The following is a 71,644-nucleotide window of genomic DNA, read 5'->3' on the forward strand; positions in this document are numbered from 1 at the left end:
GGGACTGGGAGGGAATGAGGGATCAGGACACGGCTGGGATACAGAGTTAATAAAATGTAACTGATAAAAAAATAATAATAATAAAATAAAAAATAATAATTTGGACTTGGCAATTAGTTTGATTCACCTCCAAAGTACATGTTTTAAAGAATTAAATGATTTCAAGTGATAATTATGGCCATGAATAGTAACTACTGGTAAATGTGGGATGGCCTTGAAATGTCCAACTACATTCTCTTCATCCTGCTCTAATTAGACAGTCTCCGGAAAGTCTTATTTCTCTGAGATATTTTAATAAGAAAATGGTATCATTGATTAATTATGAAGGTGAAACAGCTTATGAAATAAGAATGTAAAACAATTTTCAATTGAGTTAAGAAATTTAAAGAATGTTATGGCTCCTTTCTCCATTTTTAAAGTGTGTTACTTCAGTTCCTGTTACAACTTCTCTGAATCTGATTCAGTCTCCTCTGTCTTCTGAGTCCTCTTGTGACTACTAAGAGTCCAAGCTGGATAATCTAGGTACATCTCTCCACCTAAAGTTTCTTAATGACATCTTCAATATCCCTTTATCATGTAATATGACATACTTAGGGCTCCAGAATCAAAACATGGAGATACTTGGGAGGACCTTTATATTATATTATATTATATTATATTATATTATATTATATTATGTTATGTTATGTTATGTTATGTTATGTTATGTTATGTTATGTTATGTTATGTTATGTTATGTTATGTCATGTCATGTCATGTCATGTCATGTCATGTCATGTCATGTCATGTTATGTTATGTTATGTTATATCCTCTCACATATATAAAGCTATTTAAATAAGACTTCTTTGTCACCTATATCCAGAATAAACCAATGGGAATAAGCATGCTGTAATCTTATACATATATTGTTATGGCATATGTAAACAAATCCTAGAGAAAGCTTCTTCACTTTAGGAACATAGAGATTTATATCTAAGTCTCATTCATCCGTATTCAAATACATTCATTCAAATAAAAATGCAGGAAAGAGGAAATAATAACAGTAAAAATATAATTTTCAGGATGAGGAGGTGAAATCTAGTGCAAATATTATTCTTTACAACATTCTAACATTAAACACACACACACACCACCACCTTCTTCTTTAAAATGTTATAAGTGATATCGCAATATCTTATTCTTTAGTTTTTTAAAATATTTTTTTTTACTTTTAATTGTGTGTGAGACTGTGTGTGCATGTGTGTAACAAGGAAATCATGAAATTGGTAATCAAATGGTGGGAACTATAAAAGCTCATCCTGAGTGAGGTATTCCAGAAGCAGAAAGACACACATGCTATATACTCACTTATAAGTGGATATTAGACATATAATATAGGAAAATCATATTAAAATCTGTAAGCCTAAAGAAGCTAAGCAAGAAGGAAGACCCTGTGAATCCTCATTCAGAAAGGCAAACTGGATAGACATTGGAAAAGGGAGGAAACAGGGAACAGGACAGGAGCCTAAAATAGATGGCTTCTGAATGCCTCTACCCAACAGGGTATTGAAGCAGATGCTGAGATTCAGAGCCAAATTTCAAGCAGAGTTCAGGGAATCTTATGAAAGAAGGGGGAGCTAGAAAGACCTGGATGGGACAAGAGCTCCACAAGGAGAGCAACAGAACCAAATATCTGAGACCAGGGATCTTTTCTGAGACTGATACTCCAACCATGGACCATACATGGAGATAATCCAAAACCCCTGCACAGATGTATCCCATGGTAGTTCAGTGTCCAAGTGGGTTCCATAGTAATGGTAACAGGGACTGTCTCTGACAAGAACTCAGGGTCTGGCTCTTTGATCAGCTCCCCCTGAGGGCGGGCAGCCTTACCAGGCCACAGTGGAAGACAATGTAGCCAGTCTTGCTGAGAGTTGATAGGTTAGGGTTAGATTGAAGGGGAGGAAAACCTCCACTGTAAATGTACTGGGAAAGGGGCATGGGAGGAAAAAAGGGAGGGAGGGTGGAATCAGGAGGAGATGAGGGAGGGGGCTACAGCTTGTATACAAAGTGAATAAATTATAATAAATAAAAAATAAAAAGTATGACTGCTAGGATCTTCGGTGGGGAAATGGGAACATTTGGATCAAAATCACAAAATTTCAGTTATATAATAAACTGGTTCTGAAAATTAATGTATTACATAGTATAATGTAATGTAATGTTATGTAATGAAGTTAACTGATAATTATGAAGTAGTTAGCATATTCACAGAAATAATAATCTTTATGAGGATATTTATATATACATTTTGATTACTTCAGATATACATAAATATAAAAGGGTTATGTGCATCTTTAATGTAAATACTTTGTAAAAAATAAAGAAAAAGTGCATTATTAGAACAAGAAAAATACATAAAAATTCAAATTGGATAGTTCTTTGTTTTAATGTTACACTGCCAATATTAGTCTATTTATTGTGTTTCAGGATTATCCCAGAACTACTTATTTCCTCTTTTTGGAGCTAGATTCTAAATTAAGCTAATTCATATGAACTGTTCTGGAGCAACAACCTGATTTGCTGATCTGCCTGCAATAGCTGCAGATGTCCCAATCTCAACTCCTAGGTCCCAGGTTTGAAGGCTGCAGAGTGTAACCAGTGGGAAAGAGGCCTGTGTAGACCACAGTCTCCTGGGAAGGTCCTATCTTCCTGACCGAGCAGACTGGATGTCAGTGCAGACTCTATTCTATGTGAAGGAGGAGGATGTCAAGAGGAGAAGATTCCCTGGAAAAGAAGATTCCCTGGAGAAGATTCCAGGGAAAGTAGAGATTTTCTGGCAGGGTGGTTGACTCACTGTCTCAGGTCAACCCTGCCACCCTTGATGACCTGCACAGTGCCAGAGACACAGCAGAGCTCTCTGTGGTTGCAAATGTGTTTCCTCATTTTCTTTTTTCTTTTTTTTTCTCAAGCTTCATTACAATGTGAATTCATTTTTTAAATATCTCAGAGTGTTCTGGATACTTAAACAGACAGTTCAGTGACTCCCTCTCTTAGGGCAGTCATGGGCTGCTCATCTATCCCTGTAACTGTCTTCTTTTCTCTACTTTTCTGGGGCAACCCTACCTCTCAGGCTCAAAGAACTCCCCACACCCCTCAGCTGGGCAAAGCCATGTACCTGCTCGGCTGGTACCCCAAGCAGTCACTTCCACCACAGAACAAGGGTGCTGAGGTTCCTTGAGGTCACCAGGGCTGGCATTTAGCAGGACAGAGCCCTCCCAACCACCTCCTCCCTGTCCCTTGGTTCTGCTTGGTGTAGTAGTGTAGAGACTAGAGCCCACTAGGCATCAGGTTATATTTGTCCAGACAAGCGCCCCAAATTTCTTTTGCCCTTTGCTTTTTGGGTTTCACTGCAAGCTGGAAAGACTAGGGGTTGTCTCTGAAAATCATGTTCAGAAGCAGCCACTGGTAGGTCCCCTCAGATATGGCTGCAAACAGGTTCCCACTGCAGGTTTTAAATTCCTCACTTCTGTGCTGGTAGAATGGATGCACAAAATATCAGGAAACACATATCCAAGTGTTCCAGCACAGTGTGCATTCAGCTAATTGCAGAACAAACCAGCTCATGCAGCAGAACAATAGCTCAATCCCACCTCAATACCCCATTCTACCGTGGGAAGGTGGGGGAAGAAAAAATAAATAAGAAAAGAAGCCTCTCTAGAGGAACTCAAGAATATCTTTTGCCAATTTCACTAAAGTGGAAATGCTGCAGTTGAAATAAGGAAACTGAAGGAGAGTGGGAAGGAGACAATGAAAGATAGAAGATGACAGAGCAGCTGAGTGAAGGCTCAGCAGGTAAGAATACACACTTTTCGTCCTCTTACCCACTGAGCTAAAGACTCAGGACCACAGGTAACTACAGCTCCAGGGGATCCAATATCTTTAGCTTTCATGGTCATCTTGGCTCACATGTACACACCATCAGAAATAACTTAAAAAGAGAACAGCACAGATGGACAGTACCCCAGATTGTAGACACAAAAATCTTTCTTGAGAGCATGTTAGGATTTCCTAGCATGGAATAGTAGCCTGGTTCTCCTCTATGCAGGGAATGTTGTTCTGATCCCTCAGCTTCCAGATAAATGCAGGCACATGGAGTGGTGAGGGAGGAAGAGGACACCCAACCAGCCAGATCACCTGAATTAACTAACCCTGGCAAGCAGTGGGGTGACATATGTCACAGACAGATCGCCCTCAAAGTCACAAAAAGTTATTTTCCTTCTTTCTTCTTTTTTTTCTTTATTATGATTGTGTGTGTGTGTCTGTTTGTGCACACACACATGCAAGTGTATGGAATGGCACACTTGCAGAGGTCACAGGACAACTTTGCGGAGTCAGTGCTCCCTGTCACCCTCTTGTGGATTCTCGGTATACCCCTTAACCTGCTCAGCCATCTTGTCAGCCCAACATAAATTTAACAAAGTATCACAAAAAAGTTCAGTTTCTGAAGTTAATAGATAACCAAAACAAATGAAAGAATGCTAAAATAACTCAACCAAGCACACATAAAATAAACTGCATGTAAGCAGCAAATAATTGTAGTTAAATTTTTAACATCTTACAAACTAAGATTGAAACAGTGGTTTCAAATATACTTTAAGATTTATTTCATTTTATGCTATTTTATGACTATGACCATTTTGCTTACATGTATGTATGCATGCATGTTTGCATGTATGTATGAGATGGTGCTTGGTACCAATGCAGCCCAGAGGGTGGTGTCTGATCCCCTTGAACTGAAGTTACAGATAGTTGTGAGACTCTCTGTAAGTTCTGGGAACCAAACTCAGGCCTTCTGCTGAGCCATCTCTCTAGCCGCCCACACCCACCACGAAACAAATATTTAAGAATAAATCTTATGGGCTGATGATATTGCTCAGAGATTAAGTGCACTGGCTGCTCTTCCACAGGTCCTGAGTTCAATTCCCAGCAACCACATGGTGGCTCACAACCATCTGCAATGGTATCTCATGCCCTCTTCCGGGGTGCAGGTGTACAAGCAGACAGAACACTGTATACATATATACATAGTAAATAAATAAATCTTAAAAAAAGAAAAAAAATCTTACACAGGATCCCAAGAGTCCTGATATACAAGGAACATGGTGGGAGAAAGCAAAGAGATCTAAGTAAGCAGATCAGCATCTCTGCATTAGTGACTTTCTGTCCTTCCATGAAGTACCAGGACCCAAAACGAAATATGGAAGAAAGATTTTATTTTGGCTTATGGTTCTAGCTGGAGAGGCAGCATGGCCAGTGGGCAAACAGAGTGTGATGCTGAGAGCTCACATCTTCAGTCAGCCACAAACAGTAAGGACAGAGCAAACTGGGCCTAGGTCAAGGCTATGAACATTGAAAGCTTCCCCACAATAATTACTTTCTCCAGGAAGGCTGCAAGATAAAACTTCCATGATTCCCCACACGGTATTACCAACTAGGGACCAAATGTCGAAATGCTTGAGCCTAGGGGAAGCATTCAAACCATCATGATCCCTAAACCATCTTGCCACAGTTGTATCAGTTTTCTCAGTGGGCATATCTTGTCTGGCAGAGAACCAAGCAACCACCTTGGGTATTTTATAACTGCCTGCCTGTAACTCGAGCTCCAGTGAAGTGGACATCCTTGTCTGGCTTCTGTGGGCTACCAAAACTTATGTAGCAGGCATACAGATACACACCAATAAAAGCATAAAATAAAATCTAAAATAAATATAGATATACAAAAAATGTCTCTTTTGTTAATGGGAAAGCTCAATGTCTTTAGCACATACATACTTACAACATAAGCAATGTATTAATGCATTAAACTCATTTAAACTTCCTCTACAAGCCACCTATCAGGGATCTCCCTATCTCTGCCTCCTTAGTGCTCAGACTACAAGTACATACAGGTAAACCTGCTCCTTCTCAAAGTTTCTTTGTGTATTCCTGGCTGTCCTGTAGTCTCTTTGTAGACCAGACTGGCCTCAAAATCACAGAGATCTGTCTGGCTCTGCCTCCAGAATGCTGGGATTAAGTGCATATGCCAACATGTCCAGCTACACTTGGCTACTTATTTGTTTATTTATTTTACATAAATTCTGGGGACCAAATTCAGGTCCTTATGATTACAAATCAAGTGCTTTACTGACTGAGCTGTTTCCCCAGTTTGCAGGAAACAGATAATGCAGGCTAAAAGACATAGAAAATTTAGGATAGTTTTGGGAGGGCGTTCAGTAAATAAGAAACCCTAAGTTTATTTAGAAAGTCCTTTTCATTGGCAAAGCAAAACTAATCCTATCAGTTCAAAGATGGGATTCACAGAACACTTAAACTTGTTTTCTAGGTACCAAGGTGACTTTGGCTTCATAGAATGAGTTTGGTAATGTTGCTTCTGTTTCGATTTTTTTTTCAATGCAGTTTATTCAGGAACCTTGAACAATCATCTGACCTTGGGGAAAGCCAGCCCACAGCTTAAATAGCCTCTGGGTAGCCAACCCAGGCGTGCCACGTGGGCAATGCAGATAGATCCACATACATGGAAGCAAGCCAAATCCTCAGCCTTAGCCAAATGTGGAATTGTTCGTGACAGAGAGCACTCACCATCAGGAAGGTAGAAGGCGGAAACCAGCTCCATCTTTAAGGCACAGCATTCCGCAGTTCTCTACAGTTCCCCTTTTTTGTTTTAGACGCATCAGGCAAGAGTAGAGGTCTGATCTCTGATATTAGAAATAAATTGGGACTTTGTACCGATGTTCATTTAGGTGTCATCCACCCAAAGAGCATCAGACCCGTTCATTACCTTTTTCTCAGAGGCGGGACCTGGAGTATCAACCCGCATGCAATCAGACATGCTCTTCTCTGGGTCCAAAGAGGCTGACCCTGAGTGCAGTGCTTAGCCTCGCATCCTGAGCGTAACATTTTAGCTTTTTATTTGTGGAATAGTTTGAAGAGAACTGGAGTTAGCTCTTTTTTGAATGTCTGGAAGAATTCTGCACTGAAATCATCAGGTCCTGGGCTTTTTTTGGATGGGAGACTTTCGATGACTGCTTCTATTTCCTTGGGGGATATAGGACTATTTAATTGATTTACCTGGTCCTGATTTAGCTTTGGTAAGTGGAATCGATCAAGAAAATTGTACATTTCATTTAAATTTTCAAACTTTGTTGCATATAGACTTTTGAAGTAAGTCCTAATTATTGTTTGAATTTCCTCAGTGTCTGTAGTTATGTCCCCCTTTTCATTTCTGATTTTGTTTATTTTGATGGTGTCTCTCTGCCTTTTAGTTAGCTTGGCTAAGGGTTTGTCTATCTTGTTGATTTTCTCAAAGAACCAGTTCTTGGTTTCATTGATTCTTTGAATTGTTTTATTTGTTTCTAATTGATTGAATTTCAGCCCATTGATGCAAAAATACTCAACAAAATACTCGCAAACCGAACACAAGAACAAATCAAAGATATCATCCAGCATGACCAAGTAGGCTTCATCCCAGGTATGCAGGGGAGGTTCAATATACGGAAATCCATCAATGTGATCCACCATATTAACAAACAGAAAGAAAAAAAAAAAACACATGATCATCTCCCTAGATGCTGAAAAAGCATTTGACAAAATTCAACATCCATTCATGTTTAAAGCATTGGAGAGATCAGGGATACAAGGCACATATATAAACATAGTAAAGGCGATATACAGCAAGCCTACAGCCAAAATCAAACTAAATGGAGAGAAAATTAAAGCAATCCCACTGAAATCAGGGACAAGACAAGGCTGCCCACTCTCTCCATATCTCTTCAACATAGTTCTGGAAGTCCTTGCTAGAGCAATAAGACATTTGAAGGAGATCAAGGGGATACAAATTGGAAAGGAAGAAGTCAAATTATCACTATTTGCAGATGATATGATAGTATACATGAGTGAATCCAGAAACTCTACCAGGAAAATCCTTCAGTTGATAAACACCTTCAGCAAAGTGGCCAGATACAAAATTAACTCAAAAAAATCAGTAGCCCTCCTGTATACAAAAGACAAAAAGGCTGAGAAAGAAATTAGGGAAACAACACCCTTCACAATAGCCACAAATGATATAAGGTACCTCGGAGTAACCCTAACCAAGGAAGTCAAAGATTGTATGAAAAAAATTTCCAGTCTCTAAAGAAAGAATTAGAAGAAGATATGAGAAGATGGAAAGATCTCCCATGCTCATGGCTTGGCAGGATTAACATAGTAAAAATGGCCATCTTACCAAAAGCAACCTACAGATTCAGTGCAATTCCCATCAAATTACCAACACAGTTCTTTTTTTTTCTTTTATTATTATTATTTTTTTATCAGTTACATTTTATTAACTCTGTATCCCAGCCGTGTCCCGATCCCTCATTCCCTCCCAGTCCCTCCCTCCCTCATCTCCACCGTACCCCTTTCCAAGTCCACTGATAGGGGGGACCTCCTCCCCATTCATCTGATCCTGTTTTATCAGGTATCTTCAGGACTGGCTGCAAAGAGCTCCTCTGTGGCCTAACAGGACTCCTCCTCCCTTCGGGGGTGGGGAGACCAAAGAGACAGTCATTGAGTTCCTGTTAGAAATAGTCCTTGTTCCCCTCACTTTGGGAAACCAATTGGTTACTGAGCTACCACAGGCTACATCTGAGTGGAGGTTCTAGGTTATAACCATAAATGGTCCTTGGTTGAATGTCAGTCTCAGAAAAGACCCTGTGCCCAGATATATTTGGTCCTTGTAGAGCTCCTATCCTTTCCCGAACAGACTAACTCCCATTCTTTCTTATGATTCCCTGTACTCTGCCAAAGGTTTAGTCATGAGTCTTTGCTTTGAAAACTCTGCTAGTTAGAGTCTTTCAGATGCGCTCAGTAGACTCCTGTCATACGTTCAATGCACAACCCATCTGTCTTTCTAAACGAGGATTGATCATCTTACCCCATGTCCGCTCAATTGATTATCTTTTTTAGGTGTATAGATTTCATTATGTTTATCATATCTTATAGGTCTATATAAGTGAGTATATCCCATGTTTGTCTTTCTCCTTCTGGGATATTTTACTCAGAATGATCTTTTCTAGGTCCCACCATTGGCCTGCAAATTTCATGATTTCCTCCTTTTTGATTGCTGAGTACTATTCCATTTTGTAAAAATATCACAATTTCTGTACCCATTCCTCCGTTGATGGACATCTGGGTTGTTTCCAGGTTCTGGCTATTACAAATAAAGCTGCTATAAACATGGTTGAGCAAGAATCCCTTTTGTGTACTTGAACAAACTTTGGGTATATACCTAGCAGTGGTATAGCTGGGTCTTGAGGAAGCACTATTCCTAATTGTCTTAGAAAGCGCCAGATAGCTTTCCAGAGTGGTTGTACCAGTTTACATTCCCACCAGCAGTGGAGGAGGGTTCCCCTTTCTCCACAACCTCTCCAGCATATGTTATCGATTGAGTTTTTCATCTTGGCCATTCTGATGAGTGTAAGGTGATATCTCAGGGTCGTTTTGATTTGCATTTCCCTGATGGCTAATGAGGATGAGCATTTCTTTAAGTGTTTTTCTGCCATTCGATATTCTTCTGTAGAGAATTCTCTGTTTCGCTCTGTTCCTCATTTTTTAATTGGATTACTTGGTTTGCTGCTTTTCGGCTTCTTTAGTTCTTTATATATACTGGATATTAGTCCTCTGTCAGATAAAGGGTTAGTGAAGATTCTTTCCCAATCTGTAGGCAGTCGTTTTGTTTTGATGACGGTATCCTTTGCTTTACAGAAACTTTTCAGTTTCATGAGGTCCCATTTACTGATTGTTGCTCTTAGAGACCAACACAATTCTTTACAGACCTGGAAAGAAACATTCTCAACTTCATATGGAATAACAAGAAACCCAGAATTGCTAAAACAATCCTCTACAATAAAAGATCTTCTGGAGGTATCTCCATCCCTGATCTTAAGTTGTACTATAGAGCAACAGTTTAAAAACTGCATGGTACTGGCATAAAAACAGAATGGTGGATCAATGGAACAGAACGGAGGAACCAGAAATAAACCCACACACTTATGGACACCTGATCTTTGACAAAGACGCCAAAAAGCATAAAATGGAAAAAGGATAGCATCTTCAACAAATGGTGCTGGTCCAACTGGATGTCTACATGTAGAAATATGAAAATAGATCCATACTTATCACCCTGCACAAAATTGAAGTCCAAGTGGATCAAAGACCTCAACATAAAACCAGACACATAAATCAGCTAGAAAAAAAAAAGTGGGGAATACCCTAGAACTCATTGGTACAGGAGAAAACTTCCTGAACAGAACTTCAACAGCAGAGACTCTAAGAGCAACAATCAATAAATGTGAACTCATGAAATTGAAAATCTTCTGCAAAGTGAAGGACACCATCATCAAAACAAAGCAACTGCCTACTGATTGCGAAAGAATCTTCACCAACCCTTTATCTGACAGAGGACTCATATTCAGTATATATAAAGAACTAAAGAAGCTGAAAAGCAGCAAACCAAGTAATCCACTTAAAAAATGGGGAACAGAGCTAAACAAAGAATTCTCTGTAGAGGAATAACGAATGGCAGAGAAGCACTTAAAGAAATGCTCAACCTCATTAGCCATCGGGGAAATGCAAATCAAAACAACCCTGAGATTTCACCTTACACCCATGAGAATGGCCAAGATCAAGGACTCAAGTGAGAATACATGCTGAAGAGGTTGTGTAGAAAGGGGAACCCTTCTCCACTGCTGGTGGGAATGTAAACTTGTACAACCACTCTGGAAATCAATCTGGTGCTTTCTCAGACAACGAGGAATAGCGCTTCCCCAAGATCCAGCCATACCACTCCTTGGTATATATCCAAAAGAGGCTCAAGTACACAAAAAGGAAATTTGCTCAACCATGTTTGTAGCAGCTTTATTTGTAATAGCCAGAAGCTGGAAACAACCCAGATGTCCCTCAACTGAAGAATGCATGCAGAAATTGTGGTACATCTATACAATGGAGTATTACTCAGCAAAGAAAAATAAGGATATCATGAAATTTGCAGGTAAATGGTGGGTCCTGGAAAGGATCATCCTGAGTAAGTTGTCCCAGAAGCAAAAAGACACACACGGTACATACTCATTCATATAGACATACAATATAGGACAAACCCACTAAAATCTGTGCATCTAAAGAAACTAAGCAAGATAGAAGACCCTAAATGAAACGCTCAATCCCCATCCTGAAAGGCATATAGGATGGACATCAGAAGAAGAAGTAAACAGGAAACAAACTAGGAACCTACCACAGAGGGCCTCTGAAAGCCTCTGCCCTACAAACTATCAAAGCAGATGCTGAGCCTGATGGGCAACTATTGGGCCGAGTGAATGGAATTTTATGTAAGAAGTGGGAAATAGTAAGAGCTGGAAAGGACAGGGTCTCCACAAAGAGAGCAACAAAAAAAGGAAATTTGAACACACGGAACTTACCAGAGACTCATACTCCAACTAAGGACTCTTCATGGAGATAACCTAAACCCCCTGCACAGATGTAGCACATGACAGTTCAGTGTCCAAGTGGGTTACATAGTAATGTGAAGAGGGACTGCCTCTGACATAATCTGATTGGCCTGCTCTTTGATCACCTCCCCCTGTGGGGGGAGCAGCCTTACCAGGCCACAGTAGAGTACAATGCAGCCACTTTTGATGTGAACTGATAGACTAAGATCAGTAAGGAGAGGAGAATCTCACCTATGAATGGACTTGGGGAGTGGCATGCATGCAGAAAGGGGAGGGAGGGTGGGATCAGGAGGGGAGGAGGGAGGGGATAATGGGAAGATACAAAATGAAGAAAGTGTAATTAATAAAAAATTTAAAAAACCTTGTTTTCTAGTTTACTGGAGAGTCACTGTACTAAGAGTTAGACTTCGCCTTCCAAAATGGTTTCCTGGAGCCCATTATTGACCCACTAGTGTTAGGAGCCCCTGTATCAGCTCCCTGATTCCAAGCAGGGCTCAGTTGCTCTCACCTGGGCACCAGGCAGGCTTCGCTCAGATGATGGAAACGTACAACTAGATGAGTTGGGCCAGAGGCCTACTTCTTGGGCAAGTAGACACTGTGCTTCCCATGTAGGCAGCAGCAGCAGAAACAGCACCCTGGAAAAGCTCAGGAGGATGCAGGGAGGAGAGGTGGTGCCTCAGGATGAGTCATCGCCTTGGAGTCCAGGCAGCAGCTACCACCTCCACCACAAGACAATGGGGACCTTGTCTCCCGTGGAATTGCCCTGCCAGTGCCCATGGCTTCCAGAACCATCTCTTCCCCTGTGGAGGCTAGGGGCCTTGGTGTTCACCCTGCTTCTCCTCCATCAACAACCACTCTTCACACGCCACCACACCAGCTTCCTTCTCTTCTCCCCCGACCTGCTCAGAAGCCTCCCCTGCCAGAGTGCCACCAGGCCTGTCCACTGTTTCTGGCATGGCTGCAGGCATCTCATCCCCTGTCCTGCAAAGCAAATGAGGCCTCAACAAGCACGAGAAGGAGATGCAATGGTGACTGAAGTGCCTATACCCTGCTGTGGACTAGTAGGAGAATCCACTACCCTGGTCCTGGAACCTGAAGGAGAAGTTCTGCTACATAGGGCTCCCTCAGTACAAACTGCAGGTAAGCTGCAAGGGTAAGGGGAGAGATCTAACAGTGCCGAGCAGAACTCACTCGGTAGACCAAGCTGGTTGGCCTGCCCTCTGTCTCCTTGAGCACTGGGATTAAAGACAAGCACCACCCCAGCAGGCTTCACATGCTCATTTTTGCTATAGTACATTTCAGGATAATTTAAATCTTGAGGAAAAAGTTAGTACTTGGTAAATAAAGTAAGATGATTTGAAGGAAACCTTTGAGAATAGAGTTGAGGAATGGTAAATTTAGAAAGTTTAATTTCCTTACTCATTAGATGCTCCATAGGATGGGCTGCTTACATCAGGTATCATAAAGAATTAAAATAAAATAAAATAAAATAAAATAAAATAAAATAAAATAAAATAAAATAAAATAAAATAAAATAAAATAAGAGCAGAAACGCATAGGTTTTCACGTATATACATTTAAGTTGAAACTTTGGCACTAGAATCCAGGGCATCTCACCATGTAGCATTAACACATGTTTGAAAATTGTGTAGTGTGAAAAGGAATAGAACCACCAGTATTAAAGCAATATTGTCAAGAAGGCAATAAAATGTTCTTCTAAATTTCTTCTTTCTCTTATTACCATATACACTGGTAGCAAGTTTAAAATGAGGAAAGGAGTCAGGTGGTAGCCTTTTTATTTTTTCTTACAAGAGAACAGGAAACAAAATTGACATTGACCCTGTTTTCCACTGACAGTTTTAAAGAACATCAATTCTACACTGAAAGGACTAAAAAAGCATCAGACACTAACAATTGGTCAGTAGACCTTCACAGGGCTTTGAGGTGATACTCAGCAGAAGCCACTTTGTAATCACTAGCAGTAAACAGCGAAGCAGAATTCTTTGCCAGATACTTAAGGAAATCATGCAAATAGCCCAGCAGTAATGGAAGGCTATGCTCATCGAAGGGTGTATTGGCCAACACTGCCCTCTTCTCACCAAGGGGCTTATAGGCCAACATTGCGCCGATTCTCACAAATAATCTCAGTAGGTGTGGTGCCCCATAGATGTGTGACACTGGCACATCAGGGTGAGCCAGCAGGATCTCAGCATACTGGGGCCTTTCAAACTCGTAGAGCAGCTGAGTGCCCAGCATCACATTGAAATACTTTTTTATCCCCCCCACAACTTCATCAACTGCGTACTCCTTATTATCAGCCCTTCCGTGTGACTTCGTACAATTGGCATACTCCTCAAGAATGGCATCTACATTCTCTTTAGCAGGGAGTTGGAACAACTGCTTCTGCCTAGTGACCAAGTCCCAGTCCTCCACCAGCCATGGTTTTAATTCTTCAGGAATCTTCACTTCCACTTCCACATCCACTCTCTTCTTCAACGCCTCCTCACTCTCCACAGTGGCAACAGCTCGTGCCATTTTCTTCCGTTGGGGCTGGGGCATTTTGCTGCTGCTGCCACCATCTCCATTGCCAGGAGTCTTCTGCTTGCTCTTGCTTGTCTTCCGCACAGAACCAGAAGGGGCCTTCTCAGCAGAGCGACCCCCCCCCCCCATCTTACTGGAAGGGCTGGTTCAAGATTCTTTGGCAGGGAAAGAGCAGACTCCTTTCCTGAGGCAGCTCTTCTCATCTGACTTCTCTGCATGTTGCTTCGAATTGCTTTCTTAGAGTTGTCTTCTTCAGCAGATTGTTGTCCACAAGTGTGAGAAGCCTACTTTCTGGAACTCATTCAACCCTGTTTTTAGTGCAAACTACACTCTTCTTTCTTTCCCTTCCAAGGATTCCTAGCAATTTCCAAGGCAGAGTCTTACAGTTCTCCGAGGATGGTCTGGAAAGACGAAGTGGGAATACAACCCCCTATTCTGCAGGCAGGAATGCTAACAGGTTCTGCAACCGGGTTCAGATCTCCAGATCCTTTACTGTACAGCAAAGTTAGCTTTTCTGATGATGACCTGAAAGGAGAATGCAGTTCTTTGCCGCACGGGACGTGTGATCACTGCTGCTCCTCCAACCTTAAACAAGGGAAATGTCATGTGATTCAGCTAGTGAGAAAAACCAGGGAGCAAAATGCATACGGAATGCTGAGCAAGCTATTCTGTTGCTGAGTTTGAAGGATAAAACCTGAAGAGTTGGGCTGAGGCTAGCAACAACCTTTTGGATGCCACGTTAGGACATCAGATCTAATTCTACAATCCCGTGGGCTGTTTTCTTTTACCTTGAGGCATGCTTTCTCTTTGAATGTACTGGAGACCTGGCTGTCCTGGACTTTGCTTTGTACACCAGGGTGGCCTCAAACTCACAGAGATCTGCCTGCCTCTGTCTGTGTAAATTTTTGACCAGTGTCAATTCATTACCATTTATGATCCCAACTTTTTATTAAGAGTTGAAAGGTTCAAAGGCAGACCATGACTTGAATCCCAGCACTTGAGAGGCAAAGACAGGTAGATCTCTGATTTTGAAGCCAGCATTGTCTACAGAGGGATTTCAAGGACAGCCAGATAACTCTGGGAGAGTCAGAGAGAGAGAGAGAGAGAGAGAGAGAGAGAGAGAGAGAGAGAGAGAGAGAAACAGAGACAGAGACAGAGTCAGAGGCAGAGACAGAGACAGAGCGAAAGAGACTTCGAAAGAAATGGCATGGTGAGCCATTTGAACACATAAATCCAAGCAGTCTGAGGAGACAAAAACTCTTGAGCCTGGGATGCAGAAGGAATGCCATCTCAATAATACCTAGAGTGCTGAATAGGTGCTGAAGCTTAAAAATGAATTATGCAAAGACAAAGACAAAAGACCTACTACTATAGTAATGATCTTTATATGGTACCAGTTAAAATGCCCAGCACAATAATGATATTCTGGTATTCGGGAAAGTATTGAATCAAGCATCATACTCTAATCATAAATATTCATGAGTTAGCAAAAGCATGAAACATGGATAATGAAATTCTCTAGCTTTGAGATTTTCCTGGCACACCTGTCCTAACACAGGTTAGATCAAGGAGAGACAACCTAAGATTGTGTGCATTAGTCAATGCTGACAATTTGAGTCATCTACAGCACTAAGAGATTCAATACACCAAAGAGGGTAAGAGTCTAACTTCCTTTAGCAGTTACAGCAAATATTTAAGCCAGTAGATGACTAAATTTCCAAACAAGAAAAAGAAAATAAAGAAATGAAAAGAAAAGAAGAGAAGAGAAAAGAAAAGAAAAGAAAACCAAAGAAAAGAAAAGAAAACAAAATTAAAGAAAAGCAATGGTTCCTTTGATCTGGAACAATTTGGGACACTGATATTTTTTTACCTACTCCTTGAATAAGGACCCCTACAATGATTTCATCAAGGCTAAAACTGTATTCGTCATTTTAAAAAATGGCCCAGTGGAAGGGCAATGAAAAAAGGAACACTACTACTCAGTTTCCCTCTCCTCACCAGTGTAGCACTGGCAAAGAGCAACAACCTGCTGCCCCATCGGACTGCATTCAGCCCCAGCTTCTAAAAGGTATCTATCTCCAGAGCAGGGTGCGGGTTTCCCTCAAAATTAAACATTCACAGGCAACATGATTCTAACGGAAATGAAGAGTGCTGCCTTGCTCGACCTCCTTAATCTCTCTTGTAGGTTTCAGATGGCAACAGAAAACGAGACACCTGTGGGGAGAAGCTAAGGGCCCGTGGGAAAAACTATGGTTTAGAGCAACCAGGACCCTTTCTGGAGCAGCATCCTGTCTGGGGGATTGCCAGCCCCATCTGCAACATGAGAAACAGTGCTGACAGACTGTTTCCTCCAAGCATCAATGGCTTTTAGCATTGCTTGCTTTCAAGACACAGTCTAGCTATGTAGCTCTGGCTGGACTGGCAACCCATGGCAGTCCTCCTGCCTCGGTAGAGTGCATGAGATCCCATACCCAGGTGCAGTTCTATTAAAAGTTAAAGGATAGGTCAAGACTATTCACAATAAAAAACCTTTTTTAATAGTCCTAACATACTCCTACATCAATCTCTTAACAGACTGTCGCCATAGGGGATGAAAGAAATCGTCACCACCCTTATCCTCCAAAAGCAAACGCTCCAGAAATGGTGGTCGAACATGGCAGAACTCACACCTCAAAATAAATAAATAAATAAATAGATAGATAAATAGATAGAAAAATAAATAAATACATACATACATATTAAAGAGACAAAAAAGCAATAACGATATAGATAAACAGTAGCCATGGTGGACATTTGGCTAGGTTTTTCGAGAAGCAGTAAACAGTGAGTCCAGAAGAGCACAAGAAGGCTCAGAGAGGGGTCTCGATGGAAAGAGACAGGAGGAGGATTATCGCCCTACCAATAACACAGGGCCCTGAATACCACCTTGCTTGGCTCAGAAAGCTTTGTAGGTCTGTTTCCTCAAACCTTAGTCTCAGGCTTCCAGCAAAAATGACTCACAACGCTGTGGTGTGTGAGAACGACTTAGGCCTATGACTGATTTGGAGGAAGGTTTAGGCTGGGAGAACAAGCAGGTGGTGAGCACATCTCAGCACTCCGCGTCTGAGGCACCCAGGGCTCCGGACTGAAAGGCAGGTTCACTGCTACCCCACTGGCCAGTCCTAAGGAACAGAGCTCTCCAACCACCACCCGGGCTGCCCTCCCAGCCTCCCTGCCAGCATCAAAAGACTCTGCTCACGGCCAACCAGGCAGCTGGCATGTTCTTCCAGGGATGCTCCGCCAGAGTCCTGACCCTGCCCTATGCAGCCCCGCCCCTCCTCCACCAACACATGACTCCTGTCATTCACTGGCCCGCCCGGGGCAGCGGGTGACCAAGGCACCCAACGGGAACTTTGGCCCCCGGCACCTCCAGATTTTGGCCCGCCGCCCTGTCGGGCTGCCCAGGTGGCTGAGCCCCACAGCAGAAGCAGCCCTACACTGATCAGTTGGTGCAGCTCCTTGCGCTGCCAACTGGGTACGGATCAGCACCGAGAGGGCAGCCAGCCGAAGGGGCAGGGGTCGGGCATCCTAGTAACCAAGGACAGCAAAGAGCCCGCCCCTGACTGAGGTCTTGTCCAATCAGCAGCCTCTCCTCCAGAAGAACAAAAGAATTGTTCCCGCCGATTCGTCAGCTTTCCAGTCAGGCAGCGAGTGCTCTTCCAGCACCTGTCCAGAATGCTTGGGGCAGGTGACTGTGATGAAACACTTGGCACATGCGCACCATTCCCAGCTTTGCCCCATGCTGGAGCTTTTGCTCCTAGCATCATGGCAAACTTGAGCATCCCACCTTGGGATTCTCACCCAAGCAACCCTTTCTGTTTTGAGCTGGCAGCACTTGTCCTCTCGCTCAAACTTTGGAAATGTCAACGGTATGGTATTTGATTTCTTGCCACCCTCTCTGCTTGGGGTCGACACAAGTTCTCTGGTGAGGACACTGAGCCGCAGAAGTGTGGCTGAACCAAGGTCACACAGACTTATGACTTGGTGCTGATAAGGTCCTCACCTCTTCTTGCTCCAGGATTAAGGAGGGTTTTCTAAGCACCGCCCAACAGTGCCTCTCCCCAGTCCAGAGGCACAGCCTTCTGGCCTATGTCTTAACTTTTTCCTTCCTATTCCCCACGTTGATTTTGCATAGATTTAAATCTGCCTGCGGCCCAAATCTCAGCACATAGTGGCCCCGTTTTGCACCAGAGCCCCAGAGCATCCCTTAAATTCCGAAGATACTTATCTTTTGCCCTAGGATATCAGGACTTGACTCCAAGGCAAACTAGAGTTCCCTGAATATGGCTATCCCTTCTTCTCCCTAGTAGGCCCCTAACCCTGGGCTTAACCTCACGATTAGGATACCAAGGGCATCACAGCACCTGGCCCAACACCAAAATATCCCGACAAACGCTGAGAACATTGAGCTTAAGCTTCTCGGAGGCTTGCTTGCTCTCTCTATCTCTATAAGATGAGGATGAACAAGAGGCAGATTTAAGAAGCTCGTGGAGTAAGCCAAGCTACTCAAGAGAAATCATCCATAAGCTACTCTCAGGCCGCTGAGCCTGAAGCTTCTAACACTCTTGTCTTGAATGGAAATCCCATCAGGAGGTGATTCAGTGGAAATGAGCACTTGTTGTCCTTGCAGACAACTTGAGGCCGGTTCTCAACACCCACAGCTGAGCAGCTCTCAGCAACCTGAAATTCCAGTTTCATGGGATTCAACACCCTTTTCTGGCCATCATATACACCAACACACACGAGGCATATATGAACACAGGCACACACGTACATATAAACATATTTTTATTTATTTACTTATTTTTACCATGTTCTTCCTGGGCAGAGCTTAGTAGAACACACCTCCAATCTCTTGAGGGGAAGAGGAAAGCCAATCTCTAAGTCTGAGGTCTAAACAGTGAATTACATGCCAACAAGGACTGCATAATCAGACCTCATCTCTAAAATAATAAAGACCAGAGGGGTGTTTGTTGTTGTTGTTGTTGTTGATATTGGTTTTGGTTTGTTTGTTTGTTTGTTTCCATAGAGGATATTTATAATTCTTCCTAGTGCCGGGTCTTGTTACTAACTCCACAATGGAGATTGTCCAATTCTCTGATTGGGTTCCTGCTCACCAATTTGACAAAAGGGGGATGATTAAATTAACTTGGAGATCCCAAGCATGTTGGTGCATGCCTCTAATCCCAGCACTCTGGCAGGCAGTGACAGTTGGATCTCTGTGCGTTCAAGTCCAGCCTGGTCTACAAACCGAGCACAGCAGGTCAGTGCTACATGGAGAAAAGCAAACAAACAAAGAAACAAAGAAGCCAATATTGGTCTAGAGAGTGCTCTGTGCTTAATACCCTTCCAGAGGCCCAAAGAGGAATTCCCAGCATTCACTGGCTTGCAACTGTATCTAAAGTTCCATTGAAGTTAACACCCTCTTCCTACCTCTGTGGTTGCCAGACTTGCATGTGGTGGACAGACATACATTCAGGAAAACATCCATATATATTACAGTGAATAAATAAACATACAAATAAGGCAAATACCAAACTGATTGTGGTTGTCAACATTTAAAATCCTAACACGTAAGTGAATGAAGAAAACAAGATCAAGAGTTTGATGTCTACCTGGATTACAAAACAAGTTGGTGACTTTCCTAGGCTACCCAGTAACAGTGTCAAAAACAAAACAGGGCAGGGAAAATGGCTCAGGGGATAAGAGTGCTTGCCACACTAACATAACTACAAAGGTGGATCCCTATAACCGATGCAGAAAGGACTCAGAGGTTAAGTTCCTTAGTTCAAACCCCAGCAAACACATGGGGGCTCATGACCATCGAGAATGAGATCTTCTGGTGTGCAGCTGCCCTCTACGGGTGTACAGGTGTACATGTATTCAGAATATTGAATACATAATACAGAAATAAATCTTTCAAAAATAAAAAAAAAATACAAGGAGGAGGGAGGAAGTTGTTCCCTGACTCCAGCACACTCTGTGACATGGGTTTATATGTGCATGTACACAATGCACACACACACACACACACAAACACAACCGGAAAAAAACAAAACAAACCAAAACAAAAACACAGAAAAAAAAATCTGTTCGGTTGCTTAAGGGCTATAATACTTTTGCGGTGCAAAGAGACTGGAGTATTCTCCAGAAACCTAAATGTTTGCAAGATGTTTTGAAAAGCTGGGGAAAATATGGACTGGACTGTGGAGATAAGTAATGGAGGTAGAGGGAATGATTCTTCATTCATGTTTATTAATTTATTCATTTATTGCCTTGAAACTTAGAAACAATTTCATTTAAGGCCTAAAGTACATTTCTAATATATCAACTTTTGAGAAAACTGTGTCTACAGAATAACGCACTGCTTCTGTCAAGTTAGAAAATACATTAGATTCAAATACAGAAACCTGATAAAAAATCTCCATCTTTCAAAACTTTGAGCAATGATAGAATTAATGCCGAAGGATCAATAAATGTGGATTTGAAGTGGATGGTCGGTTTCAGTCTAAAACTATAAAAAAAAAAGAGGAGCACAAATTCATGGGTTTTGACATATATACATGTAAGTTGAACCTTTGGCACTAGGAACCAGGGCATCTCACCATGTAGCATTAACACATGTTCGAAAATGGTGTAGTGTGAAATGGGATAGAACCGCCAGTATTAAAGCAATATTGTCAACTAGGCAATAAAATGTTCTTCTAAATTTCTTCTTTCTCTTATTACTGCATACACTGGTAGCAAGTTTAAAATGAGGAAAGCACTCAGGAGGTAGTCTTTTTATTTCTTCTTACAAGAGAACAGGAAACAAACTTAACATTGGCCCTGTTTTCCACTGACAGTTTTAAAGAACGTCAATTCTACACTGAAAGGACTAAACAAAAGAGTTTACAGGCATCAGACACTAACGATTGGTCAGTAGACCTTCACAGGGCTTTGAGGTGATACTCAGCAGAAGCCACTTTGTAATCACTGGCAGTAAACAGCGAAGCAGAATTCTTTGCCAGATACTGAAGGAAATCATGCAAATAGCCCAGCAGTAATGGAAGGCTATGCTCATCGAAGGGTGTATTGGCCAACACTGCCCTCTTCTCACCAAGGGGCTTATAGGCCAACATGGCGCCGATTCTCACAAATAATCTCAGTAGGTGTGGTGCCCCATAGATGTGTGACACTGGCACATCAGGGTGAGCCAGCAGGATCTCAGCATACTGGGGCCTTTCAAACTCGTAGAGCAGCTGAGTGCCCAGCATCACATTGAAATACTTTTTTATCCCCCCCACAACTTCATCAACTGCATACTCCTTATTATCAGCCCTTCCGGTGACTTCGTACAATTGGCATACTCCTCAAGAATGGCATCTACATTCTCTTTAGCAGGGAGTTGGAACAACTGCTTCTGCCTAGTGACCAAGTCCCAGTCCTCCACCAGCCATGGTTTTAATTCTTCAGGAATCTTCACTTCCACTTCCACATCCACTCTCTTCTTCAACGCCTCCTCACTCTCCACAGTGGCAACAGCTCGTGCCCTTTTCTTCCGTGGGGGCTGGGGCATTTTGCTGCTGCTGCCACCATCTCCATTGCCAGGAGTCTTCTGCTTGCTCTTGCTTGTCTTCCGCACAGAACCAGAAGGGGCCTTCTCAGCAGAGCGACCCCCCCATCTTCCTGGAAGGGCTGGTTCAAGACTCTTTGGCAGGGAAACAGCGGACTCCTTTCCTGAGGCAGCTCTTCTCATCTGACTTCTCTGCATGTTGCTTCGAATTGCTTTCTTAGAGTTGTCTTCTTCAGCAGATTGTTGTCCACAAGTGTGAGAAGCCTGCTTTCCGGAACTCATTCAACCCTGTTTTTAGTGCAAACTACACTCTTCTTTCTTTCCCTTCCAAGGATTCCTAGCAATTTCCAAGGCAGAGTCTTACAGTTCTCCGAGGATGGTCTGGAAAGACGAAGTGGGAATACAACCCCCTATTCTGCAGGCAGGAATGCTAACAGGTTCTGCAACCGGGTTCAGATCTCCAGATCCTTTACTGTACAGCAAAGTTAGCTTTTCTGATGATGACCTGAAAGGAGAATGCAGTTCTTTGCCGCACTGGACGTGTGATCACTGCTGCTCCTCCAACCTTAAACAAGGGAAACGTCATGTGATTCAGCTAGTGAGAAAAACCAGGGAGCAAAATGCATACGGAATGCTGAGCAAGCTATTCTGTTGCTGAGTTTGAAGGATAAAACCTGAAGAGTTGGGCTGAGGCTAGCAACAACCTTTTGGATGCCACGTTAGGACATCAGATCTAATTCTACAATCCCGTGGGCTGTTTTCTTTTACCTTGAGGCATGCTTTCTCTTTGAATGTACTGGAGACCTGGCTGTCCTGGACTTTGCTTTGTACACCAGGGTGGCCTCAAACTCACAGAGATCTGCCTGCCTCTGTCTGTGTAAATTTTTGACCAGTGTCAATTCCTTACCATTTATGATCCCAACTTTTTATTAAGAGTTGAAAGGTTCAAAGGCAGACCATGACTTGAATCCCAGCACTTGAGAGGCAAAGACAGGTAGATCTCTGATTTTGAAGCCAGCATTGTCTACAGAGGGATTTCAAGGACAGCCAGATAACTCTGGGAGAGTCAGAGAGAGAGAGAGAGAGAGAGAGAGAGAGAGAGAGAGAGAGAAGCAGAGACAGAGTCAGAGACAGAGAGACAGCGAAAGAGACTTCGAAAGAAATGGCATGGTGAGCCATTTGAACACATAAATCCAAGCAGTCTGAGGAGACAAAAACTCTTGAGCCTGGGATGCAGAAGGAATGCCATCTCAATAATACCTAGAGTGCTGAATAGGTGCTGAGGCTTACAAATGAATTATGCAAAGACAAAGACAAAAGACCTACTACTATAGTAATGATCTTTATGTGGTAGCAGTTAAAATGCCCAGCACAATAATGATATTCTGGTATTTGGGAAAGTATTGAATCAAGCATCATACTCTATTCATAATTATTCATGAGTTAGCAAAAGCATGAAACATGGATAATGAAATTCTCTTGCTTTGAGATTTTCCTGGCACACCTGTCCTAACACAGGTTAGATCAAGGAGAGACTCCCTAAGATTGTGTGCATTAGTCAATGCTGACAATTTGAGTCATCTACAGCACTAAGAGATTCAAATATACTCCAAAGAGGGTAAGAGTCTAACTTACTTTAGCAGTTACAGCAAATATTTAAGCCAGTAGATGACTAAATTTCCAAACAAGAAAAAGAAAATAAAGAAATGACAAGAAAAGAAGAGAAGAGAAAAGAAAAGAAAAGAAAAGAAAAGAAAAGAAAAGAAAATTAAAGAAAAGCAATGATTCCTTTGACCTGGAACAATTTGGGACACTGATATTTTATTACCTACTCCTTGAATAAGGACACCTACAATGATTTCATCAAGGCTAAAACTGTATTCGTCATTTTAAAAAATGGCCCAGTGGAAGGGCAATGAAAAAAGGAACACTACTACTCAGTTTCCCTCTCCTCACCAGTGTAGCACTGGCAAAGAGCAACAACCTGCTGCCCCATCGGACTGCATTCAGCCCCAGCCTCTAAAAGGTATCTATCTCCAGAGCAGGGTGCGGGTTTCCCTCAAAATTAAACATTCACAGGCAACATGATTCTAACGGAAATGAAGAGTGCTGCCTTGCTCGACCTCCTTAATCTCTCTTGTAGGTTTCAGATGGCAACAGAAAACGAGACACCTGTGGGGAGAAGCTAAGGGCCCGTGGGAAAAACTATGGTTTAGAGCAACCAGGACCCTTTCTGGAGCAGCATCCTGTCTGGGGGATTGCCAGCCCCATCTGCAACATGAGAAACAGTGCTGACAGACTGTTTCCTCCAAGCATCAATGGCTTTTAGCATTGCTTGCTTTCAAGACACAGTCTAGCTATGTAGCTCTGGCTGGACTGGCAACCCATGGCAGTCCTCCTGCCTCGGTAGAGTGCATGAGATCCCATACCCAGGTGCAGTACTATTAAAAGTTAAAGGATAGGTCAAGACTATTCACAATAAAAACCTTTTTTAATAGTCCTAACACACTCCAAATCAATCTCTTAACAGACTGTCGCCATAGGGGATGAAAGAAATCATCACCACCCTTATCCTCCAAAAGCAAACGCTCCAGAAATGGTGGTCGAACATGGCAGAACTCACACCTCAAAATTAATAAATAAATAGATAGATAGATAGATAGATAGATAGATAAATATATACATACATAATAAAGAGACAAATAAAGCAATAACGATATACATAAACAGTAGCCATGGTGGATATTTGGCTAGGTTTTTCGAGAAGCAGTAAACAGTGAGTCCAGAAGAGCACAGAAGGCTCAGAGAGGGGTCTCGATGGAAAGAGACAGGAGGAGGATTATCGCCCTACCAATAACACAGGGCCCTGAATACCACCTTGCTTGGCTCAGAAAGCTTTGTAGGCCTGTTTCCTCACACCTTAGTCTCAGCCTTCCAGCAAAAATGACTCACAACGCTGTGGTGTGTGAGAACGACTTAGGCCTATGACTGATTTGGAGGAAGGTTTAGGCTGGGAGAACAAGCAGGTGGTGAGCACATCTCAGCACTCCGCGTCTGAGGCACCCAGGGCTCCGGACTGAAAGGCAGGTTCACTGCTACCCCACTGGCCAGGCCTAGGGCACAGGGCTCTCCAACCACCACCCGGGCTGCCCTCCCAGCCTCCCTGCCAGCATCAAAAGACTCTGCTCACGGCCAACCAGGCAGCTGGCATGTTCTTCCAGGGATGCTCCGCCAGAGTCCTGACCCTGCCCTATGCAGCCCCGCCCCTCCTCCACCAACACATGACTCCTGTCATTCACTGGCCCGCCCGGGGCAGCGGGTGACCAAGGCACCCAACGGGAACTTTGGCCCCCGGCACCTCCAGATTTTGGCCCGCCGCCCTGGCGGGCTGCCCAGGTGGCTGAGCCCCACAGCAGAAGCAGCCCTACACTGACCAGTTGGTGCAGCTCCTTGCGCTGCCCACTGGGTACGGATCAGCACCGAGAGGGCTGCCAGCCGAAGGGGCAGGGGCCGGGCATCCTAGTAACCAAGGACAGCAAAGAGCCCGTCCCTGACTGAGGTCTTGTCCAATCAGCAGCCTCTCCTCCAGAAGAACAAAAGAATTCTTCCTGCCGATTCGTCAGCTTTCCAGTCAGGCAGCGAGTGCTCTTCCAGCACCTGTCCAGAATGCTTGGGGCAGGTGACTGTGACGAAACACTTGGCACATGCGCACCATTCTCAGCTTTGCCCCATGCTGGAACTTTTGCTCCTAGCATCATGGCAAACTGGAGCATCCCACCTTGGGATTCTCACCCGAGCAACCCTTTCTGTTTTGAGCTGGCAGCACTTGTCCTCTCGCTCACACTTTGGAAATGTCAACGGTATGGTATTTGATTTCTTGCCACCCTCTGTGCTTGGGGTCGACACAAGTTCTCTGGTGAGGACACTGAGCCGCAGAAGTGTGACTGAACCAAGGTCACACAGACTTATGACTTGGTGCTGATAAGGTCCTCACCTCTTCTCGCTCCAGGATTAAGGAGGGTTTTCTAAGCACCGCCCAACAGTGCCTCTCCCCAGTCCAGAGGCACAGCCTTCTGGCCTATGTCTTAACTTTTTCCTTCCTATTCCCCACGTTGATTTTGCATAGATTTAAATCTGCCTGCGGCCCAAATCTCAGCACATAGTGGCCCCGTTTTGCACCAGAGCCCCAGAGCATCCCTTAAATTCCGAAGATACTTATCTTTTGCCCTAGGATATCAGGATTTGACTCCAAGGCAAACTAGAGTTCCCTGAATATGGCTATCCCTTCTTCTCCCTAGTAGGCCCCTAACCCTGGGCTTGGCCTCACGATTAGGATACCAAGGGCATCACAGCACCTGGCCCAACACCAAAATATCCCGACAAACGCTGAGAACATTGAGCTTAAGCTTCTCGGAGGCTTGCTTGCTCTCTCTATCTCTATAAGATGAGGATGAACAAGAGGCAGATTTAAGAAGCTCGTGGAGTAAGCCAAGCTACTCAAGAGAAATCATCCATAAGCTACTCTCAGGCCGCTGAGCCTGAAGCTTCTAACACTCTTGTCTTGAATGGAAATCCCATCAGGAGGTGATTCAGTGGAAATGAGCACTTGTTGTCCTTGCAGACAACTTGAGGCCGGTTCTCAACACCCACAGCTGAGCAGCTCTCAGCAACCTGAAATTCCAGTTTCATGGGATTCAACACCCTTTTCTGGCCATCATATACACCAACACACACGAGGCATATATGAACACAGGCACACACGTACATATAAACATATTTTTATTTATTTACTTATTTTTACCATGTTCTTCCTGGGCAGAGCTTAGTAGAACACACCTCCAATCTCTTGAGGGGAAGAGGAAAGCCAATCTCTAAGTCTGAGGTCTAAACAGTGAATTACATGCCAACAAGGACTGCATAATCAGACCTCATCTCTAAAATAATAAAGACCAGAGGGGTGTTTGTTGTTGTTGTTGTTGTTGTTGATGATGTTGGTTTTTTGTTTGTTTGTTTGTTTGTTTGTTTGTTTCCATAGAGGATATTTATAATTCTTCCTAGTCCCGGGTCTTGTTACTAACTCCACAATGGAGATTGTCCAATTCTCTGATTGGGTTCCTGCTCACCAATTTGACAAAAGGGGGATGATTAAATTAACTTGGAGATCCCAAGCATGGTGGTGCATGCCTCTAATCCCAGCACTCTGGCAGGCAGTGACAGTTGGATCTCTGTGCGTTCAAGTCCAGCCTGGTCTACAAACCTAGCACAGCAGGTCTGTGCTACATGGAGAAAAGCAAACAAACAAAGAAACAAAGAAGCCAATATTGGTCTAGAGAGTGCTCTGTGCTTAATACTCTTCCAGAGGCCCAAGAGTAATTACCAGCATTCATTGGCTTGCAACTGTATCTAAAGTTCCATTGAAGTTAACACCCTCTTCCTACCTCTGTGGTTGCCAGACTTGCATGTGGTGGACAGACATACATTCAGGAAAACATCCATATATATTACAGTGAATGAATAAACATACAAATGAGGCAAATACCAAACTGATTGTGGGTGTCAACATTTAAAATCCTAACACGTAAGTGAATGAAGAAAACAAGATCAAGAGTTTGATGTCTACCTGGATTACAAAACAAGTTGGTGACTTTCCTAGGCTACCCAGTAACAGTGCCAAAAACAAAACAGGGCAGGGAAAATGGCTCAGGGGATAAGAGTGCTTGCCACACTAACATAACTACGAAGGTGGATCCCTATAACCGATGCAGACAGGACTCAGAGGTTAAGTTCCTTAGTTCAAACCCCAGCACCCACATGGAGGCTCATGACCATCGAGAATGAGATCTTCTGGTGTGCAGCTGCCCTCTACGGGTGTACAGGTGTACATGTATTCAGAATATTGAATACATAATAGAGAAATAAATCTTTCAAAAATAAAAAAAAAATACAAGGAGGAGGGAGGAAGTTGTTCCCTGACTCCAGCACACTCAGTGACATGGGTTTATATGTGCATGTACACAATGCACACACACACACACACACACACACAACCGGAAAAAAACAAAACAAACCAAAACAAAAACGCAGAAAAAAAAATCTGTTCGGTTGCTTAAGGGCTATAATACTTTTGCGGTGCAAAGAGACTGGAGTATTCTCCAGAAACCTAAATGTTTGCAAGATGTTTTGAAAAGCTGGGGAAAATTTGGACTGGACTGTGGAGATAAGTAATGGATGTAGAGGGAATGATTCTTCATTCATGTTTATTAATTTATTCATTTATTGCCTTGAAACTTAGAAACAATTTCATTTAAGGCCTAAAGTACATTTCTAATATATCAACTTTTGAGAAAACTGTGTCGACAGAATAACGCACTGCTTCTGTCAACTTAGAAAATACATTAGATTCAAATACAGAAACCTGATAAAAAATCTCCATCTTTCAAAACTTTGAGCAATGATAGAATTAATGCCGAAGGATCAATAAATGTGGATTTGAAGTGGATGGTCGGTTTCAGTCTAAAACTATAAAAAAAAAAAAGAGGAGCACAAATTCATGGGTTTTGACATATATACATGTAAGTTGAACCTTTGGCACTAGGAACCAGGGCATCTCACCATGTAGCATTAACACATGTTCGAAAATGGTGTAGTGTGAAATGGGATAGAACCGCCAGTATTAAAGCAATATTGTCAACTAGGCAATAAAATGTTCTTCTAAATTTCTTCTTTCTCTTATTACTGCATACACTGGTAGCAAGTTTAAAATGAGGAAAGCAGTCAGGAGGTAGTCTTTTTATTTCTTCTTACAAGAGAACAGGAAACAAACTTAACATTGGCCCTGTTTTCCACTGACAGTTTTAAAGAACGTCAATTCTACACTGAAAGGACTAAACAAAAGAGTTTACAGGCATCAGACACTAACGATTGGTCAGTAGACCTTCACAGGGCTTTGAGGTGATACTCAGCAGAAGCCACTTTGTAATCACTGGCAGTAAACAGCGAAGCAGAATTCTTTGCCAGATACTTAAGGAAATCATGCAAATAGCCCAGCAGTAATGGAAGGCTATGCTCATCGAAGGGTGTATTGGCCAACACTGCCCTCTTCTCACCAAGGGGCTTATAGGCCAACATGGCGCCGATTCTCACAAATAATCTCAGTAGGTGTGGTGCCCCATAGATGTGTGACACTGGCACATCAGGGTGAGCCAGCAGGATCTCAGCATACTGGGGCCTTTCAAACTCGTAGAGCAGCTGAGTGCCCAGCATCACATTGAAATACTTTTTTATCCCCCCCACAACTTCAGCAACTGCATACTCCTTATTATCAGCCCTTCCGTGTGACTTCGTACAATTGGCATACTCCTCAAGAATGGCATCTACATTCTCTTTAGCAGGGAGTTGGAACAACTGCTTCTGCCTAGTGACCAAGTCCCAGTCCTCCACCAGCCATGGTTTTAATTCTTCAGGAATCTTCACTTCCACTTCCACATCCACTCTCTTCTTCAACGCCTCCTCACTCTCCACAGTGGCAACAGCTCGTGCCCTTTTCTTCCGTGGGGGCTGGGGCATTTTGCTGCTGCTGCCACCATCTCCATTGCCAGGAGTCTTCTGCTTGCTCTTGCTTGTCTTCCGCACAGAACCAGAAGGGGCCTTCTCAGCAGAGCGACCCCCCCATCTTCCTGGAAGGGCTGGTTCAAGACTCTTTGGCAGGGAAACAGCGGACTCCTTTCCTGAGGCAGCTCTTCTCATCTGACTTCTCTGCATGTTGCTTCGAATTGCTTTCTTAGAGTTGTCTTCTTCAGCAGATTGTTGTCCACAAGTGTGAGAAGCCTGCTTTCCGGAACTCATTCAACCCTGTTTTTAGTGCAAACTACACTCTTCTTTCTTTCCCTTCCAAGGATTCCTAGCAATTTCCAAGGCAGAGTCTTACAGTTCTCCGAGGATGGTCTGGAAAGACGAAGTGGGAATACAACCCCCTATTCTGCAGGCAGGAATGCTAACAGGTTCTGCAACCGGGTTCAGATCTCCAGATCCTTTACTGTACAGCAAAGTTAGCTTTTCTGATGATGACCTGAAAGGAGAATGCAGTTCTTTGCCGCACTGGACGTGTGATCACTGCTGCTCCTCCAACCTTAAACAAGGGAAACGTCATGTGATTCAGCTAGTGAGAAAAACCAGGGAGCAAAATGCATACGGAATGCTGAGCAAGCTATTCTGTTGCTGAGTTTGAAGGATAAAACCTGAAGAGTTGGGCTGAGGCTAGCAACAACCTTTTGGATGCCACGTTAGGACATCAGATCTAATTCTACAATCCCGTGGGCTGTTTTCATTTACCTTGAGGCATGCTTTCTCTTTGAATGTACTGGAGACCTGGCTGTCCTGGACTTTGCTTTGTACACCAGGGTGGCCTCAAACTCACAGAGATCTGCCTGCCTCTGTCTGTGTAAATTTTTGACCAGTGTCAATTCCTTACCATTTATGATCCCAACTTTTTATTAAGAGTTGAAAGGTTCAAAGGCAGACCATGACTTGAATCCCAGCACTTGAGAGGCAAAGACAGGTAGATCTCTGATTTTGAAGCCAGCATTGTCTACAGAGGGATTTCAAGGACAGCCAGATAACTCTGGGAGAGTCAGAGAGAGAGAGAGAGAGAGAGAGAGAGAAGCAGAGACAGAGTCAGAGACAGAGAGACAGCGAAAGAGACTTCGAAAGAAATGGCATGGTGAGCCATTTGAACACATAAATCCAAGCAGTCTGAGGAGACAAAAACTCTTGAGCCTGGGATGCAGAAGGAATGCCATCTCAATAATACCTAGAGTGCTGAATAGGTGCTGAGGCTTACAAATGAATTATGCAAAGACAAAGACAAAAGACCTACTACTATAGTAATGATCTTTATGTGGTAGCAGTTAAAATGCCCAGCACAATAATGATATTCTGGTATTCGGGAAAGTATTGAATCAAGCATCATACTCTATTCATAATTATTCATGAGTTAGCAAAAGCATGAAACATGGATAATGAAATTCTCTTGCTTTGAGATTTTCCTGGCACACCTGTCCTAACACAGGTTAGATCAAGGAGAGACTCCCTAAGATTGTGTGCATTAGTCAATGCTGACAATTTGAGTCATCTACAGCACTAAGAGATTCAAATATACTCCAAAGAGGGTAAGAGTCTAACTTACTTTAGCAGTTACAGCAAATATTTAAGCCAGTAGATGACTAAATTTCCAAACAAGAAAAAGAAAATAAAGAAATGACAAGAAAAGAAGAGAAGAGAAAAGAAAAGAAAAGAAAAGAAAAGAAAAGAAAAGAAAAGAAAAGAAAATTAAAGAAAAGCAATGATTCCTTTGACCTGGAACAATTTGGGACACTGATATTTTATTACCTACTCCTTGAATAAGGACACCTACAATGATTTCATCAAGGCTAAAACTGTATTCGTCATTTTAAAAAATGGCCCAGTGGAAGGGCAATGAAAAAAGGAACACTACTACTCAGTTTCCCTCTCCTCACCAGTGTAGCACTGGCAAAGAGCAACAACCTGCTGCCCCATCGGACTGCATTCAGCCCCAGCCTCTAAAAGGTATCTATCTCCAGAGCAGGGTGCGGGTTTCCCTCAAAATTAAACATTCACAGGCAACATGATTCTAACGGAAATGAAGAGTGCTGCCTTGCTCGACCTCCTTAATCTCCCTTGTAGGTTTCAGATGGCAACAGAAAACGAGACACCTGTGGGGAGAAGCTAAGGGCCCGTGGGAAAAACTATGGTTTAGAGCAACCAGGACCCTTTCTGGAGCAGCATCCTGTCTGGGGGATTGCCAGCCCCATCTGCAACATGAGAAACAGTGCTGACAGACTGTTTCCTCCAAGCATCAATGGCTTTTAGCATTGCTTGCTTTCAAGACACAGTCTAGCTATGTAGCTCTGGCTGGACTGGCAACCCATGGCAGTCCTCCTGCCTCGGTAGAGTGCATGAGATCCCATACCCAGGTGCAGTACTATTAAAAGTTAAAGGATAGGTCAAGACTATTCACAATAAAAACCTTTTTTAATAGTCCTAACACACTCCAAATCAATCTCTTAACAGACTGTCGCCATAGGGGATGAAAGAAATCGTCACCACCCTTATCCTCCAAAAGCAAACGCTCCAGAAATGGTGGTCGAACATGGCAGAACTCACACCTCAAAATTAATAAATAGATAGATAGATAGATAGATAGATAGATAGATAGATAGATATATACATACATAATAAAGAGACAAATAAAGCAATAACGATATACATAAACAGTAGCCATGGTGGACATTTGGCTAGGTTTTTCGAGAAGCAGTAAACAGTGAGTCCAGAAGAGCACAGAAGGCTCAGAGAGGGGTCTCGATGGAAAGAGACAGGAGGAGGATTATCGCCCTACCAATAACACAGGGCCCTGAATACCACCTTGCTTGGCTCAGAAAGCTTTGTAGGCCTGTTTCCTCAAACCTTAGTCTCAGGCTTCCAGCAAAAATGACTCACAACGCTGTGGTGTGTGAGAACGACTTAGGCCTATGACTGATTTGGAGGAAGGTTTAGGCTGGGAGAACAAGCAGGTGGTGAGCACATCTCAGCACTCCGCGTCTGAGGCACCCAGGGCTCCGGACTGAAAGGCAGGTTCACTGCTACCCCACTGGCCAGGCCTAGGGCACAGGGCTCTCCAACCACCACCCGGGCTGCCCTCCCAGCCTCCCTGCCAGCATCAAAAGACTCTGCTCACGGCCAACCAGGCAGCTGGCATGTTCTTCCAGGGATGCTCCGCCAGAGTCCTGACCCTGCCCTATGCAGCCCCGCCCCTCCTCCACCAACACATGACTCCTGTCATTCACTGGCCCGCCCGGGGCAGCGGGTGACCAAGGCACCCAACGGGAACTTTGGCCCCCGGCACCTCCAGATTTTGGCCCGCCGCCTGGCGGGCTGCCCAGGTGGCTGAGCCCCACAGCAGAAGCAGCCCTACACTGACCAGTTGGTGCAGCTCCTTGCGCTGCCCACTGGGTACGGATCAGCACCGAGAGGGCTGCCAGCCGAAGGGGCAGGGGCCGGGCATCCTAGTAACCAAGGACAGCAAAGAGCCCGCCCCTGACTGAGGTCTTGTCCAATCAGCAGCCTCTCCTCCAGAAGAACAAAAGAATTCTTCCTGCCGATTCGTCAGCTTTCCAGTCAGGCAGCGAGTGCTCTTCCAGCACCTGTCCAGAATGCTTGGGGCAGGTGACTGTGACGAAACACTTGGCACATGCGCACCATTCTCAGCTTTGCCCCATGCTGGAGCTTTTGCTCCTAGCATCATGGCAAACTGGAGCATCCCACCTTGGGATTCTCACCCGAGCAACCCTTTCTGTTTTGAGCTGGCAGCACTTGTCCTCTCGCTCACACTTTGGAAATGTCAACGGTATGGTATTTGATTTCTTGCCACCCTCTGTGCTTGGGGTCGACACAAGTTCTCTGGTGAGGACACTGAGCCGCAGAAGTGTGGCTGAACCAAGGTCACACAGACTTATGACTTGGTGCTGATAAGGTCCTCACCTCTTCTCGCTCCAGGATTAAGGAGGGTTTTCTAAGCACCGCCCAACAGTGCCTCTCCCCAGTCCAGAGGCACAGCCTTCTGGCCTATGTCTTAACTTTTTCCTTCCTATTCCCCACGTTGATTTTGCATAGATTTAAATCTGCCTGCGGCCCAAATCTCAGCACATAGTGGCCCCGTTTTGCACCAGAGCCCCAGAGCATCCCTTAAATTCCGAAGATACTTATCTTTTGCCCTAGGATATCAGGATTTGACTCCAAGGCAAACTAGAGTTCCCTGAATATGGCTATCCCTTCTTCTCCCTAGTAGGCCCCTAACCCTGGGCTTGGCCTCACGATTAGGATACCAAGGGCATCACAGCACCTGGCCCAACACCAAAATATCCCGACAAACGCTGAGAACATTGAGCTTAAGCTTCTCGGAGGCTTGCTTGCTCTCTCTATCTCTATAAGATGAGGATGAACAAGAGGCAGATTTAAGAAGCTCGTGGAGTAAGCCAAGCTACTCAAGAGAAATCATCCATGAGCTACTCTCAGGCCGCTGAGCCTGAAGCTTCTAACACTCTTGTCTTGAATGGAAATCCCATCAGGAGGTGATTCAGTGGAAATGAGCACTTGTTGTCCTTGCAGACAACTTGAGGCCGGTTCTCAACACCCACAGCTGAGCAGCTCTCAGCAACCTGAAATTCCAGTTTCATGGGATTTAACACCCTTTTCTGGCCATCATATACACCAACACACACGAGGCATATATGAACACAGGCAAACACGTACATATAAACATATTTTTATTTATTTACTTATTTTTACCATGTTCTTCCTGGGCAGAGCTTAGTAGAACACACCTCCAATCTCTTGAGGGGAAGAGGAAAGCCAATCTCTAAGTCTGAGGTCTAAACAGTGAATTACATGCCAACAATGACTGCATAATCAGACCTCATCTCTAAAATAATAAAGACCAGAGGGGTGTTTGTTGTTGTTGTTGTTGTTGTTGATGATGTTGGTTTTTTGTTTGTTTGTTTGTTTGTTTGTTTCCATAGAGGATATTTATAATTCTTCCTAGTCCCGGGTCTTGTTACTAACTCCACAATGGAGATTGTCCAATTCTCTGATTGGGTTCCTGCTCACCAATTTGACAAAAGGGGGATGATTAAATTAACTTGGAGATCCCAAGCATGGTGGTGCATGCCTCTAATCCCAGCACTCTGGCAGGCAGTGACAGTTGGATCTCTGTGCGTTCAAGTCCAGCCTGGTCTACAAACCTAGCACAGCAGGTCTGTGCTACATGGAGAAAAGCAAACAAACAAAGAAACAAAGAAGCCAATATTGGTCTAGAGAGTGCTCTGTGCTTAATACTCTTCCAGAGGCCCAAGAGTAATTACCAGCATTCATTGGCTTGCAACTGTATCTAAAGTTCCATTGAAGTTAACACCCTCTTCCTACCTCTGTGGTTGCCAGACTTGCATGTGGTGGACAGACATACATTCAGGAAAACATCCATATATATTACAGTGAATGAATAAACATACAAATGAGGCAAATACCAAACTGATTGTGGGTGTCAACATTTAAAATCCTAACACGTAAGTGAATGAAGAAAACAAGATCAAGAGTTTGATGTCTACCTGGATTACAAAACAAGTTGGTGACTTTCCTAGGCTACCCAGTAACAGTGCCAAAAACAAAACAGGGCAGGGAAAATGGCTCAGGGGATAAGAGTGCTTGCCACACTAACATAACTACGAAGGTGGATCCCTATAACCGATGCAGACAGGACTCAGAGGTTAAGTTCCTTAGTTCAAACCCCAGCACCCACATGGAGGCTCATGACCATCGAGAATGAGATCTTCTGGTGTGCAGCTGCCCTCTACGGGTGTACAGGTGTACATGTATTCAGAATATTGAATACATAATAGAGAAATAAATCTTTCAAAAATAAAAAAAAAATACAAGGAGGAGGGAGGAAGTTGTTCCCTGACTCCAGCACACTCAGTGACATGGGTTTATATGTGCATGTACACAATGCACACACACACACACACACACACACAACCGGAAAAAAACAAAACAAACCAAAACAAAAACGCAGAAAAAAAAATCTGTTCGGTTGCTTAAGGGCTATAATACTTTTGCGGTGCAAAGAGACTGGAGTATTCTCCAGAAACCTAAATGTTTGCAAGATGTTTTGAAAAGCTGGGGAAAATTTGGACTGGACTGTGGAGATAAGTAATGGATGTAGAGGGAATGATTCTTCATTCATGTTTATTAATTTATTCATTTATTGCCTTGAAACTTAGAAACAATTTCATTTAAGGCCTAAAGTACATTTCTAATATATCAACTTTTGAGAAAACTGTGTCGACAGAATAACGCACTGCTTCTGTCAACTTAGAAAATACATTAGATTCAAATACAGAAACCTGATAAAAAATCTCCATCTTTCAAAACTTTGAGCAATGATAGAATTAATGCCGAAGGATCAATAAATGTGGATTTGAAGTGGATGGTCGGTTTCAGTCTAAAACTATAAAAAAAAAAAAGAGGAGCACAAATTCATGGGTTTTGACATATATACATGTAAGTTGAACCTTTGGCACTAGGAACCAGGGCATCTCACCATGTAGCATTAACACATGTTCGAAAATGGTGTAGTGTGAAATGGGATAGAACCGCCAGTATTAAAGCAATATTGTCAACTAGGCAATAAAATGTTCTTCTAAATTTCTTCTTTCTCTTATTACTGCATACACTGGTAGCAAGTTTAAAATGAGGAAAGCAGTCAGGAGGTAGTCTTTTTATTTCTTCTTACAAGAGAACAGGAAACAAACTTAACATTGGCCCTGTTTTCCACTGACAGTTTTAAAGAACGTCAATTCTACACTGAAAGGACTAAACAAAAGAGTTTACAGGCATCAGACACTAACGATTGGTCAGTAGACCTTCACAGGGCTTTGAGGTGATACTCAGCAGAAGCCACTTTGTAATCACTGGCAGTAAACAGCGAAGCAGAATTCTTTGCCAGATACTTAAGGAAATCATGCAAATAGCCCAGCACTAATGGAAGGCTATGCTCATCGAAGGGTGTATTGGCCAACACTGCCCTCTTCTCACCAAGGGGCTTATAGGCCAACATGGCGCCGATTCTCACAAATAATCTCAGTAGGTGTGGTGCCCCATAGATGTGTGACACTGGCACATCAGGGTGAGCCAGCAGGATCTCAGCATACTGGGGCCTTTCAAACTCGTAGAGCAGCTGAGTGCCCAGCATCACATTGAAATACTTTTTTATCCCCCCCACAACTTCATCAACTGCATACTCCTTATTATCAGCCCTTCCGTGTGACTTCGTACAATTGGCATACTCCTCAAGAATGGCATCTACATTCTCTTTAGCAGGGAGTTGGAACAACTGCTTCTGCCTAGTGACCAAGTCCCAGTCCTCCACCAGCCATGGTTTTAATTCTTCAGGAATCTTCACTTCCACTTCCACATCCACTCTCTTCTTCAACGCCTCCTCACTCTCCACAGTGGCAACAGCTCGTGCCCTTTTCTTCCGTGGGGGCTGGGGCATTTTGCTGCTGCTGCCACCATCTCCATTGCCAGGAGTCTTCTGCTTGCTCTTGCTTGTCTTCTGCACAGAACCAGAAGGGGCCTTCTCAGCAGAGCGACCCCCCCATCTTCCTGGAAGGGCTGGTTCAAGACTCTTTGGCAGGGAAACAGCGGACTCCTTTCCTGAGGCAGCTCTTCTCATCTGACTTCTCTGCATGTTGCTTCGAATTGCTTTCTTAGAGTTGTCTTCTTCAGCAGATTGTTGTCCACAAGTGTGAGAAGCCTGCTTTCCGGAACTCATTCAACCCTGTTTTTAGTGCAAACTACACTCTTCTTTCTTTCCCTTCCAAGGATTCCTAGCAATTTCCAAGGCAGAGTCTTACAGTTCTCCGAGGATGGTCTGGAAAGACGAAGTGGGAATACAACCCCCTATTCTGCAGGCAGGAATGCTAACAGGTTCTGCAACCGGGTTCAGATCTCCAGATCCTTTACTGTACAGCAAAGTTAGCTTTTCTGATGATGACCTGAAAGGAGAATGCAGTTCTTTGCCGCACTGGACGTGTGATCACTGCTGCTCCTCCAACCTTAAACAAGGGAAACGTCATGTGATTCAGCTAGTGAGAAAAACCAGGGAGCAAAATGCATACGGAATGCTGAGCAAGCTATTCTGTTGCTGAGTTTGAAGGATAAAACCTGAAGAGTTGGGCTGAGGCTAGCAACAACCTTTTGGATGCCACGTTAGGACATCAGATCTAATTCTACAATCCCGTGGGCTGTTTTCTTTTACCTTGAGGCATGCTTTCTCTTTGAATGTACTGGAGACCTGGCTGTCCTGGACTTTGCTTTGTACACCAGGGTGGCCTCAAACTCACAGAGATCTGCCTGCCTCTGTCTGTGTAAATTTTTGACCAGTGTCAATTCCTTACCATTTATGATCCCAACTTTTTATTAAGAGTTGAAAGGTTCAAAGGCAGACCATGACTTGAATCCCAGCACTTGAGAGGCAAAGATAGGTAGATCTCTGATTTTGAAGCCAGCATTGTCTACAGAGGGATTTCAAGGACAGCCAGATAACTCTGGGAGAGTCAGAGAGAGAGAGAGAGAGAGAGAGAGAGAGAGAGAGAGAAGCAGAGACAGAGTCAGAGACAGAGAGACAGCGAAAGAGACTTCGAAAGAAATGGCATGGTGAGCCATTTGAACACATAAATCCAAGCAGTCTGAGGAGACAAAAACTCTTGAGCCTGGGATGCAGAAGGAATGCCATCTCAATAATACCTAGAGTGCTGAATAGGTGCTGAGGCTTACAAATGAATTATGCAAAGACAAAGACAAAAGACCTACTACTATAGTAATGATCTTTATGTGGTAGCAGTTAAAATGCCCAGCACAATAATGATATTCTGGTATTTGGGAAAGTATTGAATCAAGCATCATACTCTATTCATAATTATTCATGAGTTAGCAAAAGCATGAAACATGGATAATGAAATTCTCTTGCTTTGAGATTTTCCTGGCACACCTGTCCTAACACAGGTTAGATCAAGGAGAGACTCCCTAAGATTGTGTGCATTAGTCAATGCTGACAATTTGAGTCATCTACAGCACTAAGAGATTCAAATATACTCCAAAGAGGGTAAGAGTCTAACTTACTTTAGCAGTTACAGCAAATATTTAAGCCAGTAGATGACTAAATTTCCAAACAAGAAAAAGAAAATAAAGAAATGACAAGAAAAGAAGAGAAGAGAAAAGAAAAGAAAAGAAAAGAAAAGAAAAGAAAAGAAAAGAAAAGAAAAGAAAAGAAAATTAAAGAAAAGCAATGATTCCTTTGACCTGGAACAATTTGGGACACTGATATTTTATTACCTACTCCTTGAATAAGGACACCTACAATGATTTCATCAAGGCTAAAACTGTATTCGTCATTTTAAAAAATGGCCCAGTGGAAGGGCAATGAAAAAAGGAACACTACTACTCAGTTTCCCTCTCCTCACCAGTGTAGCACTGGCAAAGAGCAACAACCTGCTGCCCCATCGGACTGCATTCAGCCCCAGCCTCTAAAAGGTATCTATCTCCAGAGCAGGGTGCGGGTTTCCCTCAAAATTAAACATTCACAGGCAACATGATTCTAACGGAAATGAAGAGTGCTGCCTTGCTCGACCTCCTTAATCTCCCTTGTAGGTTTCAGATGGCAACAGAAAACGAGACACCTGTGGGGAGAAGCTAAGGGCCCGTGGGAAAAACTATGGTTTAGAGCAACCAGGACCCTTTCTGGAGCAGCATCCTGTCTGGGGGATTGCCAGCCCCATCTGCAACATGAGAAACAGTGCTGACAGACTGTTTCCTCCAAGCATCAATGGCTTTTAGCATTGCTTGCTTTCAAGACACAGTCTAGCTATGTAGCTCTGGCTGGACTGGCAACCCATGGCAGTCCTCCTGCCTCGGTAGAGTGCATGAGATCCCATACCCAGGTGCAGTACTATTAAAAGTTAAAGGATAGGTCAAGACTATTCACAATAAAAACCTTTTTTAATAGTCCTAACACACTCCAAATCAATCTCTTAACAGACTGTCGCCATAGGGGATGAAAGAAATCGTCACCACCCTTATCCTCCAAAAGCAAACGCTCCAGAAATGGTGGTCGAACATGGCAGAACTCACACCTCAAAATTAATAAATAAATAGATAGATAGATAGATAGATAGATAGATAGATAGATAAATATATACATACATAATAAAGAGACAAATAAAGCAATAACGATATACATAAACAGTAGCCATGGTTGACATTTGGCTAGGTTTTTCGAGAAGCAGTAAACAGTGAGTCCAGAAGAGCACAGAAGGCTCAGAGAGGGGTCTCGATGGAAAGAGACAGGAGGAGGATTATCGCCCTACCAATAACACAGGGCCCTGAATACCACCTTGCTTGGCTCAGAAAGCTTTGTAGGCCTGTTTCCTCAAACCTTAGTCTCAGGCTTCCAGCAAAAATGACTCACAACGCTGTGGTGTGTGAGAACGACTTAGGCCTATGACTGATTTGGAGGAAGGTTTAGGCTGGGAGAACAAGCAGGTGGTGAGCACATCTCAGCACTCCGCGTCTGAGGCACCCAGGGCTCCGGACTGAAAGGCAGGTTCACTGCTACCCCACTGGCCAGGCCTAGGGCACAGGGCTCTCCAACCACCACCCGGGCTGCCCTCCCAGCCTCCCTGCCAGCATCAAAAGACTCTGCTCACGGCCAACCAGGCAGCTGGCATGTTCTTCCAGGGATGCTCCGCCAGAGTCCTGACCCTGCCCTATGCAGCCCCGCCCCTCCTCCACCAACACATGACTCCTGTCATTCACTGGCCCGCCCGGGGCAGCGGGTGACCAAGGCACCCAACGGGAACTTTGGCCCCCGGCACCTCCAGATTTTGGCCCGCCGCCTGGCGGGCTGCCCAGGTGGCTGAGCCCCACAGCAGAAGCAGCCCTACACTGACCAGTTGGTGCAGCTCCTTGCGCTGCCCACTGGGTACGGATCAGCACCGAGAGGGCTGCCAGCCGAAGGGGCAGGGGCCGGGCATCCTAGTAACCAAGGACAGCAAAGAGCCCGCCCCTGACTGAGGTCTTGTCCAATCAGCAGCCTCTCCTCCAGAAGAACAAAAGAATTCTTCCTGCCGATTCGTCAGCTTTCCAGTCAGGCAGCGAGTGCTCTTCCAGCACCTGTCCAGAATGCTTGGGGCAGGTGACTGTGACGAAACACTTGGCACATGCGCACCATTCTCAGCTTTGCCCCATGCTGGAGCTTTTGCTCCTAGCATCATGGCAAACTGGAGCATCCCACCTTGGGATTCTCACCCGAGCAACCCTTTCTGTTTTGAGCTGGCAGCACTTGTCCTCTCGCTCACACTTTGGAAATGTCAACGGTATGGTATTTGATTTCTTGCCACCCTCTGTGCTTGGGGTCGACACAAGTTCTCTGGTGAGGACACTGAGCCGCAGAAGTGTGGCTGAACCAAGGTCACACAGACTTATGACTTGGTGCTGATAAGGTCCTCACCTCTTCTCGCTCCAGGATTAAGGAGGGTTTTCTAAGCACCGCCCAACAGTGCCTCTCCCCAGTCCAGAGGCACAGCCTTCTGGCCTATGTCTTAACTTTTTCCTTCCTATTCCCCACGTTGATTTTGCATAGATTTAAATCTGCCTGCGGCCCAAATCTCAGCACATAGTGGCCCCGTTTTGCACCAGAGCCCCAGAGCATCCCTTAAATTCCGAAGATACTTATCTTTTGCCCTAGGATATCAGGATTTGACTCCAAGGCAAACTAGAGTTCCCTGAATATGGCTATCCCTTCTTCTCCCTAGTAGGCCCCTAACCCTGGGCTTGGCCTCACGATTAGGATACCAAGGGCATCACAGCACCTGGCCCAACACCAAAATATCCCGACAAACGCTGAGAACATTGAGCTTAAGCTTCTCGGAGGCTTGCTTGCTCTCTCTATCTCTATAAGATGAGGATGAACAAGAGGCAGATTTAAGAAGCTCGTGGAGTAAGCCAAGCTACTCAAGAGAAATCATCCATGAGCTACTCTCAGGCCGCTGAGCCTGAAGCTTCTAACACTCTTGTCTTGAATGGAAATCCCATCAGGAGGTGATTCAGTGGAAATGAGCACTTGTTGTCCTTGCAGACAACTTGAGGCCGGTTCTCAACACCCACAGCTGAGCAGCTCTCAGCAACCTGAAATTCCAGTTTCATGGGATTTAACACCCTTTTCTGGCCATCATATACACCAACACACACGAGGCATATATGAACACAGGCAAACACGTACATATAAACATATTTTTATTTATTTACTTATTTTTACCATGTTCTTCCTGGGCAGAGCTTAGTAGAACACACCTCCAATCTCTTGAGGGGAAGAGGAAAGCCAATCTCTAAGTCTGAGGTCTAAACAGTGAATTACATGCCAACAAGGACTGCATAATCAGACCTCATCTCTAAAATAATAAAGACCAGAGGGGTGTTTGTTGTTGTTGTTGTTGTTGTTGATGATGTTGGTTTTTTGTTTGTTTGTTTGTTTGTTTGTTTCCATAGAGGATATTTATAATTCTTCCTAGTCCCGGGTCTTGTTACTAACTCCACAATGGAGATTGTCCAATTCTCTGATTGGGTTCCTGCTCACCAATTTGACAAAAGGGGGATGATTAAATTAACTTGGAGATCCCAAGCATGGTGGTGCATGCCTCTAATCCCAGCACTCTGGCAGGCAGTGACAGTTGGATCTCTGTGCGTTCAAGTCCAGCCTGGTCTACAAACCGAGCACAGCAGGTCAGTGCTACATGGAGAAAAGCAAACAAACAAAGAAACAAAGAAGCCAATATTGGTCTAGAGAGTGCTCTGTGCTTAATACTCTTCCAGAGGCCCAAGAGTAATTCCCAGCATTCATTGGCTTGCAACTGTATCTAAAGTTCCATTGAAGTTAACACCCTCTTCCTACCTCTGTGGTTGCCAGACTTGCATGTGGTGGACAGACATACATTCAGGAAAACATCCATATATATTACAGTGAATGAATAAACATACAAATAAGGCAAATACCAAACTGATTGTGGGTGTCAACATTTAAAATCCTAACACGTAAGTGAATGAAGAAAACAAGATCAAGAGTTTGATGTCTACCTGGATTACAAAACAAGTTGGTGACTTTCCTAGGCTACCCAGTAACAGTGCCAAAAACAAAACAGGGCAGGGAAAATGGCTCAGGGGATAAGAGTGCTTGCCACACTAACATAACTACGAAGGTGGATCCCTATAACCGATGCAGACAGGACTCAGAGGTTAAGTTCCTTAGTTCAAACCCCAGCACCCACATGGAGGCTCATGACCATCGAGAATGAGATCTTCTGGTGTGGAGCTGCCCTCTACGGGTGTACAGGTGTACATGTATTCAGAATATTGAATACATAATAGAGAAATAAATCTTTCAAAAATAAAAAAAAAATACAAGGAGGAGGGAGGAAGTTGTTCCCTGACTCCAGCACACTCTGTGACGTGGGTTTATATGTGCATGTACACAATGCACACACACACACACACACACACACACACACACAACCGGAAAAAAAAACAAAACAAAAACGCAGAAAAAAAAATCTGTTCCGTTGCTTAAGGGCTATAATACTTTTGCGGTGCAAAGAGACTGGAGTATTCTCCAGAAACCTAAATGTTTGCAAGATGTTTTGAAAAGCTGGGGAAAATTTGGACTGGACTGTGGAGATAAGTAATGGAGATAGAGGGAATGATTCTTCATTCATGTTTATTAATTTATTCATTTATTGCCTTGAAACTTAGAAACAATTTCATTTAAGGCCTAAAGTACATTTCTAATATATCAACTTTTGAGAAAACTGTGTCTACAGAATAACGCACTGCTTCTGTCAAGTTAGAAAATACATTAGATTCAAATACAGAAACCTGATAAAAAATCTCCATCTTTCAAAACTTTGAGCAATGACAGAATTAATGCTGAAGGATCAATAAATGTGGATTTGAAGTGGATGGTCGGTTTCAGGCTAAAAGTATATATAAAAAAAAAAAGAAGAGCACAAATTCATGGGTTTTGACGTATATACATGTAAGTTGAACCTTTGGCACTAGGAACCAGGGCATCTCACCATGTAGCATTAACACATGTTCGAAAATGGTGTAGTGGGAAATGGGATAGAACCGCCAGTATTAAAGCAATATTGTCAACTAGGCAATAAAATGTTCTTCTAAATTTCTTCTTTCTCTTATTACTGCATACACTGGTAGCAAGTTTAAAATGAGGAAAGCAGTCAGGAGGTAGTCTTTTTATTTCTTCTTACAAGAGAACAGGAAACAAACTTAACATTGGCCCTGTATTCCACTGACAGTTTTAAAGAACGTCAATTCTACACTGAAAGGACTAAACAAAAGAGTTTACAGGCATCAGACACTAACGATTGGTCAGTAGACCTTCACAGGGCTTTGAGGTGATACTCAGCAGAAGCCACTTTGTAATCACTGGCAGTAAACAGCGAAGCAGAATTCTTTGCCAGATACTTAAGGATATCATGCAAATAGCCCAGCAGTAATGGAAGGCTATGCTCATCGAAGGGTGTATTGGCCAACACTGCCCTCTTCTCACCAAGGGGCTTATAGGCCAACATGGCGCCGATTCTCACAAATAATCTCAGTAGGTGTGGTGCCCCATAGATGTGTGACACTGGCACATCAGGGTGAGCCAGCAGGATCTCAGCATACTGGGGCCTTTCAAACTCGTAGAGCAGCTGAGTGCCCAGCATCACATTGAAATACTTTTTTATCCCCCCCACAACTTCATCAACTGCATACTCCTTATTATCAGCCCTTCCGTGTGACTTCGTACAATTGGCATACTCCTCAAGAATGGCATCTACATTCTCTTTAGCAGGGAGTTGGAACAACTGCTTCTGCCTAGTGACCAAGTCCCAGTCCTCCACCAGCCATGGTTTTAATTCTTCAGGAATCTTCACTTCCACTTCCACATCCACTCTCTTCTTCAATGCCTCCTCACTCTCCACAGTGGCAACAGCTCGTGCCCTTTTCTTCCGTGGGGGCTGGGGCATTTTGCTGCTGCTGCCACCATCTCCATTGCCAGGAGTCTTCTGCTTGCTCTTGCTTGTCTTCTGCACAGAACCAGAAGGGGCCTTCTCAGCAGAGCGACCCCCCCATCTTCCTGGAAGGGCTGGTTCAAGACTCTTTGGCAGGGAAACAGCAGACTCCTTTCCTGAGGCAGCTCTTCTCATCTGACTTCTCTGCATGTTGCTTCGAATTGCTTTCTTAGAGTTGTCTTCTTCAGCAGATTGTTGTCCACAAGTGTGAGAAGCCTGCTTTCCGGAACTCATTCAACCCTGTTTTTAGTGCAAACTACACTCTTCTTTCTTTCCCTTCCAAGGATTCCTAGCAATTTCCAAGGCAGAGTCTTACAGTTCTCCGAGGATGGTCTGGAAAGACGAAGTGGGAATACAACCCCCTATTCTGCAGGCAGGAATGCTAACAGGTTCTGCAACCGGGTTCAGATCTCCAGATCCTTTACTGTACAGCAAAGTTAGCTTTTCTGATGATGACCTGAAAGGAGAATGCAGTTCTTTGCCGCACTGGACGTGTGATCACTGTTGCTCCTCCAACCTTAAACAAGGGAAACGTCATGTGATTCAGCTAGTGAGAAAAACCAGGGAGCAAAATGCATACGGAATGCTGAGCAAGCTATTCTGTTGCTGAGTTTGAAGGATAAAACCTGAAGAGTTGGGCTGAGGCTAGCAACAACCTTTTGGATGCCACGTTAGGACATCAGATCTAATTCTACAATCCCGTGGGCTGTTTTCTTTTACCTTGAGGCATGCTTTCTCTTTGAATGTACTGGAGATCTGGCTGTCCTGGACTTTGCTTTGTACACCAGGGTGGCCTCAAACTCACAGAGATCTGCCTGCCTCTGTCTGTGTAAATTTTTGACCAGTGTCAATTCCTTACCATTTATGATCCCAACTTTTTATTAAGAGTTGAAAGGTTCAAACATGGGATATACTCACTTATATAGACCTATAAGATATGATAAACATAATGAAATCTATACACCTAAAAAAGATAATCAATTGAGCGGACATGGGGTAAGATGATCAATCCTCGTTTAGAAAGACAGATGGGATGTGCATTGAACGTATGACAGGAGTCTACTGAGCGCATCTGAAAGACTCTAACTAGCAGTGTTTTCAAAGCAAAGACTCATGACCAAACCTTTGGCAGAGTACAGGGAATCATAAGAAAGAAGGGGAGTTAGTCTGATGGGGAAAGGATAGGAGCTCCACAAGGACCAAATATATCTGGGCACAGGGTCTTTTCTGAGACTGACATTCAACCAAGGACCATGTATGGATATAACCTAGAACCTCCACTCAGATGTAGCCTGTGGTAGCTCAGTAACCAATTGGTTTCCCAAAGTGAGGGGAACAGGGACTATTTCTAACAGGAACTCGATGACTGGCTCTTTGGTCTCCCCACCCCCGAAGGGAGGAGCAGTCCTGTTAGGCCACAGAGGAGGGCTTTGCAGCCAGTCCTGAAGATACCTGATAAAACAGGATCAGATGAATGGGGAGGAGGTCCCCCCCATCAGTGGACTTGGAAAGGGGCACGGTGGAGATGAGGGAGGGAGGGAGGGAGGGACTGGGAGGGAATGAGGGATCGGGACACGGCTGGGATACAGAGTTAATAAAATGTAACTGATAAAAAAAAATAAAATAAATTAAAAAAAAAAAAAGAGTTGAAAGGTTCAAAGGCAGACCATGACTTGAATCCCAGCACTTGAGAGGCAAAGATAGGTAGATCTCTGATTTTGAAGCCAGCATTGTCTACAGAGGGATTTCAAGGACAGCCAGATAACTCTGGGAGAGTCAGAGAGAGAGAGAGAGAGAGAGAGAGAGAGAGAGAGAGAGAGAGAAGCAGAGACAGAGTCAGAGACAGAGAGACAGCGAAAGAGACTTCGAAAGAAATGGCATGGTGAGCCATTTGAACACATAAATCCAAGCAGTCTGAGGAGACAAAAACTCTTGAGCCTGGGATGCAGAAGGAATGCCATCTCAATAATACCTAGAGTGCTGAATAGGTGCTGAGGCTTACAAATGAATTATGCAAAGACAAAGACAAAAGACCTACTACTATAGTAATGTTCTTTATGTGGTAGCAGTTAAAATGCCCAGCACAATAATGATATTCTGGTATTTGGGAAAGTATTGAATCAAGCATCATACTCTATTCATAATTATTCATGAGTTAGCAAAAGCATGAAACATGGATAATGAAATTCTCTTGCTTTGAGATTTTCCTGGCACAACTGTCCTAACACAGGTTAGATCAAGGAGAGACTCCCTAAGATTGTGTGCATTAGTCAATGCTGACAATTTGAGTCATCTACAACACTAAGAGATTCAATACTCCAAAGAGGGTAAGAGTCTAACTTACTTGAGCAGTTACAGCAAATATTTAAGCCAGTAGATGACTAAATTTCCAAACAAGAAAAAGAAAATAAAGAAATGACAAGAAAAGAAGAGAAGAGAAAAGAAAAGAAAAGAAAAGAAAAGAAAATTAAAGAAAAGCAATAATTCCTTTGACCTGGAACAATTTGGGACACTGATATTTTATTACCTACTCCTTGAATAAGGACACCTACAATGATTTCATCAAGGCTAAAACTGTATTCGTCATTTTAAAAAATGGCCCAGTGGAAGGGCAATGAAAAAAGGAACACTACTACTCAGTTTCCCTCTCCTCACCAGTGTAGCACTGGCAAAGAGCAACAACCTGCTGCCCCATCGGACTGCATTCAGCCCCAGCCTCTAAAAGGTATCTATCTCCAGAGCAGGGTGCGGGTTTCCCTCAAAATTAAACATTCACAGGCAACATGATTCTAACGGAAATGAAGAGTGCTGCCTTGCTCGACCTCCTTAATCTCCCTTGTAGGTTTCAGATGGCAACAGAAAACGAGACACCTGTGGGGAGAAGCTAAGGGCCCGTGGGAAAAACTATGCTTTAGAGCAACCAGGACCCTTTCTGGAGCAGCATCCTGTCTGGGGGATTGCCAGCCCCATCTGCAACATGAGAAACAGTGCTGACAGACTGTTTCCTCCAAGCATCAATGGCTTTTAGCATTGCTTGCTTTCAAGACACAGTCTAGCTATGTAGCTCTGGCTGGACTGGCAACCCATGGCAGTCCTCCTGCCTCGGTAGAGTGCATGAGATCCCATACCCAGGTGCAGTACTATTAAAAGTTAATGGGATAGGTCAAGACTATTCACAATAAAAACCTTTTTTAATAGTCCTAACACACTCCAAATCAATCTCTTAACAGACTGTCGCCATAGGGGATGAAAGAAATCGTCACCACCCTTATCCTCCAAAAGCAAACGCTCCAGAAATGGTGGTCGAACATGGCAGAACTCACACCTCAAAATTAATAAATAAATAGATAGATAGATAGATAGATAGATAAATAAATAAATATATACATACATAATAAAGAGACAAATAAAGCAATAACGATATACATAAACAGTAGCCATGGTGGACATTTGGCTAGGTTTTTCGAGAAGCAGTAAACAGTGAGTCCAGAAGAGCACAGAAGGCTCAGAGAGGGGTCTCGATGGAAAGAGACAGGAGGAGGATTATCGCCTTAACAATAACACAGGGCCCTGAATACCACCTTGCTTGGCTCAGAAAGCTTTGTAGGCCTGTTTCCTCACACCTTAGTCTCAGCCTTCCAGCAAAAATGACTCACAACGCTGTGGTGTGTGAGAACGACTTAGGCCTATGACTGATTTGGAGGAAGGTTTAGGCTGGGAGAACAAGCAGGTGGTGAGCACATCTCAGCACTCCGCGTCTGAGGCACCCAGGGCTCCGGACTGAAAGGCAGGTTCACTGCTACCCCACTGGCCAGGCCTAGGGCACAGGGCTCTCCAACCACCACCCGGGCTGCCCTCCCAGCCTCCCTGCCAGCATCAAAAGACTCTGCTCACGGCCAACCAGGCAGCTGGCATGTTCTTCCAGGGATGCTCCGCCAGAGTCCTGACCCTGCCCTATGCAGCCCCGCCCCTCCTCCACCAACACATGACTCCTGTCATTCACTGGCCCGCCCGGGGCAGCGGGTGACCAAGGCACCCAACGGGAACTTTGGCCCCCGGCACCTCCAGATTTTGGCCCGCTGCCCTGGCGGGCTGCCCAGGTGGCTGAGCCCCACAGCAGAAGCAGCCCTACACTGACCAGTTGGTGCAGCTCCTTGCGCTGCCCACTGGGTACGGATCAGCACCGAGAGGGCTGCCAGCCGAAGGGGCAGGGGCCGGGCATCCTAGTAACCAAGGACAGCAAAGAGCCCGCCCCTGACTGAGGTCTTGTCCAATCAGCAGCCTCTCCTCCAGAAGAACAAAAGAATTCTTCCTGCCGATTCGTCAGCTTTCCAGTCAGGCAGCGAGTGCTCTTCCAGCACCTGTCCAGAATGCTTGGGGCAGGTGACTGTGACGAAACACTTGGCACATGCGCACCATTCTCAGCTTTGCCCCATGCTGGAGCTTTTGCTCCTAGCATCATGGCAAACTGGAGCATCCCACCTTGGGATTCTCACCCGAGCAACCCTTTCTGTTTTGAGCTGGCAGCACTTGTCCTCTCGCTCACACTTTGGAAATGTCAACGGTATGGTATTTGATTTCTTGCCACCCTCTGTGCTTGGGGTCGACACAAGTTCTCTGGTGAGGACACTGAGCCGCAGAAGTGTGGCTGAACCAAGGTCACACAGACTTATGACTTGGTGCTGATAAGGTCCTCACCTCTTCTCGCTCCAGGATTAAGGAGGGTTTTCTAAGCACCGCCCAACAGTGCCTCTCCCCAGTCCAGAGGCACAGCCTTCTGGCCTATGTCTTAACTTTTTCCTTCCTATTCCCCACGTTGATTTTGCATAGATTTAAATCTGCCTGCGGCCCAAATCTCAGCACATAGTGGCCCCGTTTTGCACCAGAGCCCCAGAGCATCCCTTAAATTCCGAAGATACTTATCTTTTGCCCTAGGATATCAGGATTTGACTCCAAGGCAAACTAGAGTTCCCTGAATATGGCTATCCCTTCTTCTCCCTAGTAGGCCCCTAACCCTGGGCTTGGCCTCACGATTAGGATACCAAGGGCATCACAGCACCTGGCCCAACACCAAAATATCCCGACAAACGCTGAGAACATTGAGCTTAAGCTTCTCGGAGGCTTGCTTGCTCTCTCTATCTCTATAAGATGAGGATGAACAAGAGGCAGATTTAAGAAGCTCGTGGAGTAAGCCAAGCTACTCAAGAGAAATCATCCATGAGCTACTCTCAGGCCGCTGAGCCTGAAGCTTCTAACACTCTTGTCTTGAATGGAAATCCCATCAGGAGGTGATTCAGTGGAAATGAGCACTTGTTGTCCTTGCAGACAACTTGAGGCCGGTTCTCAACACCCACAGCTGAGCAGCTCTCAGCAACCTGAAATTCCAGTTTCATGGGATTTAACACCCTTTTCTGGCCATCATATACACCAACACACACGAGGCATATATGAACACAGGCACACACGTACATATAAACATATTTTTATTTATTTACTTATTTTTACCATGTTCTTCCTGGGCAGAGCTTAGTAGAACACACCTCCAATCTCTTGAGGGGAAGAGGAAAGCCAATCTCTAAGTCTGAGGTCTAAACAGTGAATTACATGCCAACAAGGACTGCATAATCAGACCTCATCTCTAAAATAATAAAGACCAGAGGGGTGTTTGTTGTTGTTGTTGTTGTTGATGATGTTGGTTTTTTGTTTGTTTGTTTGTTTGTTTGTTTGTTTCCATAGAGGATATTTATAATTCTTCCTAGTCCCGGGTCTTGTTACTAACTCCACAATGGAGATTGTCCAATTCTCTGCTTGGGTTCCTGCTCACCAATTTGACAAAAGGGGGATGATTAAATTAACTTGGAGATCCAAAGCATGGTGATGAATGCCTCTAATCCCAGCACTCTGGCAGGCAGTGACAGTTGGATCTCTGTGCGTTCAAGTCCAGCCTGGTCTACAAACCGAGCACAGCAGGTCTGTGCTACATGGAGAAAAGCAAACAAACAAAGAAACAAAGAAGCCAATATTGGTCTAGAGAGTGCTCTGTGCTTAATACTCTTCCAGAGGCCCAAGAGTAATTCCCAGCATTCATTGGCTTGCAACTGTATCTAAAGTTCCATTGAAGTTAACACCCTCTTCCTACCTCTGTGGTTGCCAGACTTGCATGTGGTGGACAGACATACATTCAGGAAAACATCCATATATATTACAGTGAATGAATAAACATACAAATAAGGCAAATACCAAACTGATTGTGGGTGTCAACATTTAAAATCCTAACACGTAAGTGAATGAAGAAAACAAGATCAAGAGTTTGATGTCTACCTGGATTACAAAACGAGTTGGTGACTTTCCTAGGCTACCCAGTAACAGTGTCAAAAACAAAACAGGGCAGGGAAAATGGCTCAGGGGATAAGAGTGCTTGCCACACTAACATAACTACGAAGGTGGATCCCTATAACCGATGCAGACAGGACTCAGAGGTTAAGTTCCTTAGTTCAAACCCCAGCACCCACATGGAGGCTCATGACCATCGAGAATGAGATCTTCTGGTGTGCAGCTGCCCTCTACGGGTGTACAGGTGTACATGTATTCAGAATATTGAATACATAATAGAGAAATAAATCTTTCAAAAATAAAAAAAAATACAAGGAGGAGGGAGGAAGTTGTTCCCTGACTCCAGCACGCTCTGTGACATGGGTTTATATGTGCATGTACACAATGCACACACACACACACACACACACACACACAACCGGAAAAAAAACCAAAACAAAAACGCAGAAAAAAAAATCTGTTCCGTTGCTTAAGGGCTATAATACTTTTGCGGTGCAAAGAGACTGGAGTATTCTCCAGAAACCTAAATGTTTGCAAGATGTTTTGAAAAGCTGGGGAAAATTTGGACTGGACTGTGGAGATAAGTAATGGAGATAGAGGGAATGATTCTTCATTCATGTTTATTAATTTATTCATTTATTGCCTTGAAACTTAGAAACAATTTCATTTAAGGCCTAAAGTACATTTCTAATATATCAACTTTTGAGAAAACTGTGTCTACAGAATAACGCACTGCTTCTGTCAAGTTAGAAAATACATTAGATTCAAATACAGAAACCTGATAAAAAATCTCCATCTTTCAAAACTTTGAGCAATGACAGAATTAATGCTGAAGGATCAATAAATGTGGATTTGAAGTGGATGGTCGGTTTCAGGCTAAAAGTATATAAAAAAAAAAAAGAAGAGCACAAATTCATGGGTTTTGACGTATATACATGTAAGTTGAACCTTTGGCACTAGGAACCAGGGCATCTCACCATGTAGCATTAACACATGTTCGAAAATGGTGTAGTGGGAAATGGGATAGAACCGCCAGTATTAAAGCAATATTGTCAACTAGGCAATAAAATGTTCTTCTAAATTTCTTCTTTCTCTTATTACTGCATACACTGGTAGCAAGTTTAAAATGAGGAAAGCAGTCAGGAGGTAGTCTTTTTATTTCTTCTTACAAGAGAACAGGAAACAAACTTAACATTGGCCCTGTATTCCACTGACAGTTTTAAAGAACGTCAATTCTACACTGAAAGGACTAAACAAAAGAGTTTACAGGCATCAGACACTAACGATTGGTCAGTAGACCTTCACAGGGCTTTGAGGTGATACTCAGCAGAAGCCACTTTGTAATCACTGGCAGTAAACAGCGAAGCAGAATTCTTTGCCAGATACTTAAGGATATCATGCAAATAGCCCAGCAGTAATGGAAGGCTATGCTCATCGAAGGGTGTATTGGCCAACACTGCCCTCTTCTCAGCAAGGGGCTTATAGGCCAACATGGCGCCGATTCTCACAAATAATCTCAGTAGGTGTGGTGCCCCATAGATGTGTGACACTGGCACATCAGGGTGAGCCAGCAGGATCTCAGCATACTGGGGCCTTTCAAACTCGTAGAGCAGCTGAGTGCCCAGCATCACATTGAAATACTTTTTTATCCCCCCCACAACTTCATCAACTGCATACTCCTTATTATCAGCCCTTCCGTGTGACTTCGTACAATTGGCATACTCCTCAAGAATGGCATCTACATTCTCTTTAGCAGGGAGTTGGAACAACTGCTTCTGCCTAGTGACCAAGTCCCAGTCCTCCACCAGCCATGGTTTTAATTCTTCAGGAATCTTCACTTCCACTTCCACATCCACTCTCTTCTTCAATGCCTCCTCACTCTCCACAGTGGCAACAGCTCGTGCCCTTTTCTTCCGTGGGGGCTGGGGCATTTTGCTGCTGCTGCCACCATCTCCATTGCCAGGAGTCTTCTGCTTGCTCTTGCTTGTCTTCTGCACAGAACCAGAAGGGGCCTTCTCAGCAGAGCGACCCCCCCATCTTCCTGGAAGGGCTGGTTCAAGACTCTTTGGCAGGGAAACAGCGGACTCCTTTCCTGAGGCAGCTCTTCTCATCTGACTTCTCTGCATGTTGCTTCGAATTGCTTTCTTAGAGTTGTCTTCTTCAGCAGATTGTTGTCCACAAGTGTGAGAAGCCTGCTTTCCGGAACTCATTCAACCCTGTTTTTAGTGCAAACTACACTCTTCTTTCTTTCCCTTCCAAGGATTCCTAGCAATTTCCAAGGCAGAGTCTTACAGTTCTCTGAGGATGGTCTGGAAAGACGAAGTGGGAATACAACCCCCTATTCTGCAGGCAGGAATGCTAACAGGTTCTGCAACCGGGTTCAGATCTCCAGATCCTTTACTGTACAGCAAAGTTAGCTTTTCTGATGATGACCTGAAAGGAGAATGCAGTTCTTTGCCGCACTGGACGTGTGATCACTGCTGCTCCTCCAACCTTAAACAAGGGAAACGTCATGTGATTCAGCTAGTGAGAAAAACCAGGGAGCAAAATGCATACGGAATGCTGAGCAAGCTATTCTGTTGCTGAGTTTGAAGGATAAAACCTGAAGAGTTGGGCTGAGGCTAGCAACAACCTTTTGGATGCCACGTTAGGACATCAGATCTAATTCTACAATCCCGTGGGCTGTTTTCATTTACCTTGAGGCATGCTTTCTCTTTGAATGTACTGGAGACCTGGCTGTCCTGGACTTTGCTTTGTACACCAGGGTGGCCTCAAACTCACAGAGATCTGCCTGCCTCTGTCTGTGTAAATTTTTGACCAGTGTCAATTCCTTACCATTTATGATCCCAACTTTTTATTAAGAGTTGAAAGGTTCAAAGGCAGACCATGACTTGAATCCCAGCACTTGAGAGGCAAAGACAGGTAGATCTCTGATTTTGAAGCCAGCATTGTCTACAGAGGGATTTCAAGGACAGCCAGATAACTCTGGGAGAGTCAGAGAGAGAGAGAGAGAGAGAGAGAGAGAGAGAGAGAGAGAGAGAGAAGCAGAGACAGAGTCAGAGACAGAGAGACAGCGAAAGAGACTTCGAAAGAAATGGCATGGTGAGCCATTTGAACACATAAATCCAAGCAGTCTGAGGAGACAAAAACTCTTGAGCCTGGGATGCAGAAGGAATGCCATCTCAATAATACCTAGAGTGCTGAATAGGTGCTGAGGCTTACAAATGAATTATGCAAAGACAAAGACAAAAGACCTACTACTATAGTAATGTTCTTTATGTGGTAGCAGTTAAAATGCCCAGCACAATAATGATATTCTGGTATTTGGGAAAGTATTGAATCAAGCATCATACTCTATTCATAATTATTCATGAGTTAGCAAAAGCATGAAACATGGATAATGAAATTCTCTTGCTTTGAGATTTTCCTGGCACACCTGTCCTAACACAGGTTAGATCAAGGAGAGACTCCCTAAGATTGTGTGCATTAGTCAATGCTGACAATTTGAGTCATCTACAGCACTAAGAGATTCAATACTCCAAAGAGGGTAAGAGTCTAACTTACTTTAGCAGTTACAGCAAATATTTAAGCCAGTAGATGACTAAATTTCCAAACAAGAAAAAGAAAATAAAGAAATGACAAGAAAAGAAGAGAAGAGAAAAGAAAACAAAAGAAAAGAAAAGAAAATTAAAGAAAAGCAATGATTCCTTTGACCTGGAAAAATTTGGGACACTGATATTTTATTACCTACTCCTTGAATAAGGACACCTACAATGATTTCATCAAGGCTAAAACTGTATTCGTCATTTTAAAAAATGGCCCAGTGGAAGGGCAATGAAAAAAGGAACACTACTACTCAGTTTCCCTCTCCTCACCAGTGTAGCACTGGCAAAGAGCAACAACCTGCTGCCCCATCAGACTGCATTCAGCCCCAGCCTCTAAAAGGTATCTATCTCCAGAGCAGGGTGCGGGTTTCCCTCAAAATTAAACATTCACAGGCAACATGATTCTAACGGAAATGAAGAGTGCTGCCTTGCTCGACCTCCTTAATCTCTCTTGTAGGTTTCAGATGGCAACAGAAAACGAGACACCTGTGGGGAGAAGCTAAGGGCCCGTGGGAAAAACTATGCTTTAGAGCAACCAGGACCCTTTCTGGAGCAGCATCCTGTCTGGGGGATTGCCAGCCCCATCTGCAACATGAGAAACAGTGCTGACAGACTGTTTCCTCCAAGCATCAATGGCTTTTAGCATTGCTTGCTTTCAAGACACAGTCTAGCTATGTAGCTCTGGCTGGACTGGCAACCCATGGCAGTCCTCCTGCCTCGGTAGAGTGCATGAGATCCCATACCCAGGTGCAGTACTATTAAAAGTTAATGGGATAGGTCAAGACTATTCACAATAAAAACCTTTTTTAATAGTCCTAACACACTCCAAATCAATCTCTTAACAGACTGTCGCCATAGGGGATGAAAGAAATCGTCACCACCCTTATCCTCCAAAAGCAAACGCTCCAGAAATGGTGGTCGAACATGGCAGAACTCACACCTCAAAATAAATAAATAAAGAGATAGATAGATAGATAAATAAATAAATATATACATACATAATAAAGAGACAAATAAAGCAATAACGATATACATAAACAGTAGCCATGGTGGACATTTGGCTAGGTTTTTCGAGAAGCAGTAAACAGTGAGTCAGAAGAGCACAGAAGGCTCAGAGAGGGGTCTCGATGGAAAGAGACAGGAGGAGGATTATCGCCCTACCAATAACACAGGGCCCTGAATACCACCTTGCTTGGCTCAGAAAGCTTTGTAGGCCTGTTTCCTCACACCTTAGTCTCAGGCTTCCAGCAAAAATGACTCACAACGCTGTGGTGTGTGAGAACGACTTAGGCCTATGACTGATTTGGAGGAAGGTTTAGGCTGGGAGAACAAGCAGGTGGTGAGCACATCTCAGCACTCCGCGTCTGAGGCACCCAGGGCTCCGGACTGAAAGGCAGGTTCACTGCTACCCCACTGGCCAGGCCTAGGGCACAGGGCTCTCCAACCACCACCCGGGCTGCCCTCCCAGCCTCCCTGCCAGCATCAAAAGACTCTGCTCACGGCCAACCAGGCAGCTGGCATGTTCTTCCAGGGATGCTCCGCCAGAGTCCTGACCCTGCCCTATGCAGCCCCTCCCCTCCTCCACCACTCATCCCTCATCTCGCCCTTCACCTTCCTGCTTTATCTCTTCACCTTCTTCCCTCGACCATCATCCCTCACCCTCCTCCAGGTTCACTCAAACCTTTTGCCTCATACCTCCTGCATTTTTCTTCCTCTCTCATCCCTTCATCATCCCTACAACCTGATCCCTATCTCATCCCTCCTCCATCATCTCTCCTCCATCGTACCTGCTCACTCATCCTACCTCCCTCATTCCTCCATCCTCATCCCTCATCCATTATCCCTCGTCCCTCATCTCTCCTCCCTCATCCCTACTCAATCATCCCTACTCCTTCATGTCTGCTCCCTCAACCCTCCTCACTCATCCATCCTCCCTGATTTCTCCTTCCTCATATCAATTCCATCATCCTTACCCCTCCATCTCACTTCTCTCTTCCCTCCTCCCTCTTCTCTCTTCCCACCTCCCTCCTCCCTCCTACCAACCCATCTTCCCTCATCCATTTTCCCTCCTCCCTCACCTTTCCTCGCTCATCCTTCTTCCATCATCTCTCCACCCTTATCCCTCTTCCTTCCTCCATACTCCATACTCCCTCTTCCCTCCTTCCCACATATCTCCTCCTTCAACTCACCTCTCATTCTTCCAACTTCATCCTCCCCCCATTATCCCTTCTCCCTTCTCCCTACTCCTTCATCTACCCTGCCTCATTCCTCCTCACTCAACCATCCTCCCTCATTTCTCCTCTTTCATCTGTATTCCATCATCTGTCCTCCCTTTTCTCTCCTCCCTCATCCATCCTCACTCCTCTCATCAATTCTCCCTCCTCCCTCATCTCTCCACCCTCCTCCTTCTTCCCCATCCTTCAAGAATGTCCCCACCTACATCATCCATTCCCCATAATCCCTCCTCCTTCATCACTCCTCCCTAATTCCTCCTCCATTATCTGCCCACACCAATCACTCTTCCATACTCCCTCTTTCTTCCTCCCTCCTCCATCATCCCTGATACCTTTTCCCTCCTCCCTTCTCCCAACTTCTTCCTTTCTCATGAATCCTCCTCCCTCCTCCCATTGCCATCTTCCCTCTTTTCTGCTCCCTCGTTGTTCCTCCTGCATCCGTCCTCCATCATACTTCCAACTTCATTCCTCCTCATCCCTCCTCCCTCACCAGTCCTCCCTCATTCTTCCTCCCTCATCCCCTTCACACCTCCTCCCTCTTCCCTCCTCCTCATCTCTCCTCCCTCCTCCATTATCCCTCTTCCCTCCTCCCTTATGCCACATCCTTTATCTCTCCTCCCTCTTCCCTACTTCCTCATCCCTCTTCCCTCCTCTCTCCTCCCTTCTCCCTCCCTATTTCCTTATCCCTCTTCCCTCCTCTGTCTTCCCTTCTCTCTCATTCCTCTTCCCTCATCTCTCCTCCATCATCTGTCTTCCATCATACCTCCACCCTCATCACTCCACATCTCTCTCCTTCATCAGTCCTCACTCATATCACCTCCCTCATGCTTCCTCCTAAATCCCTCTTCCCTCATCCTTTATCCATCATCCATCCACCCTCACTCTTCCTTCCTCTTATCTCCTCCCTACTCTCTTCTTCCTCATTCCTCTTCCCTCCTCCTCATCCCTCCTCTCTCATCCCTCATCCTTTCTCCCTCCTTCCCCACCCCTTCTCTCTTTTCCCTCCTCCCACAGCCTTCCTCCCACAGCCCTCCTTCATCATCTATCCTCGCTTCATCCTCCTACTTTACCCCTTCTCCTTCCTCACTCCTCCCTCATCCCTGACCCTTAACTATGCTCCCTCACTCTTCTTTCCTTATCCCTTCTGCATTTTCCCTCCTCCCTCATCCCGACTTCATTATTCCTCCAACCTCATCCCTCCTATCTCATCACTCCTCTGTCATCCTCCTTCAGTCATCCATCCTACCTAATCCCTCCTCCATCCTCCTTCATTCCTCCTCCTTCAGCATCCCACCCTCATCACTCCTCCATACTCCCTCTTTTATCCTCCCTCCTCTGTCCTCCCTGGTCTCTCTTCCCTCCTCCCTCATCCATCCTCCCACTTCCCTCCTCTCTTTTCCCTACTCCCCCCACCATTTTTGCTCCTCTCTGCCCCCTCAATGGTCCTTCCTCATCCCTCATTCTTCTTCCCTCCTCCCTCATCTTTCTTCCTCCTTCCTCCCCATCCCTCCAGAATGTTCCCTCCTACGTCATCCATTCTCCATAATCCTTCTTCCTCCAATCCTCATATTTCATCCCTCCTCCATCATCCCTTCTCCCTCATCCCTATACCCTCATTCCTCATCCATCACCCATCCACCCTCACCCATCCTACCTCTTCTCTCTTTCGTCCTCTCCTTCCTCCTTCTTCCTCCCTTCTCCCTCATCCCTTCTCCCTGATCTCTCCTCCATTCTCCCTCCTTCCTCATCCATTCTCTTTTTCCTCCTCCGACAACCCTCCTCCCACATCCCTCCTCTGTGATCTCTCCTTCCTTCACTCTTCTACTTTATTCCTTCTCCTCCCTCCCTCATCTTTCAACCATAGTCCTCATACAATCATACTCCCTCATCCCTTCTGCATTTTCCCTCCTCCCTCATCCCAACTTCATTATTCCTCCAACCTCATCCCTCCTATCTCATCACTCCCTCATCTCTCCTCCACCTTACCTCCTCCCTCCTCCCTTCTCCCTCATGCCTCCTTCCTCATCCCTCATCTAGACTCCTTAATCCATCATCCCTCCTCCCTCATCTCTCCTGCCTCATCACTCTTACCTCATTGCTCCTCCCTCATTCCTCCACCCTCCTCAATTTTTCCTCATCCTTCCTCCCTCATCTCTCCTTGCTCATCTGTCACCCCTCATTCCTTCTCCATCATCCTTCCTCCCTCATCACCCCTCATCCCTCTTGTCTCCACCCACATTTCTACTCCCTCATCACTCCTCCCTCATCTCTCCTCTCTCATCCCTACTCCATCATTCCTCCTCCCTCATTCAACCTCCCTCATCCCTCCTTTCTCATCACCCTCCCCTCATCACTCCTCCATTCCTCAACCCTCATCACTTTTCCTTCATTCCTGCTCACACATCTCTCCTCTATACTCCCTCATCCCTCATTTCTCATCCATCATCTCTCTTCCATCATCCCTCCTTTCTCATCCATACTCCCTCCTCCCTTATCTCTCCAGCCTCCTCCATCTTCCCTCATCTGTCCACCCTCTTCCTTCCCCCTCATCTCTTCCCTCCCATCTCTCCTCCCTCATCCCTCTTACATCTCCTTCCAATTTCATCCCTCCTTTATGATCCTGCTCCCCCATACCTCCCCCCTCATCCATCCTCACTCATCTCTCTTCCCTCCTGAATCTTTTCTCCTCCCTCATTCCTCTACCCAATTCTCTCCTCCCTCATCCTTCTCCCTCATCCTTCCCTTCCTCCCTTATCCCTCTTCCCTTATCCCACTTCCGTCATCTCTCCTCCCTTATATCTTCTCCCATCTGCCTCAAACCTTGTCCCTCCTCCCTTCTCTCTCATCACTCCTCTTTCATCAATTCTTTCTTCTCCCTCATCTCTCCTCATTCATCCCACCTCCTCATCAGTCCTCCACTCCCCTCATCCATCATCCCTCCTCTTCTCTCCTCCCTTCTCTCACCTCCCTTCTCCCTTGTCTCTTTTTCTTCCTCCTTCAACTCTCCTCCCACATCCAAACTCCATCATCTCTCTTCCCTTCAACTTCCTTCTTTGTTCCTTCACTCTTCTCTCTTCTCCCAACCCCCTCACCCATATCCAAGCTCCCTATACCTCTTGCTTCATCCCTCCTGCCTGTTTCCTCCTCCTTCCTCCCTCCTTCGTCATACCTTCAACCTCATCCTTCCTATCTCTTCCCTCCTCCCTCATCTCTCCTCTATTATAACACTTCCCTCATCCCTCCTCCCTCATCACTCCTTCATCATCCCTCATCCATACTCCCTCATCTATCATGCCTCCTCCCTCATCTCTCCTCCCACCTCCCTCTACACTAATCATTCCTCTCCATCCCTCATCTTTAATTCCTCCTCCCTCATTTCTCATCCCTCAATCATCCCTCATCTCTTCTACTTCATCTTTCCTCCCTCATCATACTCCTTCCTCCCTTTTCTCTCATTCCCCTCCCTTACCCCTATTCCCTCTTCCCTCTGTCATATTCTTCCTTCATTCTCCCTTCTTCCTTATCCTTAATCCCTCATCCCTACTCCCCATCACTCCTTCATCATCCCTCATCCATACTCCCACATCCATCATACCAGCTCCCTCATCTCTACTCCCTAGGGCCTCTCTCCTCCCATTTCCTTCCTCCCTCCTCCCTCATCTCACCTACCTCATTCCTCCGACTTCATCCTTCCTCCATTATCTCTCTTCCCACCCATCTCATCCCTTCTCCTTCATCACTCCGCCCTCATCTCTCCTCCTTCCTCCCTCATCTCTCCTCCCTCCTTCCTCAACTCTCCTCCATCTTCCCTCTTACCTCATCTTTCCTCCCTCATCTCTCTTCCATCTTTCCTCCTCCCTCATCTCTCCTCCCTCTTCCCTCATTTCTCATCCCTCATCATTCATCCCTCTGACCTCATATCTTCTCCCTCATCTGTCCTAGCTAATCCCACATCCCTCCTCCTTCATACCTCCTCCCTCACCACTTCTCCCTTATCTCTCCTCATCCATCCTCCCTCCTCTTTTATCCCTCCTCCCTCCTCACTCCTCCCTCATCTGCACTCCCTCCTCCCCGCTCCCTTCTCCCTCTACCCTCTTCCATGATCAATCCTTCCTCACCCCTCATCCTTTATCCCTCATCCCTCCCTAATTTCTCTCTCCTCCCTCATCTCTTTTCTATCCTCCATCCTCTGTCATCCTTCCAAACTCATTTATCCACTCTCCTTTCTCCTGCGTCATCTTTCCTCCCTCGTCTCTCCTCCCTCACACTTCCTCCCTCCTCACTCATCTCTCCTCATCCCTCCTCCCACATACCTCCTCCCTCATCACTCCCACTTGATCTCTCCTCTCTCTTCTTTCCTCCATTATTCCTCCTCCCTCCTCCACCATCCCACCTTCATCTTCCCTGCACCCTTATCCCTCCTTTCTTATCCCTATGATCTCATCTCTCCTCCTTCATCTCTCCTTCCTGATCTATCATTCCTCATCTCTCCTTCCTCCTCCCTCCTCCCTCCTCCCTCCTTCATCATCCTTCCCCGTCCTCTCTCCCCCTCATCTATCCTCCTTCATGTCTCCTCCCTCATTCCTCCTTCCTCCTCTATCCTCCCTCATCTTTACTCCCAAATCTGTCCTCCTTCATATCTTGTCCCTCATCCCTCCTCACTCATCCTAACTTTCTAAGCACTCCCCCCTACACTGTTCTCCCGCATCCCTCCTCCCTCCTCTCTCCTCCCACATCTCTAATCCCTCCTCCATCCTCTCTTTTCACTCTTCCCTCATATCTTCTCCCTCATCTTTCCTCCTTCATTCCTCCTCACTTTTCCCTCCTCCCCATTCCTCCTCCCTCATCACCTCTCCTCAACCCTCCTCTCTCATTTCTCCTCCCTGAACTCTGCCCCCTCATAATTCATTCCTCATCCCTCTGCCATCCTCTCTCTTCCCTCATATCTCATCTCTTCTCCATATTCTCACCTACTTCATGTCTATGAGCTTATCCCCTCTCCTTCATCCTTCCTCTAATCTGTCCTCCTTCATCTCTCCTCTCTTTCTTCCTTCCTAATCCCTCCTCCTTCATATTTCCTCCCTCCTCTGTCCTCCCTCTTCTCTCCCTCCCTCCACTCTCCTCCATCATCTCTCCTCCCTCCTCCATCTTCTGTCCTGCCTCTTCCCTCATCACTACTCCCTCATCTCTGATACCTTATTTGTCCTTCATACCTCTTCCCTCATACCTCCTCCCTCTTTCCTCTTTCATCATCTCTTCTCCCTCAGTCCTCCTACCATATCCCTCCTACCTTATCTCTCCTCCCTTGTCCATCCCCCTTATCCATAAACCACCTCATTTCTCCCACCTCCCTCATCTCTCCTAGCTAATCCCTCTTCCCTCATTCCTTTTCCCTCCCTCCTTCTCCTTCCTCTCTCTTCCCTTATCTCTCCTCCCTCATCCCTCTTTCCTCCCATCTACTTCCTCCCTCCTCTCCCCTCTATGATTACTCCTCACTCCTCCCTCATCTGCCCTCATTCATTCCTCTGCTCTCATTCCTCTTCTCTCTTTCCTCCTTTTTTCTCTGTCCTCCCTCATCTTTTTTCCTCACCTGTCCTCCTGCATCTTTCCTCCCTAATCGATCCTCCCTCATGCCTTTCCCCCCCAATCCTAAACTGAATCTGAACCCTAAATATAACCCTAACCCCATCCTGAACCCTAACCCAAACATCAACCTTAATCCTAACCATAAACCTAAACTTAACCCTAACGCTTATCCTAACCCCAAACCTAACCATAAACATAATCCTAACATTCATATTAATTCCAAACCTAATCCCAACTTGAACCCTAAACCTAACCCTGTCCCAAACCCTAACACTAACCCTAACCCATACCCAATCCTGAAACCTAAACTGGACCCTAACCTGAACTCTAAACCTAACCATAACCATAACCCTAACACTAATGCTAAACCTAACCCTTATCCTAATCCTAATCCAAATCAGAACCCTAACCATAACAATAACCGTATTACTAACCTGAACCCTAAACCTAACCCTAACTCTAACCCTAATGAGAACATGCAACCAAACCATAACCAGAATCAGAACCCTAGCATAACCATACCCGAAACTGAACCCTAACCATAACCTGAACCTTAACACAACACCTACTTCTAACACTAACCCTAATACCAATCCTAAACTGAACCCTAATCTGGACCCTAACAGAAACCCTATCCCTAAACCTAATCCTAACCCTAATCCTAATCCTAACCCGAACACAAACCCGAAACCTAGACTTAACCAGAAACTGAACCCTAACCCTAACTTATACAGAACATTAACCTAACCAAACACTAATGTGTACCCTAGCCATAACCCTAACCCTAACCCTAACTCTAAAACTAAACCTACCCTGAAGCCTAACCCAAACCCTAACCCTAAACCTAATCCTAAGTAGGCACTTCCTAAATATATCCTTAAACCAAACCCAAACACTAACCAAAACTCTAAAAAAAAACTAAAACCAAACCCTAACCCTAATCCTAACCATAATCCTAATCTTAACAATAACACTAAAGCAATTCTTAACCCTAACCCTAATCTGAACCCCAAACCCAAACACTAACCCAAACCCTAAAAAGAAACAAAAACCAAACCCTAACTCTAACCCTAATTCTAATATTAAGCCTATTCCTCACCCAAACACTAACCTTAAACTTAACCCTAACTGAAAACTTAACCATAACACTAACCCTAAAGCAAATCTTAACCATATCCTTAACTCGAACCCTAACCCTAACCAGAGCGTAACCCAGCCCGAATCCGAACCCTAACCAAAAATGGGACCATACCCATAAACCTAAACCTAACCCTAAGTGTAATCCTAACCCTGACCTGAACCCAAACCTGAACCCTAACTGTAACCCTAACCCTAACCCAAACTGTGAACCTAATGAGAACATGCACACAAGCCCTAACCCGAACCATGAACATAACCCTAGCCTAACCAAACCCGAATCTGAACCCTAACCTGAACCCTCAACTGTAACCCAAACCCTAACACTAAACCTACTTCTAACACTAATCCTAATCCCAATCCCAAACCAAACCCTAACCGGAGCCCTAGCACAAACCAAATTCCTAACCCTAACCCTAAATGAACCCAAACCCTAAACCAAAAATCAAACCTAACCCTAAACCAAACCCAAACAAGAATTTTAACCCTAAACCTAACCTTAACACTAACCCTATCTGGAACCTGATCCCTAAACATAAATCCTGAACCCTAACTACAAACCTAACCCTAACCATAACCCCAACCCAAACCCTAACCCTAACCAAAACCCAAAACCTAGACCTAACCCCAACCCAAACCCTAACTCTAAACCTAACCCTCACCCTAAAGCTAAAATTAAGCCAAACCCTAACCCTAATCAAAACCTATCACTAACCCTAACCCTAACTTTAACCCAAACCCCAACCATCTCTCCCTCTTTCTCCTCTCTCCTCTCTCTCCATCTGTCCCTTTCTCTCTCCCACTCTCCTTCACTTGCTCCCTCTCTCCCTCTCTTCCCCTTTCTGCCCCTCTCTCCTCCCCCCTCTCCTCTCTCCTCTCTCCTCACTCCCTCTATCTCTTTCCTTCTCCATCCCTACCACTCTCTCTCGCTCTTCCTCTCTCCCTCTCTCCCTCTCTTTCTGTAACTCCTTTCTCTCCTTCTCTCTTCCTTCCTCGATCACTTTTTCTACACCTCTCTCACTCTCTCTTCCTCTCTTTCTTTCTCTCTCTCCCTTGATCCCTCTCACTCTCTCTCCCTGCCTCACTTTCCCTCTGTCCCTCTCTCATCTTCTCTCACTCAGTCTCTCCCTTTCTCCATCTCTACCTCTTTCCCTCTCCCATTCTGCAACTCTCTCCCTCTCTGTTCATCTCTTCCCCTCCCTCTCACTCCCTTTTCTCTCCTTCTCTCTCTCCTGCTTTCTCGCTCTCTAACCCTCTCTCCCTCCCTTTCACCCTCTGTCTCTCCCTCTGTCTCCCTCTATGTTTATCCCTCTCCCCCTCTCCCTCTATGTCTCCCTCTCTCTCCCTCAAACTCTTCACTGTGTCTCTCTACCTGTGACTTTCTCCCTCTCTCTTATACTCTTTCCTTGTCCATCTCTCTCCCTCTATTCCTCTCTCCCACTGTCCTCTTCCTGTCTCTCTCCCTCTCTGTTCCTCCTTCTCCCTCTCTCTTTCCCTCTCACTACCTCTCTCCCTCTCTGTCCCTTTCTTTTTCCTTCTATCTCCCTCACATTCACTCTCCCTCTCTTCCTCTTTCTTCCTCCCTCTCTCTTTCCCTCTCTACATCTCTCCATATCTCTCCCTCTCCCTTCTCTCTCCATATTTGTTCCTCTCTCCCCCTCTCTCTCCATCTCTCACTCTCTCTTTCTCTCTCTCTCCCACTGTCTCCCTCCCTCTCTCCTTTGTTATGTCATACAATAGTAGCATTGTGATGTCACAATGTCTTTGTGATGTCCTAATAGTAACATTGAGATGTCATAATGACATTGTGACTAGAGTATAGTACCATTGTAATATCATAGTACAATTGTGATGTCACAAGAGTACCATTGTGATGTCACAGGGCAATTGTAATATCATAATCCTTCCTCATCCCTCATCCTTTCTCCCTCATCCCTCCCTATTTTCTCTAGCCCTAACCCTAACCCTAACTCTAAAACTAAACCTAACCTGAAGCCTAACCCAAACCCTAACCCTAAACCTTACCCTAAGTAGGCACTTCCTAAATATATACTTAAACCAAACCCAAACACTAACCCAAACCCTAAAAAGAAACCAAAACCAAACCCTAACTCTAACCCTAACCCTAATATTAAGCCTATTCCTCACCCAAACACTAACCTTAAACTTAACCCTAACTGAAAACTTAACCATAACACTAACCCTAAAGCTAATCCTAACCATATCCTTAACTCAAACCCTAACCCTAACCAGAGCCTAACCCAGCCCGAATGCAAACCCTAACCAAAAACAGGACCATACCCATAAACCTAAACCTATCCCTATCCCTAACCCTAACCCTAACCCTGACTGGAGCCTAATCCAATCCGAATCCAAACCCTAACCTAAAATGGAACCATACCCATAAACCTAAACCTAACCCTAACTGTAACCCACCCTAACCCTGACCCGAACCCAAACCCGAACCCTAACTCTAACCCTAACCCTAACCCAAACCGTGAACCTAATGAGAATATGCACACAAGCTCTAACCAGAACCATAAACATAACCCTAGACTAACCAAACCCAAATCTGAACCCTAACCTGAACCCTAAACTGTAACCTGAACCCTAACACTAAACCTACTCCTAACACTAATCCTAATCCCAATCCCAAAGCAAACCCTAGCCCGAGCCCTACCACAAACCAAATCTCTAACCCTAACCCTAAATGAACCCAAACCCTAAACCAAAAATCAAACCTAAACCTAACACAAACTCTAACCCTAACCCTAACCCAAACCATACCCCTAACCCTAACCCTAAACCAAACCCAAACAGGAGTTCTAACCCTAAACCTAACCTTAACCCTAACCCTATCTGGAACCTGATCCCTAAACCTAAATGCTGAACCCTAACCACAAACTTAACCCTAACTGGAACCCCAACCCAAACCCTACCCCTAACCAAACCCAAAATCTTGACCTAACCCAAACCCAAACCCTAACTCTAAACCTAACCCTCACCCTAACACTAAAATTAAGCCAAACCCTAACCCTAACCAAAACCTATCACTAACCCTAACCCTAACCTTCCCCTAACCCTAACCTTAACCATAAGCTGAACCCTAACCCAAACCCTAACCATAACCGTAACCCTAAACCTGAATCTAACCCTAACCCAAAATCTAACTTAATCTTAACCCCCACCCTAAACCGAAGCCAAACTAGAACCCTAACCCTAACCCTAAACTGAACCCAATCCTAACCCTAACCCTAATACTAACCCTACCCTGAACCAAAACCTAACTCTAACCCTAACCCATACCAAACCCTAACACTAATTCTAACCCTTATCTGAACCCTAAACCGTAACCGTAACCAAACTATAAACCTAACCCTAACACTTACCCTAACCTGAACCCGAACCCAAAACCGAACCCTAAACCTAAGTCTAAATTTAAATGTAACTTTAACCCTAACACGAACCATAACCCTAAAGCTAACTGTAACCCTACTCTGAAACCTAACTCTAACCCTAAACCTAACCCTAACCTGAAACCAAAATCGAACCCTAACCCCAACCTGAACCCTAACCCTAACAGTAACCTTTACCCTAACCCTAACCCTAACTCTCATCCTAATCTGATTCCTAAACCTTACCCTAACCCGCAGCCTAATGCTAACTCTAACCCAAACCCGAACCCTAACTCTAACCTAACCCTTACCCTTACACTAACCCTAACCCTAAACCTAACCCTAACCCTAATCATCACCCTAACCCTAACCCTAATCATCACCCTAACCCAACCCTAACCCTAACCCTTACCCTAACCCTAACCCTAACTCTCATCCTAATCTGATTCCTAAACCTTACCCTAACCCACAGCCTAATGCTAACTCTAACCCAAACCCGAACCCTAACTCTAACCTAACCCTTACCCTTACACTAACCCTAACCCTAAACCTAACCCTAACCCTAATCATCACCCTAACCCTAACCCTAATCATCACCCTAACCCAACCCTACCCCTAACCCTTACACTAAACCTAACCTGAACCCTAAACATCACTCTAACCCTGACCCTAACCCTAACCGTAAGATTCAGAAGCTCTCCTTAGAAACACAGACACTGGATTCCAGAAACCAGCTCCCTTCTCCGAGTCTCCAATAGGAAGAAGGTGTTTCATGCCTTCCATGGTCACACTTGTTTTCTCTTTTGGACTGAGTGGATCCCAGGGAATACTTGTGGCTCAGCCATGCACAGTGGACTCCTAAGCAGAAGAGATCTTCCACACGCCAACATAATGCCTGCATCATACTCAGTGGATCCCACCAGGCATTAGAGTGTTCATGGGAGTAATTTTACTCATGTGCTAAGCATCCTCAGTGCACAATTGTCCTTCCTGCCCTCCACAAAAAGCAGACCTCTCAGCAGTGATGTGGTCGCACGTTCTGCTCTGCCCTCTGTACACATTGAGGCTTAAATGTCGGCAACCTGATGCACGCTCACATTCCAGAGTGTTGCTTTTCACTTTAACAACAGACCTCACACCTCAGGTTTGCTTCTTTGATTTGAGTCATTTTCATTTCACCAGCATTTTTGCTGGTTATTGGAAGTTGGTGTGATTTGAACACATCATCTTAGGAGGCAGAGTTTGGGGTGTGAATATCTTTAAAGAAGAAACACAATGAACAGTCAGGGAAGATTTTATATTCAGACAAAATCTCAAAATCAAAGCTATTTTATTTTAAATAGAAAACTACATCAGTGTTGTGTAGGTGCAGGGCATTTGTGCATGGAGTCACCTGGCACACTTTCCAAACACTAACACTCTCTTCTCAGACCGTCTGATTGGCCTGTTTGGAAGGATGCTGCCATTCAGATTCCTCTGTGGTTTCAAGGATCATAATCGCACCAAGGAGTGACAGGGTGGTTGTCTGGTGACCTATTGGGGGCACATGAGCACTGTGCTCATTTATCAGCCTGCTTCCTTTCCTGGAAATATGGGTGGAAAGTAAAGGGTGGTTTTGCTGTAGAGATCTGCCACACAGTTCCAGATCACAGAAATAATTCTACACAGGCTACTGAGGACCAGAATGAAGACAGAGCCCTTGCAGCCCGGTATTGGAATCTCATGGACGGGGCTTTTTTGATGCTGACCCCAATGCTGCTGAGCAAAATTCAGGTGAGATGGTCTAGTTTGGGTTGACAGGGCTGTGCACCAGATTTCTCGTCACAGAAGTACAGATGTCAAACTCCTGATGCAATAAGCTTCCCAGAGTCCGATGTACAGAAGCTGAACAAGCTTATCTTCAAATTCCCACAGGTGCCAGAATCTGCTGCTCACAATGATTATCCCAAACCCCAAAGACAGGAGGCTACAGAGAAGTCAGCCAGTCTCCAGATCCACTCCTTTGCCCCAGCAAATCTGAACATGAGATAGAACAAGTGTAATATCAAGCTGGGGACATAACAAAAGTGTGGGAATACTTATAGATCATGGTGTACAGAGCACTTAATCCTCTCAGTGGTCCCTGCTCTTTCAATATTCTATTGAAGTGGTCTGTATACACTATTCAGGTCCTACACCATAGATAAATATGCATAAAAGGCCTTGATATATATGACTCTGGCAGGAGTCCCGACTGTAAGGGGGTTTGGACACTATTTGACTGTACACCTCACATGCTGCTCTGTTTCTATTTGATGACTAGGAACCTCAATACTTGGAGCCAATGGTAGAATAAGCATTTGTAGTCTCATTGATGGTCACTCTTACTGCATCCTTTTTTGCAAAACACAACGATTTTAAATAACTTTAATGCATGTTCCAAAATGGGGGTATGTGCAAATTATTGTAGTGGATGATCGCATGACATTAACTAGAACAGTTTCATATCTGTTTAACCCTTCAGAAGAAAGAAGCCAAAAGAAACCTAATGTTCACAGTCTGCTCATTTATGTAAAGCACACACACACACACACACACACACACACACACACACACACACGCACATACACGACTTCTTTAACCATCTGAATATATATCATAATCATGCACAAAAAATGATGGTGGGTTGAGCAGGTAATGGGGATGGTACCATCATCATCCCTTTCCTATTTTCTCCACAGTGTTCATTTCTAGAGAGAGTTATGTGTGATAGTTCACAATTAAAACAGTGTGAGCACAAAATTAAACTTTTGCTTGTAACTGGACAGATATAAATTGGTATTGGAGTGATGGTCACCTACTGTGTGTGAGGTGCCAAGTTCACAGCCCAGGGCCACAGAACAATATGTTAGTGAAAGATGAGGAATCATGGATATGGGCATTCTGTTTCTGCTCTTTATTCAGTGTTGCACTTTGATAAAATTGGCTTCATTTGGATGCAACACAGAATGTATGGAGAACCACTGTCATCTTTGACACAATACTTACACTTCACAATAATAGTATGAAACACTTAATTGGATCTTCCATCAATTCATATCTTTGACTGTAGCAATAAGGAAAATGATAAAATCATGCTGGATGTGCTGATAAGTCATTCACAGAAAGGAAGGGGTTGAAATTCCTCAGTAATTCTAGTATTTATTTACATAATGCCATTACCCTTGCACAGGCAGAATTTTAAGGGGCCTACAAAAGAGATTTCTTTGCAGTAGACACTATCTACCAGCTATCCAGTGTTCCAGAATCTTCTGTGTCTTGCGCTTCCTAAAAGGGGGAAGGCAGTAGTTGTGTTGCTTGGGAAATTACATCAACAAGGTGGGTGTACAATAGATGGTGTCTTCGGTTCTCCCACGGGCCCTGTCTTGCTGAGGAAGGTCTGAGGCAGGGGACAGCAGAGGTAGTGTGCTTTGAATCAGAAAAGAAATTGGGGTGGAGAATGATTTCAGGTCAGACAGATGAGCTTCTGTGGCAGACATGGGGTCTGCCTTGGCTGAACCCATGCATTTTGTAAAGAACCAACAGAAAGTCTTCATACATCATATTTTGTGTTTTTACCTTTTAGTGTTATCACTGACATGATCCGTTGGGAGGATTCAGTCATTACCTCCTCTTCTAAGTCACGGGAAATCTGTGTCAGGGAAGAGTGTCATCCAGAGAGCGGAAGGTTCTGAGTAAGAAGTTCTGTCAGTCACATGCTCCTGCCCAGCACCAAGCCATGCTGCAGGCTCTCCACATTTTGTATTCCTATCTCATGTTTTGCTTCATTTGAAAATACTTTTTTAACAGTCCAGGAGATTAATGGCCATTCACAGTCACTCACACACTTACTAGCCCCACTTTATAGAGCTAATTCTCATCATCAGTGTCAGTGAGTTACACACATATGTGGTCAATTCAGGCCCAGGAGCCTTAATATTCATACACAGGCTTTCCTGGCATCTATGATGTTCACCAGGATGTCCTCAAATGGAAGGGATGTTCAAAAGTAGCCCAATCTATACATCACAGGTCATCTTTGGCATTTTCAGTCCTAGGATAGTGACGGTGGTTAATGAAATCCACCTGGAATATATAAAAGCTTTACTTTTTATCTCTTATAGGAAGATCAAATGTTAGTGACTGCCAACCTTAAGAGAAACAAGTTACTGTAAAGATTCTTTTTTTTTTCCACAGCATTGACAAAAATTTTAAAGATTTATCGAAATGTTGCCCATTTTCCCCAAAAGCACTTATGGCAGTTTATATCGGATGCCAAAGCTGTATTGTATGCACAATATGCTCAAAATCCTTAAGATATAAATCCACGTTTTTATGCTTGTAATACACAGTTTCCCCCTCAGACCCAAGTTTACAATGTGTAGACAATGCTTATTCTCTAATATGTAAATGATACACTAAATATAAAAACCTGAGAAAGCTGATTAATTCAAGTTAATACGATGGTGTGCCAAAAGGACAAAAGAACATCACCCCCGAAGACAAAACACCCCCAAGAAGACATAAAAACCAAATCCTGCACAATCAACATTCCATGTAAAAAAAGCCTGAACAAAGTGTCAATGTGCTACACAATTCCACTTCTGTGTGGGAATGTATGGATTTGATGCACCACTGTCATTTTTACAGTCTTTGGCACTCTCGTTTCCACATATCCCCCTGCTTTGAGATGATGAACAACTGCTACCAAATCACCAATCACCGAAAGTCCACTCTAGCTTAGTCTGAGTAAAATCCAGCATAGAAGTATTCCATTGTTCTGGGTATGATGACACTGTGTCTCTCTTTCGAGGTTTCCTCCTCTGTGCAAACCACAGATGAAGGTGTAATTCTGGACTTGAACTGCATGGAAGAGACAGTGAGGTCTGCCTTTCCGTTTTCTTCACATGCCTGCAGATCTTTC

The 71,644-nt window shown here is 44.5% G+C and overlaps 6 protein-coding genes and 1 pseudogene across 6 annotated transcripts; all 7 read right to left on the reverse strand.

The window, feature by feature from the left end:
• Positions 1-13,452: 13,452 nt before the first annotated feature.
• On the reverse strand, positions 13,453-14,193 carry LOC132649983 (mortality factor 4-like protein 2). The gene has a single exon (XM_060374751.1). It carries the CDS (start codon positions 14,191-14,193, stop codon positions 13,453-13,455), a length of 741 nt encoding a protein of 246 aa, XP_060230734.1.
• Positions 14,194-21,032: 6,839 nt separating this feature from the next.
• Positions 21,033-27,542, reverse strand: LOC132649984 (mortality factor 4-like protein 2). The gene is given in 6 exon segments (XM_060374752.1): positions 21,033-21,430; positions 21,433-21,780; positions 21,855-21,935; positions 24,958-25,177; positions 25,451-25,602; positions 27,470-27,542. Coding segments are annotated over 6 exon segments (1,272 nt in total).
• Positions 27,543-28,594: 1,052 nt separating this feature from the next.
• On the reverse strand, positions 28,595-29,503 carry LOC132650109 (mortality factor 4-like protein 2). Its single transcript, XM_060375374.1, has one exon. It carries the CDS (start codon positions 29,501-29,503, stop codon positions 28,595-28,597), a length of 909 nt encoding a protein of 302 aa, XP_060231357.1.
• A 6,649-nt stretch (positions 29,504-36,152) lies between these two features.
• On the reverse strand, positions 36,153-42,682 carry LOC132649985 (mortality factor 4-like protein 1). Its single transcript, XM_060374753.1, has 5 exons — positions 42,610-42,682; positions 40,595-40,746; positions 39,994-40,321; positions 36,983-37,056; positions 36,153-36,842 (listed from the first exon to the last, which is right to left on the reverse strand). The coding sequence occupies exons 1-5, from the start codon at positions 42,680-42,682 to the stop codon at positions 36,153-36,155; spliced, it is 1,317 nt and encodes a 438-aa protein (XP_060230736.1).
• Positions 42,683-43,737: 1,055 nt separating this feature from the next.
• Positions 43,738-44,646, reverse strand: LOC132649986 (mortality factor 4-like protein 2). The gene has a single exon (XM_060374754.1). It carries the CDS (start codon positions 44,644-44,646, stop codon positions 43,738-43,740), a length of 909 nt encoding a protein of 302 aa, XP_060230737.1.
• A 7,400-nt stretch (positions 44,647-52,046) lies between these two features.
• On the reverse strand, positions 52,047-52,955 carry LOC132649987 (mortality factor 4-like protein 2). The gene has a single exon (XM_060374755.1). The coding sequence runs from the start codon at positions 52,953-52,955 to the stop codon at positions 52,047-52,049; it is 909 nt and encodes a 302-aa protein (XP_060230738.1).
• A 15,173-nt stretch (positions 52,956-68,128) lies between these two features.
• LOC132649988 (uncharacterized) overlaps positions 68,129-71,644 on the reverse strand; it is a 4,062-nt pseudogene continuing 546 nt past the window's right edge.

The sequence above is a fragment of the Meriones unguiculatus genome, chromosome X (genome assembly GCF_030254825.1).
Source record: "Meriones unguiculatus strain TT.TT164.6M chromosome X, Bangor_MerUng_6.1, whole genome shotgun sequence".
NCBI lineage: Eukaryota > Metazoa > Chordata > Mammalia > Rodentia > Muridae > Meriones > Meriones unguiculatus.

What these genes read in the sequence shown, in the direction of transcription:
- LOC132649983 (XM_060374751.1), bottom strand. Translation starts at nt 14,193, where the DNA reads ATGGGGGGGGGGGGTCGCTCTGCTGAGAAGGCCCCTTCTGGTTCTGTG.
- LOC132650109 (XM_060375374.1), bottom strand. Translation starts at nt 29,503, where the DNA reads ATGAGTTCCGGAAAGCAGGCTTCTCACACTTGTGGACAACAATCTGCT.
- LOC132649985 (XM_060374753.1), bottom strand. Translation starts at nt 42,682, where the DNA reads ATGTACACCTGTACACCCGTAGAGGGCAGCTCCACACCAGAAGATCTC. An exon ending in AAACAGAAAGGGTTGCTCGG is followed by an intron (nt 40,322 to 40,594) that starts GTGAGAATCCCA and finishes CTTGGTTACTAG; the next exon opens with GATGCCCGGCCCCTGCCCCT. An exon ending in TGCCAGCTGCCTGGTTGGCC is followed by an intron (nt 37,057 to 39,993) that starts GTGAGCAGAGTC and finishes GGGTTGAATGAG; the next exon opens with TTCCGGAAAGCAGGCTTCTC.
- LOC132649986 (XM_060374754.1), bottom strand. Translation starts at nt 44,646, where the DNA reads ATGAGTTCCGGAAAGCAGGCTTCTCACACTTGTGGACAACAATCTGCT.
- LOC132649987 (XM_060374755.1), bottom strand. Translation starts at nt 52,955, where the DNA reads ATGAGTTCCGGAAAGCAGGCTTCTCACACTTGTGGACAACAATCTGCT.